The sequence below is a fragment of the Nicotiana tabacum genome, chromosome 17, assembly GCF_000715075.1.
Source record: "Nicotiana tabacum cultivar K326 chromosome 17, ASM71507v2, whole genome shotgun sequence".
Lineage (NCBI taxonomy): Eukaryota > Viridiplantae > Streptophyta > Magnoliopsida > Solanales > Solanaceae > Nicotiana > Nicotiana tabacum.
In genome coordinates, this window is record NC_134096.1 from 78,268,285 (window position 1) to 78,340,373 (window position 72,089).

Genomic DNA, 72,089 nt, shown 5'->3' on the forward strand with positions numbered 1-72,089 from the left:
ACTGCGCAACCATCCCCATAGAAACAAGTTGTATAAGATAACCACAAATAATGGCAATTTCTTTTCTGCATAGCAAAATGGTTACGTAATTTCTTAAAATAGAAGGAATAAAATGAAATCCTTTTGCTTTTATCTTGTTTCTTGTCTGAACGATGAGCTAACTTTGTCATTTGAAAGTTAAACAAGTACTTCAAATATTAGTCCCATAATGAACATGAAACGTTCTCTTCAAGAGCACCGTAAACATAAGAGGGCCCTCTCTTATAAAAACCCTCACGTTAAAGGGTTGGTTCCGAAAGAATCAATGCCCGAAATCCAAATTACCATCGGGGAAAAATACACCCGAAGCCACATATGAAAAGGACACAAAAAGAAAACTTGCGCAAATATTCATAGAAACCCTCATGTAAAAGGGAAACTTGCGCAAATATTCATAGAGACCCTCATGTAAGAGGGAAAATTGCCAAATATTCATAAAAACCCTCACGTAAAAGCCGGAACCAAAATGCTTCGAAGAAAAGGCATCCGATACTACACATAGTAAAGCGCGAATTGAGCAACATGCGCAGAATACTTAAGCAAATGCAAAAGTTAAAGGCTTGCATGGATATTCAAATGAAACTAAGACTCAAACGGCTCTTGAACAAAAAGAAAAAAATATGTCTTTATTTACAAGAACGGGCCAAAATGTTACAAGTGCAAAATGGGAAAAGAAAAAAATAAACTGCAGCGCCTCCGGAACCAGGAGGAAGAGAAGTATCCACGTTGCCGGAAAGAGTAGGTGGTTCCGCCGATGGCTCAAAGCTTTCCCCAGTTTGGTCTTCGGCCTCATCGCCTTCCGATCCTTCTTCAGTTTCCAAAAACTCAGAACCAGAATCAGAAGAACCTGGAGCATCAGACTGCGCCAGGAGTCCATTTTTTGCAGTCAACTCAAGCTCTCGGGCCTTAGCAATTTCGGCATCAACATCAATGGTACCAACTTTGGTCTCTTCCAAGGTTTTTCTCCTTATGCTATACATGGAATAAGGTTTTTCAACAATGAGGGAAGCCGCTCGGCGCTTGAGTTCTTCTTTTAGTTGAATAACCTCGACGGAAAGTTTTTCCTAGGCGGATCTAGCAGATTTGAGGCTCACTTCAAGCTCGCAGACAGTTGAACTAAAGAGCTTATTATGTTCGATAGTTTTCCTGTACTTCTCTTCTAGCTAGGCATGTTTCGCCTCCACAACAGCAAGCTCTTCACTTTTGGAGTTCAAGGCTACCTCCAAGTTAATCACTCTTGCAATGGAGGCAGCCTTACGGTCAGTTGCAGAAATGGCGTTTTGGACTTCTGCCCATTCGGCCTTGGCCTCATCAAAATTAACCCTCAGTGGTCTAATTTCTTGGCTGAGGGTTACCACTTCTTGCTCAGTTTTCTACAAACGAGCCTCCAAAACAGTGGCCTCAGTAGCTCTGGTTTCCAGTTCCGAGAGGCGGAGAACAGTGTGGTCCCGTTCCGCCAAAAGTTGATCCTGTTCAGAAGTAAGTTCTTCCTTCTCACGAATCAACCTTTGAAGGCCCTCAGAGGCAAGAAAGTTGTCCTATAAAATATGAAGAGGAAAAACTTAAAATACATTCGTTCAAAAGTAGAAGAAATAACAGAGGAAAAAAGGAACGTACCGCCGCGACATTATGCATAGAATTGTTCAACAAACACTCGCCCAAGAGTGTCTGAATATTTTCCCAATCTTTTTCTGAAGCCAAAGGCTTCAGGTAATTAGCAAGCTCTACCGGCCGTGATAACAAGTTGCACCCGGTAGAGAGCAAAAGAGTAATATTCCTCCTCCTTTGTGGATCTTTAGAAAGAGCAGCATAATTTTGCCCCAATTCCCATGAACTGGGGACTGTGGAAGAGGAACACCTTCTTCATGGTCAGGTGCGGCCGATGGAGATGGTGTAGCAACCGCTACTGGAAGAGTAGACCAAGATGGAAATGATGTAGCATTTGCTGGTGTTGGTGAAGGTGGAGATGAAGCTGATGGAGTTGAAGAGTGAGAAGCAGCTGCATCAAATGTAGTGCTGGTTGTTTGATGCTCGCCAACCAAAGACGGCAAGGACCTGGTACTCAGCCCCGTAACACCAGTTGTATCAATTTGGGCCCGAAAATGGGAGTTGGTATATTCTATCAAATCAAACTCTCCCCAAAGTGCCGAGACATCGTCTTCAGTTGGTGTAACTATCTCAACAGGTCGAGCATCCTGCTGAGATGATGAGGATCGTCGCATTCTCTGTAAATAAGCTCCCTCATCAACAACTTCTTCATCATTATCAATCATCACGGTGTCTACGACCGGCCATAAGTTAGGACCAGTCATCATTTCCATTGGAGATGATTCGGGGGAATCAACCTTTGCCCTTTTTTTCTTTTCCCCGGCCGCGGAGGAGTGTCTTCTCTTTGTTTGTTTATCCTCCGACCAGGACTCCGTAAAATATATTTGCACCCGTAACAGGCCTGGGATACCTGTTTGAGTAAGTGCTTCATGAAGCAGCTTCACTGCATCAACATGATTAGCCAGAACGTCCTCCTCGGGGACAACAACAGAGCCCGCAGGTAGACCTAATTCCATGAACAAAGTCAGAAGGGTTCAACCAAGTTCTTAATATACAACAATGGAAGCAAGGTAAATTAGAGTTACCAGGATTTTTGGCATTCAACCCGTATTTAAAGGCTAGTTCTTTCCATGAACGAGTTTCGGCATTGTGACGTCCAAAATCTTCTGAACCCACCGGTTCAAACCTTCCACCACCGGTGGGAGCCATCGAGTTGCTGAAATATGCGAAGGGTAAAGAGATGATATGGCCATAGAAGAATATCTAGTAAGAGTAATATTTTACAAAGAACTTATGAGTGCGGTTCCAAGCAACCGGAAAGGATGAAGCCGTTGTCAGAATGATGTCGTTGGTGGCAACTGCAACGAACTGCTTTATCCACCCACGATCATTTTCATCATCCATGATAGATAATAAAGCATGGTGGCCGCGCTTGCAAAGCTTTATCATTCCCCCGCAGAAGATTTTTGGGGAATAGAGATTCATCATATGAGTGAAGGTTAGCTCCTCCCCAGTTTCTTGGCACAAGTGTCGGAGACAGGCGATCGTCCTCCACACTGAAGGACTTACCTGTGCCAAGAATACTTGGTAACGAAGGAAAAACTCCGCAATCACGGAATCAAGCTCTCCGCTCAAGGAAAACGCACCCAAAGTAAAGGGATACGTGAAAAATTATGTAAAACCTTCCTTGGGAAGGGTCACTCGCTCTGATAGATCAGTAGCGATGATTTCCAACTCATTGCAGCGGCAGTCCTCCTTCACAGCAGGAATACTGGAAGGACGAATGGAATAAAGGTACCTACTAACAACCCATGTACGAGGGTTAGCAGTAGGAAATTTCTCTTCAAAATCCTTCAAAGTACTAAACCTTCTTGGGATGATAGAATCCACTGTTGGAGGAACAGAATCCTTGGTTTTGTTCTTATTCTTTGTAGAACCACCACGTTTGGAGGAAGAATCCATTGGAAAGGAAGAAGGTAAAAAGTTCGTATTTGAAGAAAATTAGAAAAAGGATGGAAAACAAAGATGCAAATTAGAAGCTTAAGCAATTGTGAAACACAAAGGAAAAGAAAGTTGCATAAAAGTAAAATTTTGGCGGCTAACTTCATGGCCATGATTACCTCGATAATATGCTAAAGTTGTGCTAAATTATAGGATGACGCATGTTCGGGGTATTAAATACAGAGAGATGTGTGCCTAATCAACTGTCAGAGACCTTCAGAGGGAATTATAGTAATTCCCGCCAAAAAGGTATTTCTACCAACTTCTCGGTAACATAAAGTTATGTCATCGGAAAGCAGATGGACTATCTGTATAAGGTAAAATATGATATGACGCGTGGCTGACTAAAAGGAGGACACGAGGAATCCAAGATAGAATGGTTGAGGACCGAACGCAGCCACTGCGCTTGTCACCAGAACGAATAATGTTCATAAAAGTGTATTAAATGCTCTGCGCCCGGTAACATTTACTAAGGAATATTCTACAGCATTAAGAGTGACAGTCCGTTACAAAGAATTTGGCATTTACGCTCAACGTTACATCTTCATCAATGATACTCATAATTGACATTAAAGGAGGGCACGGTCCTATGACCTTCTTCCTTAGACATAACTATAAATAGTGAGCTCAGTTATCATTGTAAGGCATATGAAATTTCTGGCAATAATATATATTATATTTTATACAAAGCTTTATATAATTTTGCTCTCTTACTTTTTGATCCCATCATTGTTGTGTTCTGAAATTGTGTTCACGGAATCATTATCTTTGCTATTTCATCTACATTTCAAGGCTAAGTACTGCGTATTTCTTTGATTATTATATTATTTTAGCATCAAATTAGTTCACTTGTCTAGAAACCATGTATAAATTCAACTGCACTGTTTTACGGGTAAACAATAAGAGTGCTTATCGGGCGGATCAGGCGGTTATTTACGCTTAACAGTTTGGCTTATCGATTATCGGATTATAAATATAGTAATCCGCTAGCCATCCAATAAGACATCAGATGGATTGGTATCGGATTGACAATTATCGGGCGGTTTATCGACTAAACTAAATAGACAATAAAAAAGAAGTAGAGAACTAGAGAATTTTTGAAGCTGCAACTGCTGTCTAGCTAAGCAAAATATGTTTGAAGAAATTTTTTTTGAACCTTACATGTTCTATGCCTTGGCTACCATATCAGTTATATGAATATGATAGATGACGGAAACCTGAGAAATGTGACTACCAGCTGCTTCCTCTTATAAAGCATGGATATTATGACAAAAAATATGAGCAGAAAAAGTAGGAAAAAATGACCAACTATTTGATGCAGAACACAATGGCAGCAAATCTCCGATAAACCATGCAAAAGACAATGGCAACTATTGAGATTTGATAAATTAGAAATTTAGATTTTAGGTATTAGGGTTTCAAATATTACTTTCTATACATAAGGGTAAAAGTATAAATATAAAAATTATTAACGGGTTAATGGTTTATCCGATAAGGACATTGAGTAATCCGCCCCTGATATTTTAACTTCAATACCACACAAGAAGGGAGGGGGGGATGATTTGTGTGGTATCCAATTTTTTGCGTGCACAGATTATGGAAGGACCTGGTTCTTCTATGTGTTCCTTATACTACTGTTGCGGAATAATAAATGCAGAAATTAAATAATAAATGAGTCTTAGTCACGTTTAACTTCTGCTTTTGTGTGTTCCCTGTAGAATGAGAACATCCTGCGATTTATAGAGTTAGTAGAGTAGAAAATAACTAGAGTTCTAATGCTACTCTTCCTTGGTGGAAGAGTTCTAGTTAATCTCAACTCCTAACTCCTTCTTTATCTTGGATAATGTTCTCGTTGAGTAAGGAGTCCTTCTCCTTTATCAATTATGCAATCTTTTCGATCAGGAGATATCTATTATTATGCCAGATTTCGTTTATCTCCTGCATGTGCATCTTACGTGCTTTGAATCTGCCCGTGTCTATGCCTCCCAGTGACGGACCTGGTTCATCCCTGAGTTCCTTTGTCAATCTTCAAAACTATCTTTTACTTGGGCTAACAAACTCCCCCTTTTGATGATAACAAACTCTGTGCTTCCATAAGCTTAGGCCATGTTTCAACTTAGCTCAACATCAACACAATGTTAGAAATATTTTTCCTTTTTATCACTTATCATCAAGGACCAGGTTCATTAGGTTATAAACATCACTGTTCAAAGCACAACCTTTTTTCCCCTTTTGGCATCATCGAAAAGTTGCATAAAATATGTGAGATAACCAGATTTTAAAACTTACTCATGGCCACTGGGCTACTTCAAATGCATCATGGATTAATTATCATAGATCAAGCTAAGAATTTTAACCATCAAAGAAATATAAACAAACACTTAGAGCAAAAATTAATCTAATTATATACACATTTTCAGATTTTCTAACCAAAACCAACAAATTTTTTTTTCTCAATTTTTTTTTCGTTGTGAATTATGAACTGATCCTTTTAGGTGATTTTAGTCATCCCTAATTCTAACCTGTTCCTTTCAAAGTGATCTCTACTTAGGGCTTTTGTGAAGATGTCAGCTATTTGCTTGTCAGTAACACAAAATTCCACAGTGATCAACTATTTTTCATAGTTATCCCTCAAAAAATGATGCCTAACATCTATGTGCTTAGTTCTCTTGTGATGAACCGTGTTCTTGGTCATACTAATTGCACTAGTGTTATCACAAAAAATAGGGATACAACCAACATCAATTCCAAAGTCCATTAATTGTTGTTTGATCCACAACAATTGAGAACAACATGAAGCAGCAGCAACATACTTAGCTTCAGCAGTAGATAAGGCCACTGAATTTTGCTTTTTGGTGGCCCAAGACACAAGACATGAGCCAATAAAGTGTGCCATACCTGAGGTGCTCTTTCTATCCATAAGAAAACCTGCATAATCAGCATCAGCATATCCCACAAGATTGAAATTACTACCTTTTGGATACCAAAGACAAAGATCAGTGGTGCCTTTTAGATATCTCAAAATTCTCTTGACAGCAGTCAAGTGAGACTCCTTTGGATTTGCCTGAAATCTTGCACAAATGCCTACACTAAAGACAATGTCAGGTCTACTAACAGTGAGATACAACAATGAGCCAATCATTCCCCTATACAACTTCTGATCAACAGATGAACCAGATTCATCTATATCCAACTTTGTAGATGTTGCAGTAGGAGTGTCAATTTGTTTGGAATCTTCCATTTTAAACTTTTTATGCAACTCTTTTACATACTTCTGCTGATGGATCATAGTTCTATTTGGATTTTGTTTAATTTGTAAGCCTAAAAAGAAATTAAGCTCACCCATCATGTTCATTTCAAATTCACTCCCCATTAGTTTAGCAAATTCTTTACTTAACTTATCAGTAGTTTCTCCAAAGATTATATCATCAACATATATATGAACTACCAAGAGATCTTTACCTTTTTTTTCAAGAATAAAGTATTGTCAATTTTACCTCTCTTGTAGTCATGCTCAAGCAAAAACTTTGATAATCTTTTATACCATGCTCTTGGAGCTTGCTTGAGTCCATAGAGTGCTTTGTCAAGTTTGTACACATGATCAGGATTTTTCTTGTTCTCAAATCCTGGAGGTTGCTTGACAAACACTTCTTCCTTTAAATAGCCATTTAGGAAGGCACTCTTGACATTCATCTGGTGAAGGGTGAATTCCATGTAGGCAGCAAAGGCTATGAGGAGCCTTATAGCTTCTAGCCTTGCCACTGGGGCAAAAGTCTCATTATAGTTTATGCCTTCCTCCTAACTATATCCTTGAACCACCAATCTTGCTTTGTTTCTTATAACGGTTCCATCTTCATCAAGTTTGTTTCTGAAGACCCACTTAGTGCTAATTAGTGATCTATCCAAGGGTCTTGGTACCAGATGCCAAACTTGACTCCTTTCAAATTTGTTGAGTTCATCTTGCATTGCATTTACCTAGTCTGCATCTTGCAAAGCTTCAACAATATTTTTAGGTTCGATAAGAGATAAGAAAGCATCAAAAGCGCAAAGATTCTTTAAAGAAGATCTGGTTTTGATTCCAGAGGTTGGATCAGTGATGATGTTCTCAATAGGATGAGAACTTTGATATATGTAAGGTTTCAGAACCAACTGGTTACCCCTTGATGTTCCCTCAATATTTTGTTGCTGTGGAACAGGTTCAGGTACAAGTTCCACTGAAGTTTAAGAATTGTTTTATTCTATTCACCCTGTCATGTTACCGGGGATAGATGAACCTATTCCATCACTTGTTCCTTCCTCCAGAGATACTTCAGTCTGGGCTGTGGTTTCATTTAAGTATTTAACCAGCCCAATTACTTCATCATCATGTTCCTGTCTCTTAGAAAGAATGTTAGTTTCATCAAAAATCACATGTACACTTTCTTCAACACATATAGTTCTTTTGTTATAAACTTTATAAGCTTTACTATGTGAAGAATATCCCAAGAATACTCCCTCATCACTTCTGGGATCAAACTTGCCTAGGGAGTCTTTACCATTGTTGTGCACAAAGAACTTGCATCCAAATGCCCTAAGATGGGATATATTTGGTTTTCTCCCTTTAAGTAACTCATAGGGAGTTTTCTCAACAAGAAGTCTAGTAATGCACCTATTTATGATGTAGCATGCAGTATTTACAGCTTCTGCCCAGAAGCTATGGGGCAGTTTACTAGAAATAAGCATAGTCCTAGCCATATCTTCAAGTGCACTATTCTTTCTTTTAACTACTCCATTTTGTTGTGGAGTCCTAGGTGCAGAGAAATTATGATCTATGCTATGCTCATCACAAAATTAAGCAAATTTAGCATTCTCAAATTTAGTGCCATGATCAGACATAATTGATGCAAGTTGATTACCTAGTTGTTTCTGAGTTTTTCTAACAAAAGAAGTGAACATGTCAAATGCTTCATCTTTAGATGTTAAAAACAATGTACAAGTAAACCTAGAGTAATCATCAACAAGCACCATCACGTATCTTTTACCACCTCTGCTTAATGTTCTCATTGGACCATAGAGATCCATATGAACCAGTTCCATCGTTCTAGTGGTACTTACCACTTTCTTGCATTTAAAAGAGGATATTACCTGCTTTCCCCTTGCACAAGCCTCACAAACTTTGTCTTCCTTGAACTTAATTTAGGCAGTCCTATCACCAAGTCCTTGAAGACTAATTTGTTGAGTTGACTTAGACTTGCATGTCCAAGCCTCTTATGCCAAAGGAGGGGATCACTATCCAGCACACTTAAGCATGTTAGTTCATTCTCTGAGAGTGTGGACAGATCTATAATATATATATTATTCACTCTTTTACCCTGCAAAATAATCTTGTCAGTGATAAGATTTATCACAAAACATTTAGTAGAGGTGAATGCTACCAAGTTACCTCTATCACACAATTGTGACATACTGATTAGGCTATACTTCAAGCCGTCTATCAAGTAGACATTCTCAATGGAATGAGAGTCACCGTTACCTACCTTACCAACCCCAATGATTTCACCTTTCTTTCCATTTCCAAAGGAGATATTTCCTCCTTTGAGGTCCTCAAGTGAAAGGAACTGGTCCTTGCTTCCTGTCATATGCTTTGAGCAGCCACTGTCCATGTACCATATTTGGCTGCTCCCCTTCACTTAAACCTACAAAAGGAAATCAGGGGTTAGTCTGAGGAACCCAAACTAGTTTGGGTCCCTTTCTATAAGCAAAAGGATGAATTAAATTCTTTTTAGCCCAACTTGGTAACCAATTCTTCCCTTGAACAAAATTTTTGTTCTTTTGACTGGCCCTTTCTTTTGTGTTACATTCATTTTTATAGTGACCAGTCTTACCACAGTGAGTACAAATCTTGTTCTCAGAAAGAGTGAGGTACTTGCTTTTAGGATCCCACTTAGGTAGCTGATTCCCAAAGCCAAGTCCTCTTCTATTGCTACTGTGATGTTCCTGTAGCCATGACAAAGCATTGGAGGACCTGTTCCATTTACTAGTTCTGTCTAGATCATGCTTGACCTTGCCTAGATCCTCCTTTAGCACTTTTACCTGCTCATCCTTCCTATACAACTCATCTTTCAGTTTGCCTACATTTTCTTCTAAAGTGAGTTGTGTGCAATTAGCTGTCTTCTTACTGGTTCCTAGTTTCAGTTTTAGATTTTAACTCAAGAACATTTGCTTCAAATGTATGAACCTGGTTCTTGAGAGCAGTATTTTCACTCACAGTCTCACTAACTCTGAGTTTCAGGTTCTTACACTTTGCTTTTAAAATCACACAATCCTTAGACAACTGTTCTTTTTCTTTATTTATTACCTCAGATTCATCAATGAAATCTAGCAATAATTCAGAGAGTTTTTCTTTGGACAAAAACTTAATTTTGTCTTTGAGATGAATTATACTTACCTCAGATTCCTCATGAGATTACCCATATGATTCTCCAATTGCCATAAGTGCTTGTTCATCTCCATCTTCATCATCTGTTTCCTCATCTTAACTTTCTCTCTAAGCAGCAACCATAGCCTTTGTTGATCCTTTGTTCTTCTTGGGATGAACCTGTTCCTTCTTCCTGTTCCTTCGTTTAGATCTTTCTTTCTTCCATTTAATTTCCCATTGAGGGTAGTTCTTGATATGATGATCAGTCTTTCCACACTTGTAGCAGCCCTCATTGGTTGTTTTTTCAGGAACCCTTGCTTTGTTGTAATTTCCACCTCTTGAAGAACATTTTCCTCTCATAAGGTATTTCTTGAAGTCCTTGGTGATCATAGCCATTTCATCTTCCTCCAGATCAACACCTTCAGTGATTCTGAGTGCCAAACTCCTTTCCTTCTTGGGCATATCCATCTTCATGGTCTTCCTTCTAAGTTCTTACGCGGTGAGATTTCCAATCAGCTCATCCAGTTTAAGAGTTGTAATGTTCTTAGATTCCTGAATTGCAGTGATTTTACTTTCCCAAGAAACCGGTAGAACCCTAGTCAGAATAGTCTCAACTTTGTCTTCTTCAAGAAGAGTCCTTCCAAGAGACTTCAGTTCATTAGTCAGTATGGTGAATGTTGTATACATCTCTTGGATAGTCTCTCCTTACTTCATAGAGAAATTCTCATATTGAGAATATAGTAAAGTACCTCTGGACCTCTTCACCTGAGAAGTTCCTTCATGAGCCACTTGCAAGGTGTCCCAAATTTCTTTAGCAGCAGTACAACTTTGAATTCTGTTGTACTCGTCTGGACCAAGTCCACACACAAGCCATTTCTTGGCCTTAGCATTTTTCTCCCACTTTCTCAAGTCCTCTACAGTGTAGTCAGCTCTTGTCTTTGGCACATCTACTCCTTCAGCATTCTTCTTCATGGTAGCCAAAGGACCATCAGTAACAATATCCCATAGCTTGTAGTCTTCTCCAATTATGTGGTCTCTCATTTTGTTCTTCCACTGGGAGTAGTACTGCCCATTGAAGAGTGAAGGCCTAGCAGTTGATTGTCCTTCCCAGTTCCCAGGTGGTGCACTCATCTTGATCTTCTCCTAAGGTGTTAGCCTCTTCAAGGATAACCCGCTATGATACCAATTGATGTTTAAAGTTCAATACCACACAAGAGGGGGGTGATTTGTGTGGTGTCCAATTTTTCGCGTGCACAGATTATGGAAGGACCTGGTTCTTCTATGTATTCCTTATACTACTATTGCGGAATAATAAATGCATAAATTAAAGAACACAAGTATTTTACGTGGAAAGCACCTAGCTCAAAAGGTGAAAAAACCACGACCTACTTCCCAGTAGGATTTTTCCAAACTCTCCACTAAATCACTGAGCCAAAAACTGCATTTACAAAATACTTTTGTAAACCTAGGATTAACTCTAATCCCGTTGTGGCAACCAGCCTCTAACTGCTGTGACAACTTCAAGTTAACTCTAACTTGAATACTCTGAGTACCTATTACAATTGCCTCTAGATAAAGCTGAAAGGTATAATATGAAAATACCTACTATAATTGAACTAGAATAAGAGACAGACACTTGAAGCTGGTTCTTCTATCTGGTTCATGTAACTTCAGGTTCGCACACTTGAATCACACACGAACTGCTGGCAAAATGCCTTGCTATTTTGCTCTCAATTCACGTTTAACTTCTGCTTTTGTGTGTTCCCTGTAGAATGAGAATATCCTGCGATTTATAGAGATAGTAGAGTAGAAAATAATTAGAGTTCTAATGCTACTCTTCCTTGGTGGAAGAGTTCTAGTTAATCTCAACTCCTAATTCCTTCCTTATCTTGGATAATGTTCTCGTTGAGTAAGGAGTCCTTCTCCTTATCAATTATGCAATCTTTTTGATCAGGAGATATCTATTATTATGTCAGATTTCGTTTATCTCCTGCATGTGCATCTCACATGCTTTGAATATGCCCGTGTCTATGCCTACCAGTGACGGACCTGGTTCATCCCTGAGTTTCTTTGTCAATCTTCAAAACTATCCTTTACTTGGGCCAACTAATTTCCCTTTTTTGTTAAACCGTTAATAATAAAATTTCAATCTGTTCACCAACTATTATTCCGATAAGCCGATACCAATAAGCCAATAAGCTAATTTTACGGTTCGGTTAACGGTTACGGTTCGGTTTTGAACAGCTCTATAAACAACCCCAAAATTGAGTAACAATTAAATTGGTACTTGGTTTTAAGAATATGTAGTTTAATCCAACACGAACAATTAGGAATATCAAAAAAACGAGTTAGAAATGAAATAAACGTTCAAACCAGTTGCAATATTATGGCTAAGCCTGGGCTTAGACTGCCCAATGACCTCGTCCTCGGTTGGACCCTTGGTTTAAGCCCAGTCGTGAATGAAGAACAGAACAAATGAGCAAAAACTTTAGCAATAGCTAAAAGGCAAAAAATAAACTTGTATTCTTTGATTTGCGTGTACAGTATTTGTTACAGAAGAAAAACTTTCCCTTTATATAGTAGGATAGTTTCAACCTTAGTATAAGTCTAAAAAAGGTTAAAAAATCTTCATTTACTGGTAATCATTGATCCATAATCGACATCAAGCGAGATCTACGCCGTGATATCCGGTTGAGCGCGAGTATCATGGCCCTCTATCCGTCATGCATAACCGTTAGCCGTGTCTCCCGGGGTATTAAAACTCATTCATAGCCCGGGGCGCGTCGCTTTATCATACCTGATGACGGGTATTGTTGGTTCCCTAAGTACACGCAAGTATATGTGGCCGTCAAGTAATAAAGTGACTCAAAAGTCGGATGTCGAACCCATAGAGACTTAGATTAATCGTTAACTAAGTAAACTAAAATCAATTAACTGTCCAAGATAATCAAAAGTTTGGTTTTTCTATTACAACTACTATTGCAAAATTTAAACACGTAATTAGCTAAATTAATTAGGAGCAAACGATTGTGATTGGATTTTAATCAAAGGAGATGAAGATTACAGGGTTGTGGTCGGTTTGTCAATCCTATTGGGTTCGTAATTACACATGTTAATCCCCATTATCTATGATTGCTAGTTGACCGGATTATTTATACAAATAACATGTTCCCACAATACTATCCGTCTATCCATAATATATCAACTATATATTCATATGGTCTTAAATTTATCATGAACGAATATAATACGGTATTCAACTAAGCAAGGCTGTTAGGTATATTCCTATCCCAACCGCGAAATTTTTCCCCGAGCCACGAGTTCAGAAACAAGCTCTCTCTAATTCTACTCTAATCTAAATACGGTTTTCCCAAGCATAGCATAGATAATAAATAGAACTCAACTGCTAGCCAAACAATCAAACAATTATGCACAGAATTAGAGAAACAACCAAAGATGATAATTTGAATTAACGGTAATATAATTAACAAATTTCAATATTCATGACAACCACAACCCTAAAACGTGAAATTTAGCTCCACATAGACATGGTAGTAAAACAATAAATTATCAAGAAAAAGTAAAGAATACTAAATTTGATGGAAGAAAGATGAAATCTGATGAATTCTGGTCTCCACGGCGGCTTCACGCTCTCCCTAGGTCTAAAGTCTGTCCAAAGTCGGTCTAAAATGATATTTAATGACTATTTATATGTGTGGGGAAAAGACCTAGACGAAATAATCAAGTCCAAAACCAAAAAAAGACAAAATAACTTTAAAACCCGAAACACGCGAACACCTCGCGACTGGCCTCGCGACGCACGCTCTGTCGCGAGCAAAATATCCTGCCTCGCCTAATTTGTAGCGAGAAATAAAGCTCGCATCGCATGCTTCATTCTTCAATTCAATTAGCTGCTGCTGCCTAACTTTTCCATTTAATCGTTTTTCATTCTGTTCTTTCTTTCAATTCTTTGCATTACTTTTTCGGATAAGGGTCTGATTTGTCCCTCTACTATCATAAATAGGCCTTATTTATCTTTTATTTATTTTTTCTATCAAAAATATCCTTACCGTTATATATTAGGTTCATATTTACCCCTTAAACGTTTAAAAAAGTTACATTTGCCCTTTGTTATACTTTAGGATCATATTTACCCTTCTACTTTTCGAAAAGAGTTACATTTACCATTCGTTATACTTTCTTGACATATTTATCCTTACAATTATCCGTGTCAGCTCGTCACCCCCCACCCACCCCACCCCAACCCAACCCCACACCCACACTCGTCCATCTCTCTTATCCGTGTCAGCTCCATGTTTTTCGGAGAGCGAGAAAATTTTGGACAGTGAGTGAACGAAACTATAGTGTTATCTCTAATTGATTTATTTAATTATTTCACCTTTGTCTATGTTAATTTGTTTCTCTTTAATACTTAGGAGTTAGGAGACATGAATCACTCAATGATATTTTGAAGTTTTTGTAGAGATACAACTCTATAAAGTCTAAATTGGGTCAATTCACTATGATTGATTCACGAAAAATAATTTTCTGATACGGCATTTATGAAGATTGTGCGAAATACAATAGTTATAGCAGCGACAACATATTGATAAACAATAACTTTGAATTCAAAATCACTAATCTAATACAACTCACAATTATTGCAGTAACCAAAGTAAATTACAAGAAGTTGCACAACAAGGGAGTTAATGAAGTCTTATTTAAATTGGGTGGGCGGGTTAAATTATCTTAAATAGGTGACCATATTTAAATTAGAAGAATAAAAAATCCACATAGGGCCCATGTAGAAAAACAAAGGTAGGACATGGCGATCTACCGGATGAGGGTAAATGTAGGGTATAATTGTAAGGATAAATATGTCAAGAAAGTATAACGAAGGACAAATGTAACCTTTTTTGAAGAGTAGAGGGGTAAATGTGATCTTAAAGTATAACGAAGGGCAAATGTAACCCATTTTACCGCGTAAGGGTAAATATGAACCTAATGTATAATTGTAGGGATATTTTTGATAAAAAACATAAACGGAGGATAAATAAAATTTATTTATGATAGTAGAGGGGCAAATCAAACCCTTATCGGTTACTTCTTTTCCTCTTCTTTTGCATTATTTCTTTTCCTCTTCTTTTGCCTTTGGTTCTTTTTTTGTCTTCTTTTTTATTTGTCTCTTTTATAATATTGTTTTAGAGCATGAATTACATATTTAATATTTACTTTGCTCCAATTTCATCTCCAATGTACCTACACATAAAATAAATTCAATTAAGCACAAATATAGTATAGTTTAGCATTAAAGCACCTGAAATGTAAGGTAAGTAATGCACTAAAAATATGAAATTATAGACAAACATCAGGTACATCGCTCACCCTTCCCGAATCTCGATACGAAGGATCTCGTGCATCCGTGCTCTCCCTCCGTTTTCTCATCGGGAAATCGGGACATGCATTACCTCCGATTTTACCCGTACACAATATTCTAAGTTGAGATTGTAGAATGCTTCTTCTCCCCGCGTTTCCCTACTCCATCTGATATGAATTAATTGTTATACCATTTTAAAGGATCTTTATACCATTGAATTAGTTACAGTTCAATTACAAATAATTAGCCTATATGTGAGCAGGCAAAAGGACATCAAAAGTACAGGATTTTCTGTCCACTGTACTGGGCTTTCGTCATCAATCGTTTGGCATTAAAAAATATTACTTCCTCTCATATACTCATAAGGTAATAACAAGGCAAGGTTGATTATAGTGGCCACGATATTAAACCATAACTGAAGAAACATAAACATTATTGAAAAAGTTGGTTCCTCCCGTTTCAGAAATACTTAACACACACGAGATTCTGATCTTTTAGTTGAATTGACCTTTCGAAACATTATTGAGTGTTGAACGTGCTCGTTTCGCAGCATTACCCCATTATCATTTGCCTTTACCACCAATAATTGAATTTAACTACCAAATAGGACTCTCAATATATGTAAGACATATTTGAATTATTAGTATCATGACTAGAAAGGATTCTACCAAAAAAAAGTGTAAGATAAACACCGAGATATATGGTGTAAGCCAAATAAACTGCCCTATTGTGATCGTCACCTTACTGATAAATCCTCTTATCTAAAAACACACTGAATCTTTTTATTGCATTAATTCTTTTAATATGAATATATGCCCATCTCTTGATGTCAACAATTTTGTTTCATGCTCAAAACACAGCTAGTACAGTTTCTAATTAGTCATGGTGGCTGGCAAGCCTAAATTAAGTTCTCCTCAACTACTATGCGAATTGAGCGGTGGCATTGATTATAATCAAGAACTATATGATCATTTGTACATCACCTAAGTCCGTCTATTACATCAAACTAATTAATCTTCTAGTTGTAGGTCAAAAACACAATACGTTACAAATTGAATTTTATTTTAAACCGTAATATAATGAAACGTAATACGTTACGAGAATTCAAATATGAAACACAACACAAGTAATTGAATTATCAAAATATTCAACGGAAGCCCTAAATGCATAATCATATCGTAAAAAAAATAAAAATTGGCAGTCTCATTTCCCATTAGATCAACAAAACGTGAAAAAGAGAGAAACTATAGTTATAGCAGACAGGGAATTTAGCTAGGCAATGAAAACTATGGCAGGGGTATCCTGGTGGGAGGCTGGGAGCTATACAAGTAGACAAATAGCAAAAGAACAATGCAGGAATTCTAGTGACAACCCCGAGGATATATGTTCATGTGATTGCTGCACAATTATATTCTTTTGCACACTGATTAATTATCTTTGGATAAAAATATATATACTTTATCATGTTAACCTCATGAGTACCTTTCATCACCTGACATTTTTAAAAATAGTCCATTTAATAGTAGATTATCTTTCACACTCATTAATTAATATTAGCTCCTACTAAAACATAGGTTACTTTCTGTTATATTAAACAGTGAAATTTGCTCCTTCGCCGGCAGCCTATGTTTGTCCGTGACCAACAAACTCACCAGAAAGGGTCGTCCATTTGAACTCCGAGACAAAAGAACCCTCGCTGGACTTTGCTGACCTGTCATGCATACGGGCCCACAAGTTCTGAAAGAGCAGACACAGTGACGTAATGTGGGCCCAGATGTTCCCTCCTCAAGAGACCATAACTCCGACAAAAAAATATTACCAAGTCCATGCACGGCAATTGCATCGTCCAAGTCCATGCCTAAAATTACCAAAGATTTTTATTAGTGTGGCTTCCACGTGTACATTCTTACGTGGAAAGTGACGTGGATAGACATAGAAGAATAGGGCCTTCCTTTCAGTACTATAAATAGGTTCCCATTTACAGGTACCAAACCACACAATCGAAATTAACAATCTCTGAGAATTAAGTGCTTTATATCTTCTCTTCCACTTTCGGTATTCTCTATTCTCTTTTCATATACATTATGGCTGTTGATTCTGGTCTTTCATTTCCTCTTGGCCCTCCGGTATGCGAGAAAGACGCCAAGTCCCTTCAGTTTATTGAGGAGATGACTAAAAACACTGATTCAGTACAAGAGAAAGTGTTGGTTGAAATACTAAGCCGAAATGCCAATACTGAGTATCTCCAAAGATTCAAAGTTGGTGGTGCTACTGACCGAGACACGTTCAAGTCCAATGTTCCCGTTGTCACGTACGAGGATCTTAAACCTGATATTGATCGTGTCGCTAATGGCGATCGTTCTCCAATCTTCTCGTCTCATCCTATTTCAGAGTTCCTTACCAGGTCAGATTTCCTTTAAGGCAAATAAATGTCACTGTATCTTAATGGTACATATATTTGTTCTAAGTAGTAGTAATAGTAGTACTTTCTTTATTTTCTTTGATGTAATTTTCTTTTCTAGCTTACTGCTAATATGGAGTATTTAATATCATATTGAAATGTTCTTTTGGTTTTATATATAGTTCGGGGACGTCTGCTGGAGAGAGAAAGCTGATGCCCACAATTGCAGATGAAATTGTACAGTCTTCTCCAACCCGTGATGAATCTGTAAGTGATCTACCCAAGGTTAATGTTACTAAGTTATAACATGCATGACATCTTTACTTTATAAAATGTTTCTACCTGGAATTTAGTCTGGTAATCCACGGATTTTCAAATTAACCACTCTTAATTAATCCCCATTAAAACAAAAAATTGCTGAAATTAACATTAGCCTTACTTTGTGATATGGAGAAAAATATTGAAAATTTTGTAATCAGGATTAATGTTGGATTTTCTTGGACTCATGTTAAACAGGTATATGCCTGGTCTAGACAAGGGGAAGGGATTATACTTTCTGTTTATAAAGGCAGAAACGAAGACTCCTGGTGGCCTTGTTGCACGTCCAGTCCTGACCAGTTATTACAAGAGTGAACAATTCAAGACTAGGCCATACGACCCATCCAATGTCTACACCAGCCCTAACGAGGCTATCCTCTGCGTAGACTCTTTTCAAAGCATGTACACTCAAATGCTTTGTGGCCTTCTAATGAGGGAAGAAGTCCTCCGAGTTGGGGCTGTCTTTGCCTCTGGCCTACTTCGTGCCATCCGATTTCTTCAGCTCAATTGGCAGCAATTAGCTCATGATATTGCAACTGGAACCCTAAACCCTAAAGTTTCAGACGTTTCTATCAGAAATTGCATGTCCAAAATACTCGAACCAAATCCTGAACTTGCTGAGTTTGTTACTAAAGAATGTGAAGGCGACAATTGGGAAGGAATCATTACTAGAATTTGGCCAAACACAAAGTACTTGGACGTCATAGTCACAGGTGCAATGGCTCAATATATCCCTACTTTAGATTATTATAGTGGGGGTCTACCAAAGGCTTGTACAATGTATGCATCGTCCGAATGTTATTTTGGACTCAATTTGAAACCAATGTGCAAGCCTTCTGAAGTTTGTTACACTATCATGCCAAATATGGGCTACTTTGAATTCATCCCACATGACCCAGCCAACCCGGTACAAATCTCTCGTGATTCACCCCCTCATCTCGTGGACCTGGCTGACGTAGAATTGGGAAAAGAATACGAGCTCGTGATCACAACTTATGCCGGATTATGTCGTTACCGAGTTGGTGACATACTCCAGGTTACTGGGTTTCACAACTCAGCACCTCAGTTCAAATTTGTTAGGAGAAAAAATGTGCTGTTGAGCATTGACTCGGATAAAACTGATGAGTCTGAATTGCAAAAGGCTATTGAAAATTCAACAGCACTTTTGCGCCCGTATGATACTAATTTGGTTGAGTACACGAGTTTTGCTGATACTAAGACAATTCCGGGACATTACGTGATTTACTGGGAATTACTAGTAAAGGACCCAACCAACCCACCGAGTGATCATGAAGAAGTTTTGAACCAGTGCTGTTTAGCTATGGAAGAATCATTGAACTCGGTGTACAGGCAGTGTCGCGTGGCGGACAATTCAATTGGACCACTAGAGATTAGAGTGGTGAAAAATGGAACATTTGAAGAGCTGATGGATTATGCAATTTCGAGGGGTGCATCAATTAATCAGTATAAGGCTCCGAGGTGTGTTAATTTTACTCCTATTGTGGAACTTCTTGATTCCAGGGTGGTATCTGTGCATTTCAGTCCAGCTGCTCCTCACTGGACCCCAGAACGACGACGTTAAATGATATCAAGTCAAGTAGTCTTAGTGTGGTTAATACATGGCAAAAGCCAGAAAGATCCGGTTAGCTACTAACCAAACATGCTCGGACAGTGAACCAAAAAGAATATTTGCCTTCGGCTCTGTCCTCATCACTTTAATTTACCTTTTCTGAATCTCCTGTTGGTGTTATGTTGAACGTTCAAAGTTGATTATGGTCTTTGTTTATGTAAAGAGTCTTTAGTATATGTAATTAAACTATGAATGCTTTGGTTTGTTTTGATTTGAATTATGCGACGGATGTGTTCCTTTTTTTTTATGGCTTAGCAATAATTGTCCATGCATGAAAAAGACGTAGCAATATTTGTGTTACAGCAGCTCTTTGCTTCTTCCCTTGATATATGCTTTCCTCTTTACGTGCATGGATATGTATGCACCTGATGTATATTCTCCTCCGCTTAATTCTTTCCTCTTTTTATCCCCCTTTTTTGTGACAAAAAAAAAAATTATCAAGCTTTGCTAGTCTTTAATTTGCATACTGTCAGTCCAGATTGAAATTTCTTCTTAAATTAGTTTGGAGGCTAGCTAGTGAAAGATTAGTTAATTTAATTGATGCTTAAATCATGTTCGCTTATATATATTCTAGGCTTTTGGCAGAATATCACGAAACATTTAGTTTATGGATGCCTCTGCTTGTATGAATTCCAGTACAATTTTATACTGGCAAGACTACGTCAGCACCACGCTGAGTAGGTTCACTTTTTTGTATACGTACATGGTTGCACTATGATGCACTACAAATTCAATTATTTGGAATTCCTCATTACTAGGGGTAATATTTACTTTAGTGAGAGAGACAAATTCAATTATTTGGAATTCCTCATTACTAGTATAATATTTACTTTTTGTTCATTTCTTTTTCTTCTGTTCCATTTCTTTTCCCTTCAAAGGGAATGAAATTCAGTCAAAAAGAGACAGCGGCCAGTAATAATGTTGAAAATTATGAGTCAATTCAGAAATTGGAGACCTGAGCATTGTTGTTTGATGATTTTACTGCTTTAAGCAGATTTAATGGAGTAGTTTTTAACTTTTTAAAGTGGCTCGCATTATGTGTTTGTTTTATTTTCTGGTTCTAGCAATCATTAAGTTATTTGAAATCGCGTCATAAAGTGTTCTTCATGGATACATGCATGATTAAATAAGAAATTTGTACCTCAACAACAGTTTTGTTATAGGAAAATTAAATTAGGGTGGATGTCTATTTTTCTCCATTATCTCCATAACTCTCAATACTCTAATAATTATGGAGTTATGATTGTAACTTCATAACCTCCTCCATGATATTCCTCTCAAATGTTTAATGACATGTTCAATGACATATTTTGCAATCGTGATTCTTCACTTTTCATGCCTATATAAAAGCCTTGTAATAGATAGGAAAATACACACAATTGAAGAAGAAATAAGAATCTTTCCTCTCTTTCTCTCTATATCTTTTAGCTTGTTTTTTCTTGTTCTATATTGCTACTTTGAGCTATATTTCATAACACGTTATCAGCATGAAGTCTTTAACCTCAAGGTTGAATTCCACTTCTGTGTTACAAGCACGTCTTTCTGCTACAACAACAAGTCCGAGCTTTAAACCAAATAAGTTTATACCAATATTTGGAATAAGCAATGGTCTGGTTATTAGAAAATTAGTATTTATGTGGCTGTTAAGGATGTCACCTTGTTAAATTTTTATGAACTAAATAATAGGTGGCATGCGGTATACTAAATAATCTACAAAATTAAAATTATATTTTATTATGTATGCTTATGGTTTTACCTTATAATACGATTTTAGTATGCCTAGTATAATGATTATACATTAGTTTACTGTCAAATATAATATAATAATAATACTACTTGTAACTATTTTATTTTAATAAGATAAAATATTAGTACAAGAAGTATGTACTACACCAAATTTTTTATTGATGATAGTTCTTATCAAAGAAGTATGTCCCCTATTTTTTTTTTTTGATTCCCTGATTAACCTAAATGTTCTGCTATATCTCTTTATTTTTTTAGAGAGCATAATACTTAGTTTCCACAAAATGCATGGTAACTAGCAGTACTATATTATTCTATTTGATACATCATTTTTCTTTAATGTTCTGGTCATATCACTTTCATCTTGAAGTAAGCTGATTGCAGCAAAGACCACATGTAAATTTTAAATATTATTTTATATTTTCATATATATGTTTGACACTAATTACTTAGCTGATTTGAGTAAACGATAGTCTATTGTTGAGAATTATATCCAAATGACATTATGAAGAGTTTAACTCAAGAGGTAAGCATTTCCTTCGTATTTGAAATTGTTTTTGTCATTTGCTATTAATGATATCTATTTCAATGAGTTCAAGTCGCAATACACCATGAGGGTAAGACATCAAGATCAAGTCCTGATGCTCCATGATGATAAGAGTTGAGTTTGAGTCCCAATTCATTATGGCCTAACATGTCTTTATATTGGTAAGACATTAAGTTTGAGTCCCACTATACCATATTGATGATATAATGATGACTAAAGAAAAATAATATATTTTTCATGAAAAGGCATGAATATTGTCCCACTTGATTTGCTCCATTCTTGAAGTGAATGTGGTAGCGACGCATAATAAGTCTAAATGAAGATAAGTGGTTGAACAATGAACGTGGGCGTTCCAAAGATCAAAATAATAATAATCATCACTATGATTATAAAAGGAGAATAATAAGGGTTCTCAAAATAGTCCTTCAAAATGTGAAGGCAATGTTTACCATCAAATTGGTATGAAAAATAATAAAGCACGCCGTTGATTATGATCCATTCCTCGAAGAGAATGTGATTTGTGATAAGTATTGAGAATGCAGACCCATTCCTAAAGGTGAATGTGGCAATATATGATAAAAGTAATGAATAAAGACATGCAATGCATGATTAAATGAATACCACACAACTCATCTCTAAGGGAGATTTGAGTGAAATAAAGAGAACAATTAATATTGTGTGGTTACATAAATATGTCATTGGTCGCGTACATGTGATACGCCAAAAAATATTTTGTTGTGCTTTATAAAAGGTTATTAAAGGCAAAATTAAAGCAAGAAATAATTTTGCTTATGATGATTTTGACCACGCCAATTTATTATGATATAATTTTTTCCGTCAAGGAGAAATTTACCATATGAATGGTGTGACAAAAGATCTTGTAGTACAAAAGTTGTTAAGAGCTTTGGAATAATTAATTTGTTACTACCCGGATGAATAAAATTATTCACGACATTGATATTGTAAAGTCTCAAAAGAAACTTTTTGAGTTTCAAATGTATAAGTCAAAGTGGTTGGCATATTGAGACTATAAATGAAAGGAATATTGAATATCTTCATATTTCTATAATCATAACGGGTAAATATGAAAGATTACCCAATATTCTTTCTATTTGAACTACACAAATATAAGCATGATGATGGAATTATATGTCACAAGTAAACTAGAGGTTTACTGAAACAAATATTAGTTGGCATGACCGGTTGACCATCTCGGTTCAATTATGATGCGAAAAATTAATTGAGAATTACATTGGCATATATTAAAGAAATATAAGATTCTTCAAGAATTCTCTTGTGCTGCTTACTCTCATGATATACCAGTTAAAGTTGGGATTGAATCCCTTGATTTCTGGAATGAATAAAAGGTGATAAATATATGAGCCCAGTCACCTGCCATGTGGGTCGTTTACTATTATATAATTTTAATAGATGCATCTATTCTATGGTCACATGTGCATTTGTTATCAACTTGTAGTTTGACTTTTGCAAGATTGATTGCTTAAATTATTAGAGTACAGTTCCAAAATATAAATTATGATAATTTATCTTGATAATACTGGTTTAAATCCAAGTTGGTTTAACAAAAATTGTATGCCTCTAATTATAACTAAACCATTGGTTATGAGAATAAAACTGCCAAAATAAAATTTAGTATGTGATGTATTATTTAATATACAACAACACTTGTACGTATCTAACCAAGTTATGATAAGTTTTCCCTATCACAATCGATTCAGGGTCAGGAACCAAATAATTTTCATCTAGAAATATGAATGTGCTATATGATTTAATCGTTCCACCACAATGCACAAAGATGGATCCCCAAATAAGGCTAGGGATATGTGTTGGTGATCCCAGCAATAGAGGAAAAAAATGGGCTGCTGAAAAAGTAATGCATGTAATGAATTATTATGAGTACATCTAGATCCTCGTATGAGAAAATGTGAACTTGAAGTTCAAGTGATAATTCATTTGCAAAATATTGCTAGGCGTATTTGCTGACCCAAAACTAAATGTCATATTCAGCTGCTAATGCTCCAAATAAAATAAAGTTCATAATGAATAGAGCTATGGCATGCATGAAGCATAATAGACTAATTAGTTCCAAAGATAAAACTCCTTGAAGAAGGAGAGGAGCAAATGTTCAAGATGGTCATAATAAGGAGGCAAGTGCTCTAGAACAGCACCACGACATAACACTTCATAAGACCTCATGGGAGAGGCTCGGGTACCTGAAAATAATGAGATAAAGATATCTCAATAAGTTATGTCTTTATTGAATAATAATAGAACCGATATAAAATGATCGTCGACGATATTGTTAATATAATGTAGCCCTCAATATTATTAATATTGACGAGGATATTGAGCTCAAATCTGTCATGAAATTTGGACAGATAAATGATTGGCCAAATGAAAAATACGCAATAAAAATTGATTTCACCTGAAAATATAAAGTTGGACGGATAGTCCCAACACCTGGAAGAATAAAGCCAGTGGATTTATAAATGTGTTCTTGTGCAAAAAAAAAAAGGTCAAGTCGATAGACATAAAGACGACTTGTGTCACAAGAAGATTTGTAAATATCTTGGCATTGATTATATAGAGACATTTTCTCCTGTGGTGGATGTAGTCATTTCAGGTTTTAATCTGGCAATACATGAAAAACTTGATATGTGTATAATGCAAATTATTGAAGGATTTAAATTGTTTTGAAGCATATTAAGGTTTCCAAGAAATTTATTAAATAAAGCTTCAAAAATCCTTATACGAATTGAAACAATCAGCGCACATGTACTATAATCGCTTGAGTGAGTACCTGTTGAAAGATGGGTACAAGAATGATTCAATTTGTCCTTGTATCTTTATAAAATGATCTGAATCTGAATTTGTTATATCGCCGTGTATGTTGATGATTTAAATATCACTAGAACTTCTGGGGAGCTTCCTACAGCAGTAGAATGTTTAAAGAAAGAATTTGATATGAAAGATCTTGGAAAGATAAAATTTTGTCTTGATCTACAAACTGAGTATATGAAAGATGAAATTTTTGTCCATCAATCAGCATACACTAAAATTGTTTTAAAGCGATTCTATATGGATAAAGCACATCCATTGAGTACCCCGATGGTTGTGAAATCACTCGATATAAATAAAGACCTATTTCGACCTCATGAAAATAATGAAGAGTTTCTTAGTCCCGAAGTACCATATCTTAGTGCAATTGGTGCACTAATGTATCTTTCTAAGATTACAAGGCCTCACATAACTTTTTCAGTTAATGTCTTAGCAAGATATAACTCTGCTCCTACAAAGAGATATTGGAATGGAATCAAACACATATTGTGGTATCTAAATGGGACTACCGATATGGGCTTATTTTATAGCAATGATTGCAATCCCGATCTTGTTGGTTATGCCGATGCTGGGTATTTATCTAACCTACACAAGGCTCGATCTCAAACAGGCTATGTGTTTACATGTGGAGGCACTGCCATATCTTGGCGATCGACTAAGCAATTAATCGTGACTACTTCATCTAATCATGCTGAGATAATTATTATTCATGAAGCAAGTCGAGAATATATATGGTTGAGGTCTATAATACATCTTATTAGAGACAAATGTGATTTGAAGTGTGACAAACTACCCACAATTTTGTATGAAGACAATGCAGCATGCATAGCCCAATTGAATGGAGGATTACTAAAAGGAGATAGGACAAAGCACATTTCACCAAAGTTATTTTTCACACATGATCTTCAAAAGAATGGTGATATAAATCTGCAACAGATCCGTTCAAGTGATAATATGGCTGATTTGTTCACCAAATCTCTACTAACGTCAACCTTCAAGAAACTAATGTATAAGATTGGGATGCGAAGGCTCAAGTTTGTGAATTGATGCTCTCATCAGGGGGAGTTAATATGCACTGTACTCTTTTTCCTTACAAGGTTTTGTCCCACTGGATTTTTCTTGCAAGGTTTTAACGAGGCAACCAAAAGGCGTATTTCTAAATATGTGTACTCTTTTTCCTTCATTGGGATTTTTTTTTCTAATAAGGTTTTAACGAGGCATATTATCTATGAACATCCAAGGGGGAGTGTTATAGAAAAATTAAATTATGGTGGATGTCTACTCTTCTCCATTATCTCCATAACTCCCAATACTCTAATAATTATGGAGTTATGATTGTAACTCCATAACCTCCCCCATGATATTCCTCTCAAATGTTTAATAACATGTTCAATGACATATTTTGTAATAGTGATTATTTACTTTTCATGCCTATATAAAGGCCTTGTAATAGATAGAAAAATACACACAATTGAAGAAGAAATAAGAATCTCTCATCTCTTTCTCTTTATATCTCTTAGCTTATTTTTCCTTGTTCTATATTGTGACTTTGAGCTATATTTCATAAGAAGTTTACTATTTTTGGTACATTATATTAGTCTTCCGACTTTTCCCTATTCATGCTTGCCTTTACTAGTGTTATACCTTCCAAATTGACCACCTGAATTTACCAATAGGACTTGTTCTTTATTGTACTGACAGATGATATATATAGTGTCAAGGATGTATAAAAACTTAAAACAAACTCAATTTAAATCACTTTGAGACAAACCGCCAACTTTCTTTTTTCTTTCAGAATAATTATTAATAAACAAAAAGAATCTAACTACTTGACGTTATGAGAATTTACTATGTACAAAAGGTAACACCACAAAGTATTTGTACAACTTAATTCTATTTCAATAGAAGATGAAAATGCTCCTACTTCTCTCATGTTTTCGCTCTTTCCCCTAGTTTTTTCAGGATGCAGTTGCCCGTACAAAAACACCAATTCAATAGAAATAAAAAAACATTAATAACCTCTTTAAATTAAGAATTGCATTCAATATTTTTTTATTTCCGAGAGAAATATAGAAAAAAATGCATGCCAGGTACTTTTGTGTAATTCATGCCAAATACTTGACTCTGGACGAGCAGCTTTTGCTCTTCTTTTACTTTCTCTTTATTGGATTCGATTTACATAATAGGATGAGATATTATCACTTTTAGCCCGCACCAGAAACTATTTATATTTAGTAGCCGAAAAAGTATATAAAATTTATATAATTTTTATATATAACATACATAATGTGTGTGTGTGTGTATATATATATATATATACAAAAAATATACAAATTTTATATATTTTTTCGACTATTATTTTTACAGCGGCTATACAGTGTCATTTTTCCTAATAAAATTTGGTAAGATTTCATAGTAACAGGCCTTATGATTATTGACTTGTCTAGGGCCCAATTGATAACTAGAGGGTTGCTTCATAATGGGCTGAATTTCTGAGCCTGTATCTTATCAGGAACTGATGGACTGCCTAAGTGATATGGGCTGCACCTACACACTAGCTCTGTCTACTAAATGAAGCTATGCTCATATGAGATTTTTTAACTAAACTTTTGGAGGGGCTTTTGCATCTATACCAGATTTTTGGGTCACAATTGAACCTATATTCACTTTGCAAAAAGAATTGCAAGCCTACTCACTTTATGATTAATTTCAGACTTATCGGATCTGAAGTGTAACCAATGGTTTCATGCACTTAAGGCCAATAAGTTTGAAGTGAAAAATTGTACTTCAGATGCACTTAAAGCCAAAAGATCTGAAGTGCAACCAACACTTTCATGCACTTAAGGCCAGATAGGCCTGAAGTGCAATTTGTCCAGAAACAGAAATTTATTTTTCGAATTTTAACAATCCAATATACGATTTAATACCTAAATCTACTCCAAATGAGCTCAACTTTGAAACATAACCTCCAAATATCATCAAGAAAAAATCTCAAACAATTGTCAAAACAACAATAAATCTAATGAACCCATTTTGCAATTAAGAAAAAGAAGAAGAAGAAACCCTAAGCAATAGTAAAAATAAAGCGCCACAATAACTCACCACTGTAAAATATCATAAACTACCTTCAAATATGTTCACAAACTCCATATAAAATCACTTTCACCGAAGAAGAAGAAGAAGAAGAAGAAGAAGAAGAAGAAGAAAGAGGAGGAAAATGTTTGAAGCTGTTTAAAAAGTAGGTACAAGTTAAAAAAAAATAAAAAATGAGTACATATTAAATGAGGACGACCAAATAACGCGCCGGTGCAATTTTTACACTCTTGGATTGTCAGCCCTTCTAGGTATTTCTTTCAAAACAACAAAGATAATATAACAGGAAATATATTATTGGTGTTTGACAGTGCTTTTGGCAGAAAGAATTCATAAAAGAGGGTGAATCTTTGTTAATCAAGTTAAAATGCCTTTTATAATCGATAACCACTTCATTTAGTACTGTTCGATTGTGTTTTAAAGGCGGGATGGTTTTTTTTTTTTTTTTTTGGGTAACTAAAAAGGGATTGTTTTTCTTAATTATAGAGAAATAAAGAACTGTCTTAATACTTGCAACAAAATGAAGTGTCCGCGTCTTTGATGATCAGAACTTTGGAAAGGAGTATTTGCAATTTCTACTGTAATTAAAAGAACTACATATTGAGATTTGAGAATCCTATATCCGCCTATCGCAAATGCTAATTTTTTAAAAAAAAAAATGCTAATAGTTCAAGTGAGAGTCAACTAATGCAACAGTCAAAATGCTTCTCCTTTTAGATATTAGGTTTGAGGCTTGGGCTAAACTCATATGGATCAAATGTTATTCTCATTCTAATATTTAAAATATCGAACGTTGGTGTTTGAAATGTTATCAATCTGTATTAACTACAATATTATGGAATAGTAAATTTTCTGTAACAGAAAACAGAAACAGAAAATCAGAAGTAAAGTAGAATTTCGAAATAATCAAAACAGAATTTGAAAATAAATTTCGGAATGAAATCGAGCCCACTGAATGCATAGTGTGTCCTTAAGAAATATTATCCTCCTATAAGATATTATTCTCAGAGAATGATTTTGCCCAATTTGGCTTGCTCAAGTCCAAATGGGTATTGCACAAAACGGTTGATAAAAGCTCAAGTCGAGTTATTACTATCTCTACGTTGAACCCTTTAATTGGGATTATCAATCTCTCGATTGACCCAATTTCTTGTTAGCCAAGTTTTTCTAGACTAAGTCTCTCTTTCTCAAGTAGAGACCAAGTCAAATAGGCATGAACTAATGTTTGCAACCATTAATTTCACAAATTAAAGCATGAACAAGGCTAAATAATAAACACCCAACCATAAATAATCATTAAATTAAACACCCATAAGGTTTACACACTAGGGTTAGGTTATAACCCTAGTGAAAATCTAGTTACTCATGCTTGAAATTGAAGAAAAAGAAGAAGAAATGATAATTAAACTCATATTGCAAGATTAAAATGATAAAATCTATGTTAAAATAGCTCAAAATATGAAAAACTACTAAAAGAAGTAAAGAGACACAACTACTGTAGTTGTTGATGTCAAAAGTTGACCTAAAATTATGAAAACTCGTTTATTTATACAAGGCTAGAAATTTCGGACAAAAATGCCCTTTAGGAGAATCTGCGGCTGCACAATTCCATGTGCGGTCCGTATATTTCTTCAACTTGTAGGTACTGGAGATCTGCGGCCGCATAATTCTGATCTGCGGCTGCGAGGCCTTCTTTCTGTGGTTCGCAGAATCGTAACTGCGATCGTATCTTGCTCTTCTGCGGTCCACACAATTACATTTGCGGCCGTGTAGCACTTATTCTACGGCCACACAATTCCTGTATGGACCGCACTTCTGGGAGACTTGGAATATACATTCTCTGAACTTTTGTTCCTAGTCATCTTCTGCGGCCGCATGCGGACCTCACTTTGCACAAAGATCTAGTGCCCCTTTTCTTCATCATCTGCGGCCACAGATGATATTCTGCGGTCCGCACTTCTGAGCTTCTGTGTCTTTTATGGCCTTGAGTTTAGATTACTCCTTTTTGAGTTTGATTTAATCTCGAGAGTCTATCTTCCAATATTCCTGCAATTTAGCACATTTTATCAGTTTTCGGGAACACAATTAAACGATTTTGGACTAAAATAAAAGCTAAAAGGCGCTAATAAGTAGTTAAAATCCCCACTTATCAAGTATGCATATGGTTTTATCACTATGTTGCATTGCATTCGACATGCACACTTGACATACATGCATAGAGATGCATTTTCCTCATGTTGTACGGTATTGCGTCATTCATGACTTCACATACATATTGACATATAGGCATAGAGATGTATTTTCCTCATGCCATTCAAAAATGAAACATTTACCTGTTGAAAGCTTTGAGAAAAATCATAGTTTTACAAACTTACTCATATTTTTGATGATTTCGATAAAAGATTTGGGTTTTCACTGATATACTTGAAAAACGTGCCTATTTTTCTGGAACTGTGAACGAGCTGACATTTTATCTCTGAATTATTTCTTTTAGCACTTTTATTATGTTGTTATGAATTGGAAATGAAATAAATACATAGTCTGTTTGAATAATACATAAACAGAGCTTTAATAAATCTAAGGCTACCCTGAACAAGAGGCAGCTACAACAGGAACGCAGGTACATCTTCAAGTCCCGCAACCATCAAGCACAACAACAACAACAACCAACATCTGCACGCAATGTGCAGAAGTATAGTATCAGTACAACTGACCCCATGTACTAAGTAAGTAACAAACCTAGCCGTAGGTTGAAAGTAGTGACGAGCTTCTACCAAGGTCGGGTCCATAACCAATAGTCCAAAATAGTCCATAATAACATAAAGCAAATAATACCAGAAGTAACTTAGAGATAAAATGCTCAGCCAAATCATGATTTTAAAAATAATAGTTCTTCCTTTCAAATAAATCAGTGAAAACCCAAATCATTAAAATTCCACTAATGGGGTCTGGGGAGGGTAGTGTGTATGCAGGCCTTACCCCTACCCCAAAGGAGTAGAGAGGCTGTTTCCGAAAGACCCTCGTCTCAAAAAAAAGACAAAAGGACAAAAAGGAGACAATATTAGTATCACAACAACAATCATATGATAAATAAAAATACCATGAAATCCAGAAGAAAGATGCAAAGCAAAGGGAGACAATATTAGTAAATATTAGTATCACCACAACAATCATAAGAACAATAGGAACACCATGAAATCTAGAAAAAAGATGCAAAGAAAAAACGATAGCTAGTAAATAGGACATGTACTGAAAAACGAAATAGTAAGCCACAACATTGCCACTAGCTATCTTAGACAAAAACTTTACATGGCTAGTCCCACAATGGTACGAAGTAAGGCACGACTCAAGTACCTCCTAACCTACAACCCTAATACTCTACTTCCACATCTTCCTATATAGTGTCATGTCCTCGAAAATCTGGAGTCTCGCCATATCCTGCCTGATCACCTCTCCCCAATACTTCTTAGGCCGCCCTCTACCTCTTCTCGTGCCCTCCGCAACTAGCTACTCACACCTCCGTACTTGAGCATCTAGACTTCTCCTCTGAATATGTCCGAACCATCTAAGCCTCGCTTCCCGCATCTTGTCATTAATGGGAGCCACATGCACCTTCTCCTGAATATCATCATTCCTAATCTTATCTATCCTAGTATGCCCGCACATCCACCGTAACATCCTCATTTCTGCTACTTTCATCTTTTGGATATGTGAGTTCTTAACGGGCCAACACTCAACCCCATACATCATGGCCGGTCTAACCACCGCTTTATAAAACTTACCTTTGAGTATCGGTGGAACTCTCTTATCACACAGGACTCCAGATGCTAACCTCCACTTCATCCATCCTACCCCAATACGGTGTGTGACATCCTCTTCGATCTCCCCTCCCCTCTGGATAACCGAACCAAGGTACTTGAAGCTACCTCTTCTCGGGATGACCTGCGAATCAAGCCTCACATCCACGCCCACTTCCCCTGGCTCAGCGCTGAACTTACACTCCAGATATTCCATCTTCCCCTGTATCCAAACCTCCAGCCTCTCGTTAACACCGGCTCGCGACTCATCAATCAGAACTATGTCATTAGCGAATAGCATGCACCATGGCATATCCCCTTGAATAAGGTGTGTTAACGCGTCCATCACCAGGGCGAATAAGAACGGACTGAGCGCAGAACCTTGGTGTAACCCCATTATAACCGAAAAATACTCAGAGTCGCCTCCTACTGTCCTAACCCGAGTCTTAGCCCCATTATACATGTCCTTAATCTCCATAATGTACGGAACCGACACACCTTTTGCCTCCAGGCATCTCCAGAGAATTTCTCTAGGAACCTTGTCATACGCTTTCTCTAGGTCAATAAACACCATGTGCAGATCCTTCTTCCTCTCTCTGTATAGTTCCATCAACCTTCTAACAAGGTGTATAGCTTCTGTAGTTGAACGACCCGGTATGAACCCGAATTGATTGTCGGATACAGATACTGTCATCCTCACCCTCGCTTCAACCACCCTCTCCCACATTTTCATGGTATGACTCAGTAATTTGATACCCCTATAATTGTTACAACTCTGGATATCACCTTTGTTCTTATACAATGGAACCACCGTACTCCACCTCCACTCATCCGGCATCCTCTTCTCCTTAAAAATAATATTAAACAACCTAGTCAACCACTCCAAACCTTCTCTCCCCACACACTTCCAAAATTCCACCGGAATCTCGTCTGGCCCGGTCGCTCTGCCCCTACTCATCTTACGCATAGCTCCCACGACCTCCTCAACCTCGATACGCCTGCAGTACCCAAAGTCACGGTGACTCTCGAAATGCTCCAATTCGCCTAGCACAATATCCCGATCCCCTTCTTCATTCAAAAGTTTATGAAAGTAAGTCTGTCATCTCCTCTTAATCTGGGCATCTTCCATCAATACTCTACCATCTTCGTCCTTGATGCATCTCACTTGGTCCAAATCACGATCCTTCCTCTCTCTCAACTTGGCCAGCCGTAATAACTTCTTCTCCCCACATTTTTTCCCCAATTCCTCGTACATACGACTATAAGCCGTAGTCTTAGCCTCTGTGACTACCAGCTTCGCATCCTTCCTAGCTGCCTTATACCTCTCCATGCACACTCGCCTCTCCTCCTTACCTATGCTCCCAACTAACTTCAGATACGCCGGCTTCTTTGCTTCCACTTTACCTCAGACCACTTCATTCCACCACCAGTCTCCTTTGTGCCCACCAGAGACGCCCGTCGAGACCCCTAGCACCTCTCTCGCAGCCTCCTTGCCACTCGGGCATACCTCACAATCACTCTTACCACTCGGGCATGCCTCACAATCACTCTTGCCTCCCAGTCACTCGGCACTCGCACTCAGTAAGTACTTGCGCTCACTGGGGATGTGTACACACTCCGGAGAGGTTCCTTCAGCCCAAGCGCTATAATCTGCACGGACAACTCACGTGCTGCACGGACAACTCACGTGCTATAATAATAAAGTATGCTGCAGGCGGGCAGCCTCGATCCACACTCATCCTCACAATCAGGCCCTCGGCCGATATCAAAGTTGCTGCGACGTGCAGCCCGATCCCATAAATATACAATATGTTGCAGCGTACAGTCCGATCCCATAAATATCCTCACAAATCAGGCCATCGGCCTCACTTAGTCATCAATCTCTCCAGTCTCTCGGGCTCACAATGTCATATAAATAGCCCAAAATGATGATATGGTATATCAATAAATAACAACAGAGGATGAGATATGATATGCAATGAAATGAATATGACTGAGTATGACTTTTCAATTTAACACAATAATTCCTAGCAATATGACCTTTGTGGGTCCCAATAATACTGGCACATAGCCTCAACATTATTTTTAATATGCTTTTCAGCTCAATTTCTTTAACACATAAAACCGCATGGAAAATGCCAAGATTATTTAACTATAAAATTTCCACAGAAATAATTATGTCATAATTTCTACAGTGCATGCCCACACGCCTGTTATCTAGCATATGTGTCACCTCCCAACAATTCACAAAATACACATATTCAGGGTTCATACTCTCAACTCCAAGATTAGAAGAGTTACTTACCTCGAATAAGCCGAATCCAATGTCGAGCAAGCTAAACAATGCTCCAGAAATCCCATTATGCGCGTATCAACTCCCGAACAGCTCGAATCTAGTAACAATTAATTTGATTAAGTCCACACAATTTATAGGAATTAATTCCATATAAAAATGCTAATATTTTTCACAAAAATTCGAAATTACGCCCCAAATATCACTCATGGGGCCCACGTCTCGAAATCTGACGAAACTCACAAAATACGAAAACCCATCCAATTATAAGTTCAACCATACTAATTTCACTCAAATCCGACTCCAAATCGGTATTCAAACTTGACAAATTCGTTTTGTGATATTATAGAAAATCTTACACAAAAAATGAAGATTAATCCATGGAATATTATCACAAGGGAGTTAAGAACACTTGCCCCAAGTTGTGTGAAAAATTTCCTCTCCAAAATCGCCCAAACCGAGCTCCAGAATGTCCAAAATGAGAAAAAATCTTGGAACCCTCATTTTAACCACTGCCCAGGCATTTCTGCACATGCGGTGCCTGGGCTCGCACCTAAGCATCCGCATTTGCGGAACAAATTGCGCGCCTGCAGACAATGCCAACCTTTCAAAACCTCGCATCTGCGGCGCCCTTCTCACATTTGCAGGCTCGCAGATGCGCAAATCCTTCGCACCTGCGTTCGCCCTAGGCCAGCCCCAGTCCGCATCTGCGCCAAAACCTTCGCACCTGCGGCCTCGCAGATGCGGAAAATTCCTCGCACCTGCGAGCACTGCCCAGACCCACTCTTGGCCGCTTCTACGGCTTATTTCACGCATATACGGCTTCGCACTTGCCATCAAAATCTTCGCAGGTGTGATCACACCAGTAGGCAGCAGTTCCAGCATTTCCTTAAGTCCAAAATTTGATACGTTAACCGTCAGAAACTCACCCAAGGCCCTCGGGACCCCGTCTGAACATACTAACAAGTCCCATTACATAACACGGACCTACTCGAGGCGTCAAATCATACCTAACAACCTCAAAAATACGAACTACACACGGATTCAAGCCTAATAAATTTCTAAATTTCCAAATTCTACAAATGATGTCGAAACCTATCAAATCACGTCTGATTGACTTCAAATTTTGCAGATAAGTCACATTTCACATTACGGACCTATTCAAATTTCCAGAATCAGATTCCGACCCTGATATCAAAAAGTCAACCCCCGGGGTCAAACTTTCCAAAAATTTAACTTTTGGCATTTCAAGCCAAATTCCATTACGTACTTCCAAATAATTTTTCGAACACGCTCCTAAGTCCAAAATCACCATACGGAGCTATTGGAATCATCAAAATTTTATTCCGGGATCATTTACACATAAGTCGATATCCGGTCACTATTTTAACTTAAGCTTTAAACCTTGAAACTAAGTGTTCCAATTAATTCCAAAACCTCACCGGATCCGAACCATTTACCCCGGAAATTCACACAACAACTGTAAAGTACAATTTGAGCAGTAAAGGGGGAAGCATGGTTGTAATACTCAAAACGATCGGCTGGGTCGTTACATTCTCCCCCACTTAAATATACGTTCGTCCTCGAACATGCCAAGAGTTGTTTCCAAGCCATCAAATCACTGTTCCATCTTACCACACACGTACCCGGGGGTAAACCCACATCACCCTATTCCATATAGGCTTGACAAAATAATCCAACTGAATTCATTAATTTAACTCTAGCCTATAAACCTTGGAATTTAATTTCCAACCTTTAGAATTTCTTTCAAGACACAAATCTTACATATACACACCGTATAAGTCAGAACAAGTTGCATCGAGCTATAACTATAACCACAGATATAATCAACCAACATATTACACAACTCGCATGCTCGTAGCACCGTTCCTGATTGCAGTGATTACTCCAAAACCAACCGCATACTAGTATTAAACCCATATCGAACCAAATCTCATCCCAAAACCTTCGTACACTGTTGATAATAAATGAAACATGCGAAATTTTATGACCACTTACCAGATCAACAAGTCACGGAGCCCTCTCGCCCCAACCAGAACCATAATCTCTTTATGAGCTGACTTTCAATATTATACTTCTGAACATACCGTAATCGAACCTGATAGTACCCATTCTAGGTCCAATGACCTTATATTACTAAATACAACTATTTCACAGATATGCCGCACCAATATAACTCAGATCCACAGCCCATGCCATCCGTGCACCAATATGCAACAATTCAAATGTACTCAGTCATGAAAATGACTCAAATGAGAGAACTGCCTCACAAGATTAACAAGTACCGCCACAACGAAACGCTAAAAATTCATCATACACCGTAGAACCATCATCCGATTCTAACACAAGGTTCATATCTTAACATAGCTCCACTACAATAGGTGTCCCCATCCAAACGTTAGTCCATATTATATACCCCGAGCCACCCTGCTCAAAATCAATAACCACGGAGAGGCAAATGATAAAAATGCCCCACAAAACCTGAAAGAACATAACAATTACGCAATCGATCATGCAATACCCAAATACTCATCACACTCAAATTTCACTATAAAGCTCAAATAGAACCGTATTATTTGTGCACATAACCAATGAATCACAACTCCTCGTAGCATAAAGGAGTAACTCACAGATCATCTCAGAACACAAATAAGCTCAACATCACCCGAATGACACATCCCTCAACAATAGCAGTATGGAGCCAACCATTCCGGCTCGATGTAGAATACACATCTTAATTGGGCCTACCAATGGACCGCCAAATCAACTCGGGTTACCCATAAATAGATATAAATTCTTTCGAAAATCCAAAATGACTGAATCATAACACATTCTATCATCTGACTAGCCCGGGCCACAACTTCACAGTTCACAACCATGAACAATCTGCTCCTATGAACTCCCAATCTCCAAATCCATTGAACATGCGAATCACCATATTTGATTCCATCTCCACCGCCCGAATGCCTAACACCTCTCTCATACACGATCATCCCACGAGAAATACTTTAAAAGTTCTTCCGTACAACTTGACAAAATTTGAATATCAATAGTCTATCAACCATGTAAGTACCGCAATACTAATTTATACATCTGTAAGTCAAAATACAATGCGCCTTCTGAAGTTTGCCCCTTTCTCATACAACACCAAGTAGTAATAGTATTCGTCTAGTTATTTGAAACTGTCTATGTTGTCCAACATTCGTTACCTTCTCTTTAAGACTGTACTGCCACCTTGCACATGAAAATATAGCTTTCGTACAACACATAACATCTATGTTGCCATCATGTGAAAAGCACAAGAATCTTATTATTAACTTTGAGTCACCAATAATTTACATACCATTTTAGTTAGAAACCTTTCTCTTGCTTTTTTCCAGGAGAAAATCACAATACACAACGCGTTCTCCACACCGGTAGAAACCATCAAGAATATTTTGGGATCCATTTGCAAATAATCAAGCTCTTAAAACTAAATTCCTCTAACTCGGTCAGGCCACGCAGGTCGCCAAGTCTAGGTGTATTGCCACAAAGCACCAGTAGATAACCCCCACGTCATAAGCACCCAAAGAACCGATCATATCCATTACCATATTGATCCAACCTACTACCCAGCTATTATATTTTCTCCGAGTCCCTTCCGAATTTGTCTTCAGATTGATACTTCTTCTTGCTAAAATACCACGATCTTTAACCATAACTCACCCTACAAACCTTAGCATAGAGCCACAACGCCCTACGGCCCATAAGCAACTGTATTCTTCTTAAGCACCTTCAAAAATACCACAACTATAACACTCACTCTGAGAATACCTTATGTGAATTTGAAATTGTTGTTCTTACCTTCCTTACACAAAAATGTAGAATCCATACACAAGTCCGGAAACATTCTCAATTGCTATATATAATTCTCAAATCCACTGGAATTTTTTCGGGAGTCACCCACTTTGCTCACATCTAATTGCACCGCCCAAATGGGTTAAAAGACATGCGCCCCATTAGCACAACAACACTTAAAGAAGTAACTCTACTCTAATACCGCCAATCAAATTTATACTCCGTGCGCACTACGTCATTCACCAATAACAACTCACTCATCCCACGAATTTCATATACTCATACATGCAATATAATCATTAACCAGGAATTTCCTTATTTGAGTCATCCTCGATCTCAACTTCTGCAAGTCATAGCCAACCCACAAGTATGCCTCCGACCAAAATTAAAATTTAACACCTAACCATGAAATCAAATTGTCAATAGCAGACTCCCCCAATTGGCTCAAAGCCATAGATTAAAATATTCCATAACACACAATACAAATACTCTCTTACTGACATAATGCCATAGTCAGTCCAACGAAACTTCTTCCCAAGTTCATACAACACCAACCATAAAAATACCTCAATCATCCGCTAAGCTCGTATTCATCCTCTTAACATACAAGTCAACTTTCTCAACCAGATTCAGATTCAAATCTCCACCCATACACCCCGTCGGCAGAAAAAAACTCTCCATTCACATCATAAGGAATACTCCTACATAGATTACTCCGTAAGGGATAATCCACCTGCTTAGCCTCAATCTGGTATCTTGTTATACCCTTTCGCATTCACAATTACTATGCAATCACTTGGTCTATCTGAGTCCAAACTCATTAACCAGACGTGAGAATTTAGTTTTACCCCAAAATTTAACAATGTGAAAAACCCTTCAAAACATTCATACTAAAGACTGTACGCCACATCAATTCGAAAATCAAGCACCTAATGGCCTTTCCTTTACATTTCAAGAAAACATTTCACGTCATATTCAAATTGTCTTAACACATCCCGCATTTACATCATACTCATCATAAAGCCATTCCACCGCTCATCGAGCCACAACTTCCACTCATAGGGATATTATCGGACATATGAGTCCAAATATACAGGTTACAACTGAAGCTACCGAGCCTAAGCTGCGGTCTAAACCTGGCCTCAAGTCCTCCAGACTGGCCCATCACCAAAACACAGAATACACATCTTGAACCTCATTCATAAAATCACAAGCCGGCGATGCACAGCTGATACCGAGCGCTCATGTGCGCATACGAATACGTGGAAGGAATTCAAAGAGTTATGTCTCAAGCTGAATCAATCTCGCACGATAAGGAAAGAAAGATGGGAAGTATATATCCTAAATGCCCTGTAGCCTCTCGAAGATAAGTATGGACGTCATCATACCGATCCGCAAGACTCTACTAGACACTTGCTCATGACTTGTAGAACCTATGAACCTAGAGCTCTGATACCACCTTGTCACGACCCAAAATCCAACTAGTCGTGATGGCACCTAACCCATCCCGTTAGGTAAGCCAATTACCAACTATCCAATTTCAATAATAATTATTAAAGCAATTTAAGTGAATAAAGGTCTAAATCTTGTACAATCCCCAAGAACATGTAATACAAATTATGAGCTTCTAAGAATAGAGTATACAAAGCGGAAATGAAATAAATACATAGTCTGTTTGAATAATACATAAACAGAGCTTTTATAAATCTAAGGCTACCCTGAACAAGAGGCAGCTACAACAGGAACGCAGGTACATCTTCAAGTCCCGCAACCATCAAGCATAGCAACAACAACAGCCAACATCTGCACGCAATGTGCAGAAGTGTAGTATCAGTACAACCGACCCCATGTACTGAGTAAGTAACAAACCTAGCCGTAGGTTGAAAGTAGTGACAAGTTTCTACCAAGGTCGGGTCCATAACCAATAGTCCACAACAGTCCATAATAACATAAAGCAAATAATACCAGAAGTAACTTAAAGATAAAATGCTCAGCCAAATCATGATTTCAAAAATAATAGTTCTTCCTTTCAAATACATCAGTGAAAACCCAAATCGTCTACCGAAGTTGCCAAAAATATAAATAGTTTGAAAACAATAATTTCTCCCAAAAATCTTTTCAATAATAAATAAGATATTTCATTTTCCTTCCGGATAACCCGTGTAAAACAAATGCATCACTATGCCCATCTGTAAAAATAATGTGTGAGAAATCATGAATGATGTGATGCAGTACAACATGAGAAAATACCTCTTTATGCTTATATGTCATGTGTGCATGCCAATGCGATGCAACTCAGTGATAAAATCATAAACAGCCCCTCGGGCAAAACATCACTCATATACAGCCCCTCGGGCAAAGCTCACAGTCACTTGTGCCACTCGGGCATACCTCACAATCACTCTTGCCACTAGGGCATACCTCACCATCACTCTTGCCACTAGGGCATACCTCACAATCACTCTTGCCTCTCAGTCACTCAGCACTCGGCACTCGGCACTCGCACTCAGTAGGTACCTGCGCTCATAGGTGTGTGTACAGACTCCGGAGGGGCTCCTTCAGCCCAAGCGCTATAATCTGCACGGACAACTCATGTACTTCACGGACAACTCACGTATAGCACGGACAACTCACGTGCTATAATAATAAAATATGCTGTAGGCGGGCAGCCTCGATCCATACTCATCCTCACAATCAGACCCTCGGCCGATATCAAACATGTTGCGGCATGCAGCCCGATCCCATAAATATGCAACATGTTGTAGTGTGCAGCTCGATTCCATAAATATCCTCATAAATCAGGCTCTCGGCCTCACTCAGTCATCAATCTCTCCAGTCTCTCGGGCTCACAATGTCATAAAAATAGCCCAAAATAATGATATGATGTATCAATACATAACAACAGAGACTGTGATATGATATGTAATGAAATGAATATGACTGAGTATGAATTTTTAATTTAACACAATAATTCACAGCAATATGACATATGTGGGTCCCAATAATACTGGCACGTAGCCTCAACATGATTTTTAATATGCTTTTCAACTCAATTTCTTTAACACATAAAATCGCATGGAAAATGCCAAGATTATTTAACTATAAAATTTCCACAGAAATAATTATGTCATAATTTCTACAGTGCACGCCCACACGCCTGTCACCTAGCATGTGCATCACCTCCCAACAATTCACAAAATACATATATTCAGGGTTCATACCCTCAACTCCAAGATTAGAAGAGTTACTTACCTCGAACAAGCCGAATCTAATATCGAGCAAGCTAAACAATGCTCCACAAATCCCATTATGCGTGTATCAACTCCCGAACAGCTCGAATCTAAAAACAATTAATTTGATTCAGTCCACACAATTTATAGGAATTAATTCCATATCAAAATGCTAATATTTTTCACAAAAATCCGAAATTACGCCCCAAATATTACCCGTGGGGCCCGCATCTTGAAATCCGATGAAATCACAAAATACGATAACCCATTCAATTACAAGTTCAACCATACTAATTTTACTCAAATCCAACTCCAAATCAGTATTCAAACTTGAAAAATTCGTTTTGTGACATTATAGAAATTTCCTTCTATTTCTCTTGAAGATTCAATAATCTTACACCAAAAATGAAGATTAATTCATGAAATATAATCACACGGGAGTTAAGAATACTTACCCCAAATTGTGTGGAAAATTTTTTCTCCAAAATCGCCCAAACCGAGCTCCAAAATGTCCAAAATGAGAAAAAATCTCGGAACCCTCGTTTTAACCACTGCCTAGGCATTTCCACACCTGTGGTGCCTGGGCTCGCACCTGCGTATCCGCATTTGCGGAACAAAATGCGCTCCTGCGGACAATGCCAACCTTTCAAAAGCTCGCATCTGCGGTGCCCTTCTCGCATCTGCGGGCTCGGAGATGCGCAAATCCTTCGCACCTGCGTTCGCCCCAGGCCAGCCCCAGTCCGCATCTGCGCCAACACCGTCGAACCTGCGGCCTCGTAGATGCGGCAAATTCCTCGCACCTGCAAGCACTGCCTAGTCCCACTCTTGGCCGCTTCTGTGGCTTATTTCACGCACATGCGGCTTCGCACCTGCAATCAAAATCTTCGCAGGTGCGATCACACCAGTAGGCAGCAGTTCCAGCATTTCCTTAAGTCCAAAATTTAATCCGTTAACCGCCCGAAACTCACCTGAGGCCCTCGGGACCCCGTCCGAACATACCAACAAGTCCCATAACATAACACGGACCTACTAGAGGCTTCAAATCATACCTAACAACCTCAAAAATACGAACTACACACGGATTCAAGCCTAATAAATTTCCAAATTTCCAAATTCTTCAAATGACGCCGAAACCTATCAAATCACGTCCGATTGACTTCAAATTTTGCACACAAGTCACATTTCACATTACGGACCTATTCAAATTTCCAAAATTGGATTCCGACCCCGATATCAAAAAGTCAACACCCGGGTCAAACGTTCCAAAAATTTAACTTTCGGCATTTCAAGCCAAATTCCACTACGTGCTTCCAAAATTACCATACGGAGTTATTGAAATCATCAAAATTTCATTCCAGGGTCGTTTACACATAAGTCGACATCCGATCACTATTTTAACTTAAGCTTTAAATCTTGGAACTAAGTGTTCCAATTCATTCCAAAAACTCTCCGGACCCGAACCATTTACCCCGGCAATTCACACAACAACTGTAAAGTACAATTTGAGCAGTAAATGGGGAAGCAAGGTTGTAATACTCAAAATGATCGGTCGGGTCGTTACATACAGTTTTTCAGATTTACTCATGTTTTGGTGATTTTAGTAAAAGATTTGGGTTTTCACTATTATACTTGAAAATCATGCCTATTTTTCGAAACTGTGAACGAGCTGAGCATTATATCTCTGAGTTATTTTTTGTACCACTTTTATTATATTGTTATGAGCTGTTGTTGGCTATTGATGTTGGACTCTGACCTTTGTCCCAACTCGTCACTACTTTTAACCTAAGGTTAGGTTTGTTACTTATTAAGTACATGGGTCGGTTGTACTCATACTACACTTCTGCACCTTGCGTGCAGATGTTGGATGCTGATGTTGCTGTGTAAGGCGGGAGCTAGATTTGAAGATGTACCTACGTTCCTGTCATAGCTTCCTCTTGTTCTTAGTAGCTTTAGCATTTTAAATCTGTTCATGTATATTTCAAACATATGATGTATTTTTTTCATATCAGCTTTGTAAACTCTAAATCTTAGAAGCTCATGATTTGTACTACTAGTCCTTGGGAAATTTCTTGTATAAAAGTTCAGTTATATTATCTTTATTTCTCTTAGTAAATGTCTTTTAAATTGGATTGTTGCTAATTGGCCTACCTAGCGAGTTCGGTTAGGTGTCATCACGACTAGTTGGATTTTGGGTTGTGATATTTTTCTTCCTTTCCATTTTCATATGGAATAGATTGTATTTTTTGTGGGGTACTCTGTTGAGTATTCGGTTAGCTGTAAGGATAGTTTCCCCCCACAAGCTCTGCGGTAAGCCATAACTTATTAATAAAGCATTCATCATTTCCTTTAATATCCTATTTTTTCTTTCAGCAATTCCATTGGAATGAAGTGTGTAGGGTGCAGTAGTTTGATGGATAATTCCATATTCCGAACATATCTCTGCAAAAGGAGATTTGTATTCTCCACCCCTATCACTTCTAATCATTTTAATCTTTTTATTTAATTGATTCTCCACTTCAGTCTAGTATTGCTTAAATGCTTCAATTGCTTCATCCTTACTATTAAGCAAATAAACATTACAATATCGAGTACAATCGTCAATAAAAGTTATAAAATACTTTTTCCCACCTTAAGATGGTGTTGATTTCATATCACAAATGTCAGTATGGATTAAGTCTAAAGAATTTGAATTCCTTTCAACAGACTTATAAAGATGTTTGACAAATTTAGATTCAATACATATTTGACATTTTAATTTATTACACTCGAATTTAGGCAATACTTCTTAATTAATTAACTTTCGCAAGGTTAGTAATTGACATGTCCTAAACGAATATGTCATAAATCATTTGACTCCAATAAATAAGAAAAAGCTGAAATTTAATTAATACTGTCAACAAACATTACATTGAGTTAAAAAAGGCCCTTTGTGAGGTAGCCCTTTCTAACATACATATCATTCTTGCTTACAATAACTTTGTGAGATACAAATACACATTTGAATCCATTCTTAACAAGTAGAGAAGTTGAAACTAAATTTTTTCTAATGGTAGGAACATGAAGAGCGTTGTTGAGCGTTAACACATTGCTAGAAGTCATCTTCAGGAATATCTTCCCATAACCCTCAATCTTGGCTGTTGCAGTATTTCCCATGAAAAGATCTTTTTGTGACCAGCAGTAGAGTAAGTCACAAATACTTTTTTGACAGCACAAATATGTCGAGTGGTTCCAGAGTCAATCCACCACTCCTTCGGATTTCTAACTAAGTTACATTCCGAAAGCATTGCACACAGATCATCAATGTCACTATGTTGGCCTGTCCCTTTTTCTTGTCCTTTTTCGGAGATGATAGTCAGGGGCTTTGTGACAAGCTTATCCACAATTATAGCAGCTGCCCTTGAATTTTTTCTTGTTCTGCTCCTTAGTCTGTCCAGGAGACTTCTTCCTCTCCTTACTTTTTGGAGCAGCCTCTTCAATGATATTCGCTCCCTTAATCGTTGAATTTCCACGCGACTTCTTCTCGGCTGTTTTGTTATCTTCCTCAATCTTGATATGAATCACAAGATCTTCCAACTTCATTTCTTTGCGCCTGTGCTTTAGATAATTTTTGAAATCTCTCCACGAAGGAGACAACTTTTTAATCATTGCAACCACTTGAAATGCTCCATTCACTACCCTACCTTCAGCAATAAGGTCGTGAAAAATAAGTTGAAACTCTTGAACTTGGGTTCCAACAGTTTTGTTGTCTATCATTTTATAGTCAAGAAACTTGGTAACCACAAACTTTTTCAAGCATACATCTTCAGTCTTGTACTTCTTCTCAAGTGCATCCCATAATTCTTTCAAAGTATTCATAGCACTGTAGACATTGTACAAATCATCCTCCAAAGCACTTAGAATGTAGCCTTTGCAAAGAAAAACTGCCTGTTTCTACGCCTCAACAATCATAAACTTTTCATTGTCTGGCATGTCAGTGGTAGGCACTGGAGGGTTTTCACTTGTGAACTTCTGCATACCAAGCATGGTAAGCCAAAAGAACACCCTTTGCTGCCATCCTTTGAAGTTAGCTCCAGAAAATTTCTCCAATTTTCGGCCGATGGCACAGCAATTCGGCTTGACGAGGCTATTGTCGTTTTTCGCAATAGTCGCAAAAGGATTTCCATTTTCAATTGCCATTTCTTAGTGTCAACAACAGAACAGTTCAATTAATGGCAGAAAATAAAACAGTAAACAATACTGTAATTAATAATAAATAGTACGTTTAATAAATAAAAATCGAAGTTTTTATATACTGTTTCACAAGAAAATGATGAAGTTTTTATGTTCTTCAAATCGTTTATGAATTTTAATACTCCGATGAAGTTTTTATATCTTCAAATCAGAAATAGAAAACTTCAGAAGGAGTAAAAAATCACAAAGGTTTTAATCTCCAGAAAACAAAATAGATATTAAAGTATAAATATAATTTGCTTAAGATTGTTATCAATCTGTATTGACTACAATATTATGGAACAGTAAATTTTCTGTAACAGAAAACAGAAACAGAAAATCAGAAGTAAAGCAGAATCTCAAAATAATCAAAACAGAATTTGAAAATAAATTTCGCAATGAAATCGAGCCCACTGAATGCACAATGTGTCCTTAATGAAATTATTCCCCTCAAGTACCCGAGGTGTTGGGCTATTATCCTCATAGGATAAAATGATTTAACTCATCAAAGTATCGGTATATAAAACGATGTTGAACTGCGAACCACTTAATAGCTGTAAATCACACTGAAATTTATTTATGCAGAAGAAGAAGAAGTTTAGAAAATCTCGTAAGAAAAAATTCTGGGATCAAGGTGAATTTATAGCCATTTTCTGGCACTATTTCTGAAAATTTGTAATCTTTCAGAAACAGCCATGGCAGTTGGAACATGCGAGAACGTTTAAAATATTTCGGGAAAAGAATTTAAAATAATCTGGGAAAAGAAACGGACTGGGTCGTGTCGCGCGGGTCCTGGGTTATTCCGGGTTGAATTTTCGAAGCCGTAGTCGAGCCGAGCGAGCGGCGACGGCGCGAGGCTTACCTTCTTTCCAACCTAGTTAACACCAAGAGAAGTGCTTTCTTAGAGCCCGTTTAGACATAAGAAATTTTTTTCTTTTTTCAAAAATTTTTTACTTTTTTCGAAATCAGCGTTTGTTCATAAAATTTTCAATTTTCACTTGAAAATGCATTTTGAAATTTTTCGAAATTTTGAAAAACTCCAAAAAACTGTTTTTCAAAATTTTCACTCAGATTACTCACAAAACTTCAAAAACAACCCAAAATTATATTCATGTCCAAACACAACTTTAATTTTCAAACACCATTTTCACTTTTTTTTTCTTTTTTTTTTGGAATTTTACAATTCTTATGTCCAAACGCCCCCTTAATATAACCTCATTCTCTATATTTTCCACTACCAATGAGGGACAATTGCTCTTTCTAAAGTATAAGGGAAAAACTCACTTTTCCTTCATATATCTTCCCTCCGTTCCCATTCACCAACTTCCAATCCTAACATGAAATATTGGTGAAAATACTGAAATGTTGGTTTAAGGACTATTTTGAATGAAACAGTGATTTTCAATTACAAATCTCCAACTTTTACTAACATCTTATTCAAGTACAATTAATGTTCAAACACAACTTTAACTAGTATAATATTTTTCAACATCAACTTCAAAATTCAAATTAAATACTCTTTTTTCAAACTGTATATTCTCCCAACACCTACTGGATAAAAGGTTTCATTTAGAAATATTATTTCCTGCAATGTTAGCTGAAATATATAATTGCAACATGTTAAATTTAAAAATAAATCTCAAAATCTTACTAGTAGTAAACAATTCAACATCTATAAAAAAGTCAATGATAGGGGTGGCACGTAGCCACACCTATTCGATTTAAAGATGGAGTAGTTTTGTTGACAGTTGGATGAGTTGCATTACTATTAGGCATTCGTCTCAAAATTATGAATCTATTTTTTTAAAAAGTTATATCGCTGTCTAAATTAGTTGAAGATTGCTTTGCGTCAAAACTAATTCAGCGACTCATGATGGGCACCAGTATTAGTAATGTTCCATTAACGTCCGCCACAGAGGTTGAATACCTTTCAATTTTCAGGAAACTGAATGTAAAGTGGCAAAAATTAGATGTTATATTTTATTTTTTATTTGATATGGTATCATAAAATCAGAACTATTGGTATTACTTTTCGTCATGTGGTTCATGAGAAAGTTTTTTCTCATAAAATAATTTCTCCATACTCTGTATTTTCTTTCTTTCACACAAACACACACAATAAAATAACGTTCTTTTCTTTACTTTATAGTACTGCAATTTTCTCGGGAGCTGACTTCCCGCAGCTTTCTTAACATCAAACGAAGTCTTAGTTGTACGAAAGAAAAAACAATTCCAACTGCGAACTTATTGACCTATTCCAACTGCTAAGTTATTGAATTTGTTTTTAGAAAAAGTAACAGCCCAGTTTATTTTTATATTGAAATCGAGCAAGTAATTAACCTTTTTCTCAAATATTCCTGCTTGTTGGAGCTTCGGCACAACAATTTAAGTCGTTCACATCAATATCATAATAGTTTCTAGGTTGAACTTGAACGCTGATGGTGGAGTAGGACCATTTATATCGCTTTTATTTGTAGCAAAAGTGTGGGGACCGGGCCTACCGACTCCCACGCCATAAATAAATATATATACACAAAATTTTAAATAAGTAATTTAATAGGTATGGGCATATAGTGGGTAACTTGGCACCACTAAAAATATTTCGGCGTAAAATAGGAGGCAGTATTATTATTATTTTGATTAAATTATTGCTCTGTTTAGAGGAGGAGTGGCTTATTTTCTTAGAAGCTGATGTGAAGGAATAATGCCAGAGAAAGCAATATTACATGTACTTATGTGTCTTTTGATTCCTTCCCACCTTCTAACTGTCTGTTGACAGGGACACATTATCTACCATTCCTAATTATAAATAAAGCCTTCTCTTCTCTGGTAAGTAACTCATGCTTGCAAGTTGCAATTTTGCCATTTTGCTACTTTGTTTTTTTCTTCTTCTGGATTTTGAGTGAGCCCTTTCATTTAAATTCTCAATACAACAAAAAGCTATTTTTGTTTGGATTCTTTAGAGTAACTGGAAATTTCGGGTTGCTTATTTTCTTGTTTGTTGCTTAGTGTTGAGCGAAAGTTCCATTGGTTTGTGAGAAAGTGAAAGGCTATATATTGCTTTTGGTAGACGAAATTAAACTTACTGTTTTTCCTAAGTAAGGTGAAGGGCTTTTCCTACTTTTAACTTAGGTTAATGTCTTTTTTCTGAGAAAGGGAGAATCTTTGGGCCATAAGTCCTTTTGCTTGGCTATTTTTTTGAAAAATCTAGTTGGGTAGTTTCTTTATTTGTTTCTTACCACCTTTTTCTTTCTGGGGGAATTTTACTTTAATTAGTGCAAACCTGGACTGTGAAAGTGGACACACTAAATTCTAGAAGTACTACTAACAACTTCCATCAAAGTCTTCGAAGAACAAATATTTCCGTAATCTCTACGCAACAGTTGAAGTCTTATCTTTTTTTCAAATGGTGCCTTGAGTGATCTTGTCAGTGCTTCATCATTTGATTTCGACGACCTAGTTTGCAAAGGAGGAGCTAGCAAATTGCAGATTACTCTGGCAAAAGCAGAACCTTAAAGAACATGTCTTCAAATCTAGTAGTACCTGGTCCAATTCAATTCAATTACAGTCAATACGAAATCCTCGTCTCCCTAAATCAAGTAAGTCCCTATAATCTCTGTCCACCTATATATCATGATTATGCTATTAATTCTCAGATAATATGTTGTTGAACTGATGAGTAATATCTCATCTAAAAGTTTAAATTGAAAAACATATTTTTATTTATTTAATTTATGTTGTCAACGTCTGTCTATCTGATTTTCTTAATCAGGGAGATCAAGATCAACGACAGGCTGCATTCGAGTACATTCTCAACGTGATCGTTTACTCATCAGTTATCCGTAGGTTGCTGTACTCATTTGCAAGACACAAATATCATGGGCTAATTTTACTGTAAGAAATTGACATTTTGATTTGATCTTTTTTTAGTGGTGTTGCTGATGGTTGCTGCGTTGCTTATCAAATTACTTGGAGTTTGTGAGGGTGAAATGGCAAGAAATGATGCAGTCAGAAGAGAAACAGACAGATTAATTTCGAAAGCAAGCGCTTCTTTATCCTATGGAACATGTGACGAAGATGATTTAGAATCTGGAAATTGCAGTCGTTGTAGTTCTTCGGAAGATCTGTATGATGAAAACATATGCATAGTTTGCTTTGACGAGAAACGAAATTGTTTCTTTATTCCATGCGGCCATTGCGCTACTTGCCACGCATGTGCCAAGAGGTGTATATTAGTATTTTATTTAGTTGATTTATGGATCAGCATATTGATCTGGAATATGAGTTGGCACATTAACTGAAGTGGGATTTTGTTTTTTGTATTTTAATGCAGGATTACTGAGGAAGAAAACAAGAATTGCCCAATTTGCCGGAGAGTAATCCGCAGAGTAAGAAGAGTGCTTATTGCATAAATTCACGTTTCCCTTATGTAGTTAATGTAAATGATGCACTTACATCGACAATGGTGATATTACCACGTCTTTTTTGTTTATTTTTTATTGCACGTTGCTGGCTTGCAATTTGATAGGAATAGGAAAATTATGAGGTACAACACCTTTGTCTACTTGTACACTCAAGATAGCCTCGTCCTCGTGGGCAAGTGGCGGATCAAAAGTTAACTTACTGGGGAACTAAAAGATACGTACGAGACCACTATAATTCATTTTTGCTAGTCTCTTTGGACTTCTGAAGTTGAATTTTGTCCCCTTTTCTCTTTTCCATTCCACTCTATATATTTATCTCTTTCCCAAGCAAAGCGAAAGGATAAGATAAAATCAGGTCAAAACACTTGTCGACGCAAGCTCCACCCTTCCTTTTACTCCTTATTCCTTGTTTTTCTTAAATTCAAGTTAAATATATACACTTTGATCTCTAAGTAAGAGTAACAAAATGTCAGAACATCGCTAAGGGGTAAGGAACACAAAAGGAGATACGTAGGAAAAAAGAACATACAATTTGTTCACAATGGAACCACGAGTTTGACTTCTGCAGTCAGTCGTTGGGTTTTCTCAACTTCCTTTTTAACTGGGAAAAAAGAATACATAATTTGCTGCAAATCATAGGAGTTATCAATTATTCAACCTCAAAACTTCAAGATCAACGTCTAGCAGAGTGAAATATGCTCCATTTGACAGGCTCTTCAACTATCTTGTTGATTCTGTCATTGAATATTTGCGTGGTTCAAATGTTGGACTTGGGAGCAAAATCAAAATCTACTAGGCTGAATTATGCTCCATTAACAGCCTCCTTTTTGATTCTGTGGTCGAATTTTTGGCTGTTTAAAATGTTGGGAGCTTTACTTTCCATTCAAACAAATACTGACATTGAAGATCAATGGAGATGCAATGCGCACAAAAAAAAGCGCTTGGTCTTGAATTTGGGATTTGATTTTTACACAAATAGCCCTGTTTGTTTACTTTTTCTAATAATATACATAGTTTATACATTCATTATACACAATTATACACATATAATATACTCTCTCCGTTTCAATTTATGTGAATCTATTTCATTTTTAGTCCGTGCCAAAAAGAATGACCACTTTCCTTATTTGGAAATAATTTACCTTTATGTAATGATTTATAGCCACACAAAATATATGTGCCTCATTTTACACCATAAGTTCAAAAGTCTTCTCTCTTGTCTTAAACTCCGTGCTCAGTCAAATGAGTTCACATAAATTGAAACAGATGGAGTATAAATTATGCATATATTATACATTCACCTACTATTTTTAATTTAAGTAATTGGGTGGCAACTATTTGAGTTAATTCTTCATTTAACTGGTAGACAAGCTGCTAATAGGGGCCTGAATGCTGACTGCCCGAAATGATCTTTGGTCATTTCGTTAGAAGTGTAATATTGACCCAAATGAAGAGAAACGCAGTCTGAATATCCAACTTGAGGATATGTACATGCAGAGCCCATACAGTTTGATTCACCACTGGAACATTTGTATTAGTTTCCAAAAGTATTCCCAAAAATAAAACAAATAGATTAACTTCTCCAAATAACTCACCCATAAAAATATCAAATAGGGGGAAAGGATCCTCAAAAGAGTATAATTATTTGGTGAGTCAACAATGAAGCCTATCTTGTGGCACATCAGAGTTCAAATCTTTTAACACTCAAGTAATTGTACTAGTAAAATAATAAATAAAAATAAAAATAATAATCCAGTGTAATAAAGCTTGAATTGAAAACTTCTTTGAAGCTTGGTAAAGTGACACTTGGCTTCATTTGTTTGCACTTAATGGATGTCTGAATCTTAACTATTCAGATCTTAGACATTAAGTGCATTTATTTTTAAACTCTGAATCTTAATTATTTAGATCTTAATCATTAAGTGTGTTTATTTTTTTACTTCACAACCACTTAGTCCTCATTTGTTTTTTTTAAGATTAAGTTATCTGAATCTGAATACACGTCTGAATATCAAAATGTGTATTAAGATTAAGACATCTGAATCTGAATACACATCTGAATGTTAAGATGTCTATTAAGCTCTGAATACTAAATGATTAAAACTGTTTGATTTTTAACATCTGAATGTATAAAATTTACGTTTATTAATAAAATTTACGTTTATTTGAAAATTAATAAACATAAAATTCAAATAAAATACTAATCAATCTAATATTCCATCACTAAAATATATAGCTTTTTAAAATATGATAGTTGCTGGTGCTGATGGCTAACGGTAGTGTTTGTGAATGCCGACTAAAAGCGGTGGTTGGTGGTTGATAGTGGTAGTTTAGGGTAATAGCTAGTGGTGATTAGTAGTGGTAGCTATTATGATTGAGGATGGTGGCGGTGGGTAGTGATAGTTAATAATGGCGGGTGGTGGTGGTAGTAGTTGTGATTGAGGAAGATGGTGGTAGGTGGTGGTAGTTTATAATGATGGGTAGTGCCAACTATTGTTGTTGATGGTGATAGGGTGGTTAGTTGTGGTAGTTGAGGTGGATGAGTGTTGGTTGTCGTTGATAATGATGGTGGTGGGAGTGGTGGGATGGTGGGTGGTGGTAGTCAACAATGGTGGTGGCTATGATTGAGGATGATGTGGTGGTGAGTAGCATGGTGGTAGTTGATAATGGTAGGCGGTGGTGACAGTTAATAATAAATATGGATGATAGCATCTTAATGAAATTAAGTCTCTGTTATAGATCTTAATGATACAGACCTATTCAGACCCATTAAGTGGCTGTGAAGTAAAAAAAATAAACACACTTAACAATTAAGATTTGAATAATTAAGATTCAGACTTTAAAAACAAACGCACTTAATGTCCGAGATCTGAATGATTAAGATTCAGACATCCATTAAGTGCAAACAAATGAGGCCTAATGGGTCTGCATAGGTCTGTATGATTAAGATCTATAACAAAAACTTAATTTCATTAAGATGCTATCATCCACATTCATTATTAATTGTCGCCACCACATACCATTATCAACTACCACTACCAACAACAACATCCTCAACCATAGCCGCCACCACTACCACCACACCCCCACCACCATCATCCTCAACTATAACCGCACACTCTCCCACCTCAATTACCATAACCAATCACCCTATTGACGAGCGCAAAATATACACTTAAATTGTGCTCGCTAGTCAAGGATAATATAGTATAATTATCATCTCCACATGGATTGGATTTAAATAATATTCTCGTAGTTTGTAGCTCGATTGCTATCCAAAAGGATCAACAGTGGAGATTTATATAAATTATAACTACAATTAACTAAGAATCTAAAGGTATTGACTAATGACAATTGCAACAAAGGTAAGCAACAGAGTTATCAATGGGAGAAAATATGGGTTGATAGGATAGGTGCAAGATAATTGTTCGGGATCTAACTCTATATAATTCACTTCTAATGTTCAAGTGAGTATCTCGAATTCACTTAATTATCAGTACAGATGTTTAGTAGAAATTCCTCTCTCGATTAAGTTTCAACCTCACAATATGAACCAATTTAAGCTCGGTGAAGATATTCAAGAATTCGTAATGGATTGGTCTTTAGGAGAACCTCTTTTGATTATCCTCCTAACTAGGTTTAATCAAGGATTCAACTAGCCTCTTTCGATTACTTAAAAGAATCTATGAACTCAACCAACAATATAGTGCAAATATATCACAAGTTATGCCTCTTTTGATTACAAGAACAAGTGAACATATATGCAACAATTAATTCTTCCAAAAACGATTCAAATACATAAACATAGAGTTATAATCCACAAACAACCATCAATACACTAAATCCATCAAAACCTAAATGGTTCTACTCCATAGACATAGAGAAGCTCATCACAAATAAAATAAAAGTAGAGAAAAATATAAATACAATCCAAACCCAGATTTGAGTGAGGAAGGAAGGATGAAATCCTTGTCCTCTTGCTTCTTCCTCTTCTCCTTAGCTACCCTAAGTCTAAGGTATGTCAAAAGTGCAGAAATAGTATTTTTTTCCGTGTATTTAACTATCCCCCAAATGAACCCCAGATGAAAATACCCTTTTTAGCGAAATTCAGAACATACTCTAATAATTTTGCACTACCGTGCCGCACCATGCGACGCGCTAGTGGCAATTTCCAGAACAATTTACAAAATAGATTCTGGGCACATTTTGCACAGCTGCGCCTCACCATGCGACGCGGTAGTTGGGAATTTGGAAAATATAAAACATGATAGTTCTAGCTATTTTAAATAGCTTTCCAATGAGATATTGTGGAGTCTAAACGGATTTCTGAGCGAAAGGTTATGTGTATTTTACTGGACAATGCGAAGTATGTCTGCTCGATTTTTCGTTTCGTTCTTAAAGTGCACTATCATCCGTTGATCCCCGAACATGATCTCAACTTAATCCTTGGGCTTTTACTCAGATTTCAAAGCTCAAGAATAGCTTGAATTCATTCCATAACATCTACATAGATCTGAATCACTCCTACAAGGCATAAAACACATAATTAGTACAAAACACTAGCGATTAAAGTTCAAACTCAATTAAAGTGCAGTAAATTGGAGTGCAATAAGCGACTAAAATACGAGATTATAGACTACCATCAACACCCCACACTTAAACCATTGCTCGTCCTCGAGGAATCAAACCACACTTTATATAGACACACCTTACTTAGCAACTCTCCTAACTCATTACACCAAGAATATTTAAAATAGACTAAGCACAATAGTGTAACATCCTCGCCTCAAGATTTGACTCGCAAGCACCACGCATTATTTATAACCCGCTCACTTACTCAAACACAGAGGTCAAGCATTACCTTTCCTTCGTGAATCAAGTGCCCTCACACAATAATAGAGAGTAGTTCTACACACAATAAGATTTAAGAACAATCAGGAACTCAAGATAGAAAAAATTCACTCACTCTCAGAACAACATTCATATGCCACAAAAGATGCACCATAGGATTGCCCGTAGTGTACTACTCTACTAATAGAGCTCATTCAGTCTAAGATCAAGTAGAACTTTAATTGGTTGTAATGTAGGCTGCGGGACGATTGTGTTAAAACTGCTGTGTACTTGATCAACAGATTACCATCAACAGTGCTGCAAGGAAAAATACCATTTGAGTTGTTGCATGGTAAGCCACCTTAACTATCTCATCTTAAAGTGTTTGGCTGCCTTTGTTATGCAAGTAGGTTACCTAAAGGTGATAAATTCACAACAAGAGCTAGGAAGAGAGTCTTTATAGGGTATTCAAAAACACAGAAAGGTTACTCAACTAATCGAGCTTGCCCATAGTGTATTACTTAACTAATCGAGCTCATTCAGTCAAGGATCAAGTAGAACTTTAATTGGTTGTAATGTAGGTTGCGGGACGGGTAGGATACATTTAAATATAAGAGTGACTACACCTCCCTAAGCACTTTAATACATAATTACTCGTTCAAAACCCCATACTTATGTCAAACCATAACTCCACCTTAACATCGTTATACATTAACTCCCACTTCTTTAAGCACAATTACATCAAGAGTTACCACTTATCAATGAATATTTTGCACAACAATACACCTATATATTTTTTTTCTTTTCTAATTCAAGTGGCTCTTACTTTTTTAAAACATTCCACCTTTCTTCCTATTTCAATAGTTCTACTCAAAGGCAAAATCAACCAGCCCACACTTTAACTTTTACAAAGTTCATACCAATTTCAAGTGCTCACGAGAGGTAGATGGTTCAAATAGATGGTCAATTCAAACAAAGGGTAATGCTTATAATGTGGTTACTAAAGAAACAGGATTACAGGCTCAACGGGGTTAACTAAGATACATACCAATTTAGTGGGTAGAATATATAGCTGACTCAACAAAGAAATGCATATATCACTTTCAAGACTGAATAAAACTACTATTTCGCTTTGCAAACACATGGGATAAGTTCTAGACATCAAATGCAATGCACAGAATACCCAAAACCTCACACACACATGGCACATAACTCACTCAGGATCGGAGTCATCAAGACACTCTAGTCAAATCAGTTAAGCAAGGTTAAGATCATACAATTTAAGGTGCTTATAAGAGAGTTAAAAAATTGAGCTTAAGCGTCACAACTAAAGCCCTTATTATTCTTATGGCATAATTAAGTCAAGAGATATTGCTTTCATTTAAAATCACAGCACAAGGTTTCCTACTCCTAAAAATATTAAAATTAACTACACCCAATTCAAACAAAACCCTTGAAAAAGAACCGCGGCACAAAGAAAAACCAAGGGGGAAATAATACACTAACTACAAAATAAAATCTTTTTTGGTCTTTTCCTTTCGACTTTATAATTTCAATCAAAAGAAATGAAAACACACACAAGAAATAAAAACAAACAGTTATTTACATATTTACATCCCCACCCCACACTTTAAATTGTGGCATGTCCCCGTAATGCACAATTAAAAAGCAAGGGGTAAAGAAAACTCCCCTGGACTCTTTCAGCTTCTGAGAACTTGTGAACTCCACCCCTAATTCTGAATGCATTTTTCGATTTCGCTCCTCGAGATTCTTTATGGAGCTCATCAGGCCAAAGTCCTTTAGGAATTTTTGAAAGACCTGCTCTTTTCTTTTTTTTCTTGGCCTCATTTTAAGCGGTGGATTGTTCTTGTATGATTATCCTCAACTTATTTTTGCATTCATTCACAAGATCAATCCTTGCATATTCCTGTAAATCCCCAAAAATAAAATCCACATGATCAAGGTTAGAATAAGAAAATAAAGAAGAAGGGTCATGTGAGTATTCCTCTGGTATATCCAAGACCATTTGTTCTTCATTCTCTTCTAATAAAAATTGTGGCTGTGGATAGGTGGATGGGGATTTGAACTCTTCTTTTATTGATGCACAATCAACCCAAACATCATCTTCAATCATCTTAGTTGTAAAAGAGTCCTTTTGCAGAGGGGAAAACTCTCTCTGTAGATGTTCATCATCTCGGGTAGGCTCAATTTCACACAGTATCTCTTTCATATATTCACCATCACAATGAAACGAGCTATGTCTATTTACTAATTGATTCACTTGCATTGTTAGGTTGTTAGTAGCTTCATCATCTTGTATAAACTTCTCTTCCACCTTATTTATGAACTTATACATAAGCTTTTCTAAACTACCATTCTCCTCTTGAGGTGGTTGTCTCACTTTGCTTTCATTCCAGTCATAATAAGGGTATTCATCCCAATCAGAGTCAGAGTTGTACCCATATGACTCCTCATACCTGTACGGACTAGAGATAAAGTGAGAGTGTTCAAAAGATGAACCATAGGAAGAATATCTACCTGCTTGACAATCAACCCATAGATGATTTCTATCACATTTAAAACACATAGCAAACCACTGACAGTGTTCAGCTGCTAACTCTTCAACCGTTTTCTTAGGCTGGTTATATGCAGAATACATACATGCTTGACAATCAACCCATAGATGATTTTCACCGCATTTAAAGCACATAGTAGACCGCTGACAGTGTTCAGCTGCTAACTCTTCAACCATTTTCTTTGGCTGGTTGTACTCCATCTTCACATCATTTAGAGTTCAATAACAAGAATATGCTCTTCAAGATTTCTTCAACCAAAAAAATTTTTTTGAAGAGAAGTTAACCAAACAAACTAAAAATAAAAGAAAAAAAATAAAAACTAATTCCTAAATTAGCACTACACACTATTTCAAATACTATTGATTGTCAATCCCCGGTAACGATGCCATTTGACGAGCGCAAAACACACACTTAAATTATGCTCGCTAGTCAAAGATAGTATAGTATAATTATCGTCTCCACAGAGATTAGATTTAAACAGTATTCTCGTAGTTTGTAGCTCGATTGCTATCCAGGAGGATCAACAGTGGAGATTTATTTAAATTCTAACTATAATTAACTAAGAATCTAAAGTTATTGACTAATGACAATCGCGACAAAGGTAAGCAAGGAAGTTATCAATGGGAGAAAATATAGGTTGATAGGATAGGTGCAAGATAATTGTTCGGGATCTAACTCTAGATAATTCACTTCTAATGTTCAAATGAGTCTCTCGAATTCACTTAATTATCAATACAAATATTTAGTAGAAACTCCTATCTCGATTAAGTTTCAACCTAACAATATGAACTAATTTAAGCTCGGTGAAGATATGCAAAAATTCGTAATGGATTGGTCTTTAGGAGAACCCCTTTCAATTATCCTCCTAACTAGGTTTAATCAAGGATTCAACTAGCCTCTTTTGATTAATTAGAAGAATCTATGAACTCAACCAACAACATAGTGCAAATATATCACAAGTTATGCCTCTTTCGATTATAAGAACAAGTGAACATAGATGCAACAATTAATTCTTCCAAAAATAATTCAAATACATAAACATAGAGTTATAATCCACAAGCAACCATCAATACACCAAATTCATCAAAACCCAAATGGTTCTACTTTATAGACATGGAGAAGTTATTCACAAATGAAATAAAGGTAGAGAAAAATATAAATACAATCCAAACCCGAATTTGAGTGAGGAAGGAAGGATGAAATCCTTGTTCTCTTGCTTCTCCATCTTCTCCTTAGCTACCCTAAGTCTAAGGTTTGTCAAAAGTGTAGAAATAGTGTTTTTCCCGTGTATTTAACTATCCCCCAAATGAACCCCGGACGAAAATATCCTTTTTAGCGGAATTGAAAACATACTCTATGAATTTTGCACTACCGCGCCGCATACTGCGTCGCACCATGCGACGCGCTAGTGGCAATTTCCAGAACAATTTACAAAATGGATTCTAGGCATATTTTGCATAGCCGCGCCGCATGCCGCGCCGCACAATGAGACGCGGAAGTTGGGAATTTGGAAATATATAAAACATGAGAATTGTAGCCCTTTTAAATTGCTTTCCAACGATATATTGTGGAGTCAAAACGGATTTCGGAGAGAAATGTTATGTATATTTTACTGGACAATGCGCAGTATGCCTGCTCGATTCTTCGTTTCGTTCTTAAAGTGAACTATCATCCGTTGATCCTCGAACATGATCCCAACTTAATCCTTGGGCTTTTACTCAGACTTCAAAGCTTGAGAATAGCTTGAATTCATTCCATAATATCTACATAGATCGGAATCACTCCTACAAGGCATAAAATATACAATTAGTGCAAAATACTAGCGATTAAAGTTCAAACCCAATTAAAGTGTAGTAAATTGGAGTGCAATAAGCGACTAAAATACGAGATTATAGACTACCATCAACACCCCACACTTAAACCATTACTCGTCCTCGAGGAATCAAACCACACTTTATATAGACACACCTTACTTAGCAACTCTCCTAACTCATTACACCAAGAATATTTAAAATAGACTAAGCACACTAGTGTAACATCCTCGCCTCAAGATTTGACTCACAAGCACCACACATTATTTATAACCGTCTCACTTACTCAAACACAGAGGTCAAGCATTACCTTTCCTTCGTGAATCAAGTGCCCTCACACAACAATAGAGAGTAGTTCTACACACAATAAGATTTAAGAACAATCAGGAACTCAAGATAGAAAAAATTTACTCACTCTTAGAACAACATTCATATGCCACAAAAGATGCACCATAGGCTTGCCCGCAGTGTACTACTCTACTAATAGACATATACTAGAAGTAGCAAGAGCATTACGTTTTCAGAGTTCAATGTCTATAATATTCTGGGGAGATTGTGTTAAAACTGATGTGTACTTGATCAACAGATTACCATCAACAGTGTTGCAAGAAAAAACACCATTTGAGTTATTGCATGGTAAGCCACCTTAACTATCTCATCTTAAAGTGTTTGGCTGCCTTTATTATGCAAGTAGGTTACCTAAAGGTGATAAATTCACAGCAAGAGCTAGGAAGAGAGTCTTTGTAGGGTATTCAAAAACACAGAAAGGTTACAAATTGTATGAACTTACCATCGGTTCTTTGTTCGCAGGGATGTTCTGTTTAAGGAATCACTATTTCCTTTTAAAACTGAAACACAAGAGGAATTGGGTGACATTTTTCTGTTTAAAGAGACAATGAACACATGAATAAGCCAATCACATGCAAATGATTCTCATGATAAACATATTGCAGAGGAGGAACTGACACCTAAAACCACATATTTAACAACACCAGATGCAATGCTAGGAGTGGAGAATTCAGTTATAGTTTCACAAAATCTCATTGATGCAGCACCTGACACAGGAGAAACCGTGGGTCAACCTCAAACAAATGAAGCCCATGTAGTTGCAGGACCCGATCAGGTTGAGATCCAACCAGTTGAGTTTAATAGTAGAAGGAGGTCTTCATAATGAGATGCATGATCATGTTCAAGCAGGCTCACATGGGAGACCAAGCAGAACAACCAGACCTCCAATTTGGCTCAGTGACTATGTCACTTCTGCCAAGCCAAAGGCTCATTGTTCCTATCCTATATCCCAATATGTGACCTACACTCATCTCAATCCCACCTATCAAGCCTACCTGGGTTCTTTCTCTGTGCCAACAGAACCTAGATCATTCAAGGAGGCTTCTAAAGATCGCAAAACTTGGGAATTAGTTCCACTACCTGCTGGAAAGAGGGCTATAGGCTCCAAGTGGGTATACAAAATAATGTATAAGGACAATGAGGAGATAGACAAGTACAGGGCTTGTTTGGTGGCAAAGAGATACACACAAAGGGAAGGACTGGACTACCATGAAACCTCCCCCCAGTTGCAAACAGTCAGAACAGTCATTAGTGTGGCAGCTTCAAAGAACTGATTTTTGTACCAAATGGCTGTAAATAATGCTTTCCTTCAAGGAGATTTATATGAAGAAGTCTATATGGATTTGCCTCAAGGTTTCCATAAACAGGGGGAGTATAGGGTATGCAAGCTTTTAAAGTCTCTATATGGACTCAAACAAGCATCGAGGCAATGGAATATCAAGCTAACTATTGTTCGCAGGGATGTTCTGTTTAAGGAATCACTATTTCCTTTTAAAACTGAAACACAAGAGGAATTGGGTGACATTTTTCTGTTTAAAGAGACAATGAACACATGAATAAGCCAATCACATGCAAATGATTCTCATGATAAACATATTGCAGAGGAGGAACTAACACCTAAAACCACACATTTAACAACACCAGATGCAATGCTAGGAGTGGAGAATTCAGTTATAGTTTCACAAAATCTCATTGATGCAGCACCTGACACAGGAGAAACCGTGGGTCAACCTCAAACAAATGAAGCCCATGTAGTTGCAGGACCCGATCAGGTTGAGATCCAACCAGTTGAGTTTAATAGTAGAAGGAGGTCTTCATAATGAGATGCATGATCATGTTCAAGCAGGCTCACATGGGAGACCAAGCAGAACAACCAGACCTCCAATTTGGCTCAGTGACTATGTCACTTCTGCCAAGCCAAAGGCTCATTGTTCCTATCCTATATCCCAATATGTGACCTACACTCATCTCAATCCCACCTATCAAGCCTACCTGGGTTCTTTCTCTGTGCCAACAGAACCTAGATCATTCAAGGAGGCTTCTAAAGATCGCAAAACTTGGGAATTAGTTCCACTACCTGCTGGAAAGAGGGCTATAGGCTCCAAGTGGGTATACAAAATAATGTATAAGGACAATGAGGAGATAGACAAGTACAGGGCTTGTTTGGTGGCAAAGAGATACACACAAAGGGAAGGACTGGACTACCATGAAACCTCCCCCCAGTTGCAAACAGTCAGAACAGTCATTAGTGTGGCAGCTTCAAAGAACTGATTTTTGTACCAAATGGCTGTAAATAATGCTTTCCTTCAAGGAGATTCATATGAAGAAGTCTATATGGATTTGCCTCAAGGTTTCCATAAACAGGGGGAGTATAGGGTATGCAAGCTTTTAAAGTCTCTATATGGACTCAAACAAGCATCGAGGCAATGAAATATCAAGCTAACTATTGTTCTAATGGAAGCTGGGTGCTGTCAAAGTCCTCATGATCATTCTCTGTTCACTAAACAGGAAAAATGGTGTATTGTGATCATTTTAGTCTATGTTGATGACCTACTTATCCCTGGGAGTAACAAGGACCTCATTGATGAGGCAAAGCAGATCTTACACAACAATTTCAAGGTCAAGGATCTTGGAGAACTTAAGTATTTCTTGGGTATTGAAGTGTTGAGATCAAAGCAAGGGATACTTCTCAATCAGAGGAAGTATGCCTTAGAACTAGTTTCTGATATTGGACCGAGTGATGCAAAGCCAGCCACAACACCACTTGAAGCCAATACTAGACTAACCACTATTGAATTTGACAAATTAACAGGTGACATTGATGATCCTCTGCTAAAAGATATATGCAGTTATTAAAAATTGGTGGGAAAACTGATTTATCTTACCATCACACGCCCAGATATTTTTTTCACAATTCAAGTACTCAGTCAGTTCATGTAGCAGCCAAAGAGGTCACACTGGGAAGCGACATTGAGGGTGGTAAGGTACATCAAAGGTTGCCCTGGTTTAGGGGTATTTCTAAGCTAGGCCTCATCTACTCACTTAACAGCCTATTGCGACTCTGGGGGGGGGGGGTTGGGCAGCTTGTCCTAATACCAGGCGCTCAGTCACATGATTTGTCATTAAACTAGGTGACTCCTTGATCTCATGGAAGTCGAAAAAACAACACACAGTTAGTCGAAGCTCAGCAGAAGCTGAATATCGTAGCATGGCATCTTGTGTGGCAGAAGTTGTGTGGTTGGTTGGTTTGTTACAAGATTTAGGTGTGCCTATCTCCAGACCAATCCAACTTCATTGTGATAGCAAAGCACCCATCCAAATTGCAGCAAATCCCACATTTCGTGAGCGCACCAAGCATATAGACATTGATTGTCATTTTGTCTGAGAAAAGTAAAGGAATGTCTCATTCAAACCAAGTATCTTGCTACACAATCTCTGATTGCAGACCTCTTAACTAATGGTCTTGGAGTCAGCCAACATCATCTCCTTCTTTCCAAGCTAGGAGTGTTCGATGTCTTTCACCCTCAAGCTTGAGGGGGAATTATGGAAGATGCAAAGTAATGAGCAATGAGGAGTGCAGCTGAGCAGTGGTCGAATGCAACTTAGCAGTGATAGTTAGTCTTAGATGTTAGTGAGCTGTCCAGAAGTTAGTTGCAAAGTCGGTTAGTTAGAGCACGTGATGTGCACGTGTGAGATGTGAGCTAACATAACTGACTTGTATATAACTGTGTATCAGCTCTCATTTTGCGGTGGTGAAAATATAGAATACTCCGTCAATTTCCTCTTCTCTTCTTCATCTCTCTAAGAATTAGGCCAAATTCTCATACTGCATCGCTTAATTTGACAGTAACCCAATCTCTTGACTCGGTATCTCAGCTAGCAATTAATTATATTTTACCTAATAAAACAAGTTTGTAAACAAGATAATATAAACTTTAGAGAGACGTACGATGAGGCAAACTGTTACGTACCTAGTTTTTAGTTTCTTATTAAATTTACAGGAGAAGATGAACATCACACGAGAAGAAAGCTGCTGGCTAAGCATTTGCCTATACTGATTAGACAAGAAACAGGAATATAATGCTTTAGAGCGCACTCACACCAAAGAAAAAGATGGAAAAACAAAGGAAAAAAGCAGAGGAAAGGTGGATGCTAACACTTCAATTGAGCGGTATTAACTATTAGTATTAACTTTCAACTACAAAATTTCAAACTGAAATATTCTTATTTTTCAATGGCGCAACTTGGAAAGGAACATGAAGTACAACTGAAAAGACGATGAACAAAAAAGAACCACGCAGCTGCCAGCAAATTAGAACATTATTAGAGGAAGCAGGCATGACTCGTACGTGAAGCGTAGTGAGAAAAGAATATTTGGATGGAATAATAACAACTTTCTAGTTTTGTTTAATTCATATATAAAACTAGTGGAATTAAGATTCTTCTATAACGTTAGAGACATTGTTGTAGCAGATAGTTAATTTTTACGACTATTGTGGTCTCAGTGATTATTAATTCGTTGAATAAATCTAAATAATTATATATCACAATGACGATTGAAATAGTGCCTTTTTTGAAAAGATATCTCACTTCGTGAAAAAATACATCTTGTTAACTTATATAAGTCCTTACATACAAACCCTTACAAAGACGACGCAATTACTCACGAATGTGTATCTAGTAATAATAAGACCAAAATGACCTATGTGAGGTTGGATTAATTCCAAACTTTATAACGAGAGCCAATATCACTAATTGTAGAAGTCCTACTACTTTGTTGTATATTGAAAGTGTTATTGTCTACATCATTAGTTAGTAAATTTCACGTGACGACAATAGAGTTAATTTCAATGGTGGTCATCCAACTAAGTATTAATTTCACAAAAGTCACTCAATTTTTATTTGTCACTTTAAAATAACTCAACTTATAGATTGTAACTTTAAAGTTATTTTGATGGTTTCTCCCACATATATTCATAAAAAATCTGACATGGCAACATAAATTCTGGTAATGGCTTTTTAAAAATGCCACATCAGCTTATAAGAACTCAATTTTTTGATATATGGTGAAATCATCTGAACCGTGACCCATTATACAAATAGCTGGGTCAATATAAAACGAACCCCATCCATTCAAACCAAAAGATGCCCTGGGTTCTAATTCTTACTTGTCTTTCCTTAGACAAACTAAGCATGCTCTATTATGCATTTTAATTGTGAGTGTTGCTTATTAAGCTTTTTTTTATTAAGTATTTTGACATTAAAGAAATAGCATTTTCGCAAATGCCTTTTATTAGTTACATATTGTGCTCCTGTATTGACTATTTCAAATTGAGCAAAGGATTCTAACTGTCAAAATTAACCACTTTTAATGAAATATATTTAATGATAAAAGTAGATAGCACAATGGAATAGAGAAGGAGAAGTGAAAAGTTGGTAATCGGTTGGGATTTGATTTATATAACACAATGGGTTAATGGGCAATGGGTCGGTAAATAGGGACTCCTAAATAAGAGGAAGGGTTGATATGGGATAAAATAATAAAAATGGTCCTTATAAGTTGATGTGGCATTTTAAAAATGATCCTATATTGCCATGTCAGATTTTTCATGTGAATAAGTTGGAAAAACCACCAAAATAACTTTAAATTTATAATCTATAAGTTGAGTTACTTTAAAGTGACAAATAAAAGTTAAGTGATTTTTGTGAAATTAACATTTAATTGAATGACCTGACCACCGGTGAAATTAACACGACGATAATATATTAGTAATTCTAACATATTCCATTTATTCCACTCACATTTGAAAAATTAGAAGGTGTACGTTATCACGTCGACGTGATAATTACTTGTGAAAAGCGTCAGGGACCAGCATTAGCTAGGAGCCTAGGATCATGACATACACATATATTAAACTAACGGATTCAGAAAATCTAGGAGTGAATGCTGCAGTGCTTTTCATGCCTTGCACTGGCAGTATTGTTAAAAAATTGTTTCTTTTCTTCTTTTTTCGAAAACGATACTGTTGCTTGCTGAGCACTTTAGCTTGTTCACAATCTCTATGATTCGTGCTCAGAGAATCTCTAATAAAAACCAATTAACAACGTGAAACCCAATTCTTAACCAGGGAGACTGTTAGGTGGTTAAAAGACAAAGGAAAAATCAGAATGGTGAGTGTGGGAGTTTTGTCGCGTAACGGAAGCGGAGAGGCTTGAGGTACCACTACAATGACACACGATTGCTCGTTGCGGCACACGCACGCACTTGGCGACGCCAGACTCGGCTTCGCCGTGGTTTCCTTTTTTTTATCCCCGTGCCCACTTATTTACCCATGTCTACCCTCTTTATTAATGCCACGTTAATTTCTGCTTCTGGCACACCAAATCAAGATTCGATTTTTGCAATGAGACAGGGACATATTATTGGAGGATGATCTTGACAAAAAGCCAACGTTCCTTTCAAGGAATGGGAGGAATATATGCTATTTGGCTAGTTTACGGTCACTCGCTATTAATAAAAGACGTTATAGAATGGTGCAGTAAATAATGTGGTGTCTGCACTTATTTAGGTGCACATCGACTCTAGTTACTATCTCTCCTTAGTATAAATACAGAATAATGTTTCCACAAGACTTATAGCCTCTTTGGACAAGCTTCTCCAATTATATATATTTATTTATTTATTTTTAAAACGCTTATTTTTTTAAAGTTAAAGTGTTTGATCAAGTTTTTTCAAAAAAAAAAAAATACTTTCGAGCTCTTCCGCTGGGACTTCGTTGCGTCCCTCTCTTCTGGTACCTGAAAGTATCTTGGCACCTAATAAGATTCTGACACTTCTTCCCCCTAGTTAACTTCACTTGATTTGGGAGCAGGCATCGGTTCTTATAATTGCTATGCTGCATGCTCCTTCCCTTTGCTACTGGAGACCGAAATTGCATTCATCTTCCTTGCCGCCGGTTGGTTGCCTTTTATCTGTTTAATCCATTCGGAAGTTGGGAATTTCAGCAACTAGTGATATGTTGATGGTACGACACTCATATCGTGCAACCACGGTCTTCCCAGAATAATGTTGTAACCCATATCATGGTACACAACCTCGAAAAGGGTTGTCTTCATCACTCCCTCGGTATTTGTGGGCAGTAGGATCTCTCTTCGGGTCGTTACGCTTGCGAGGTTCAATCCGGTGAGGAGTTTTGTGGCCGAAATGATGCTTCCGGTAAGCTTGGCTTGCTCCAATACCCTCCATTGTATGATATTGGTCGAACTTCCTGGATCCACCAGAACACGTTTGATTTTAAAATCACATTTAAAGAAATTACCAATGCGTCGATATGCGATAGCAACAATCCGTCTGCGTCTTCCTTCATGAAAGTGATGTCGTCCTTAGCGACTTCCCGGAGCCTTTTGCCGTGGGTTACTGTTACCTTCTTCTTTTTTGCTGCCGAGAAGGTAACCCCATTAATCTCGTTCCCCCGAAGATCATGTTGATCGTCTGGCGCGGGGGGTCTTCTCTTATTTTTAGGGCTCCGCGTTATCACGGTTACGACCATAATTTTTCTTGGCCCGGCCACTTAAGAATTCCCTAAGATGGCCATTTTTTAATAATGTCGCCACCTCTTTACGCAGATGTCGGCAGTCCCCAGTCCGTTGGCCATTAGTCATGTGGTATTCGCACCACAAATTAGGGTCCCTCTGGCTGGGATCGGACCTCATCGGCTTTGGGAATCGTGCTTCTTTAATGTTCCTCATAGCCGATAACAACTTTACTACACTGACGTTGAAGTTGTATTTTGATAGCCCGAGATAGGAAGGATCTCGAGAACCTGACGTTTCTTTGTCCTGCAATGATTTGTTGCTCCGATCGCAATCAGTTCTTTTGTCAGTAACGAATCTGTCTGCCGACCGGAAACCTCTACCGCTTCATTCGGCCGATTCGTAGGGAAAAACTGGCCCCTCGAAGATCGTCAATCTGTGGCCAAATCATCTTTTGATTTTTCTTTATTCTTCTCCCGACCTTTAGCCGACGCCGGGAAGCCAATCTAATCATCTTGAATCCTTATCTTGGACTTATACCTATTGTGAACATCCGCCTAACTCGTCGCTTGGAACTCAAGCAAGCTTTCCTTCAATTTCGAGGAAGCATCAGAACTTTTCGGATTCAAACCCTTGGTGAATGCTTTAGCCGCCCATTCATGAGGAACAACCGGGAGCAATATTTTTTCCTTTTGGAATCGGGTGACGAATTCCCGTAGCAACTCGGACTCTCCTTGTGCGATTCTGAATATGTCGGCCTTTCGGGCCTGCACCTTTCTGGTCCAACATGGGCCTTAATAAAAGAATCCGCGAGCATCTCAAAGGAATCTATGGAATGCTCGGGAAGAAGCGAATACCACGTCAAGGCTCCCCTCGTGAGTGTCTCCTCGAATTTCTTCAGCAAAACAGATTCAATCTCGTGGGGAGCTAAAATCGTTCCCCTTCACCACCGTTGCATAGGTGATAATATGTTTATGAGAGTCCGAAGTCCCTCAAGATTGTGTGTATTGTTAACACCATTATTTGCCATTTTCTGTAATTTTTGCTAAGAACATATAATCAAAACATGTTAGTAAAAAAGACAAGGATCAACTTAATTACACGATTTTCTAGGCCCCACGATGGACGCCAAACTATTTGCCCGTAAAACGATACAGTTGAATTTATACGTACTTTCTAGACAAGTGAATTAATTCGATCCTGAAATAATAAAAGAATTGAATAAATATGCAATATTTAGCCTTAATATGAAAATGAAATAGCAGAAACCGTAGTTTCGGGAGCAGGGCTTCCGGGCACAACATCGATGAAATCAAAAGGCGAGAGGATAAAGTTGTATAAAGCTTTTAATATATTGTAGCGTAAGTATGCTAGAAAATGCGTCCCTTTTACAATGATAACAGAGCTCATTATTTATAGTTGCATCTAGGGAATAAGGTCCTAGGATTATGTCCTTCTTTAATATGAGGGCTATTAAAGAATGTGTAACGGCAGGCATGAATGATAAATTTTTTGTAACGGCCAATGTACTAAATACTGTAGAATATTCTTCATTAAATGCTATAGTGACAGGCATTTATTGCATATTTATGATCATTATTCTTTTTCGGTAATAAATGAAACAGTTGTCTTCGGATTTAGCTATCCTCTGCCTTCGGCTTCACGTGTAACTCTCTTATACAATTACTTAACATACCATATTTTACCCTATACATATAGATTCATAAAAAATATAAAACACAGAAAAACTTTACTGCATTTGCACCAAAAAGGTAATGGGAAGGATCAAAGTATTTAATTTTTTGTGTTAATTTGGAATATCCGTTATTTATTTTTCAAAGAAAAAATTCAAATATTCAAAATTACAGTAAAATAAATATAAAACCTTCAAAATAATTATCGTCCAAGAGATAGGAAAAAGTGAAAAACAATTTAGTCTTAGTTTCACAATGTCAGACTCTCCCTGTTCTTCCCCTCATCACTAAATAAGAAAAAGTCAATCGATCTCTTATGCTTCTATCTCAAATTAAGAAAAATTTCAATTATATCTATTTTAAGCGGACTTATTTCATTCAAATAACCAGAAAAAAGATTTTCCAAAACTAGGGGTTGTATCCTTTACCGCTTACTAAACTAAGAAGACATTGATAAATCCAAGATTATAAATATAACATCGATAAATAAACATAATTCCAATTATAGTTGCTATACTTTTGGCTTTACATTGTATTTTATTTTTTAGCTAAATTCATACTCATTTCAAAGTGGAAAAAAGGAAAAACAAAATAAAAGGAGAAAGGAAATTGGGGTGCAAATAGAAAGCGGTAGCGTAATGGTAGTTTTCAAAAATCATTCGTCTTATCGTCTGAAAAGAAAAACCAGAAAAAGATCCAAAGCCTCCACTATAAAACAACATCACTTCGCACAAACCGAACTCACCTGTACCTTTTAACCGCTAATATCCTCTTTACAGATTTCTCTTCTAAATGCCTCCACACGATGACGAACAGCAACAATTGCTAGCCAACCGATTACTCGATTCCAACGAGGAAGAAACAGCGTATGACTACTCCGACAAAGTTCATATCATCGGAGTCGACGAACACGACGGTGAAGATTTCACCGAAGCTCCTCCTTTTTCTTGGAAAAAGCTATGGCTTTTTACTGGGCCGGGTTTTTTAATGAGCATAGCGTTTTTGGATCCGGGAAACCTTGAAGGAGATCTTCAGGCGGGTGCAATCGCTGGGTACTCTCTGTTATGGCTACTCTTTTGGGCTACGGCTATTGGGCTACTTGTTCAGCTTTTATCGGCTCGTTTGGGAGTGGCCACCTCTAGACATTTGGCTGAGTTGTGTAGGGATGAATATCCTACATGGGCTAGGTTGCTTTTATGGATCATGGCTGAATTGGCTTTAATTGGGGCTGATATTCAAGAGGTTATTGGCAGTGCTATTGCTATAAAGATTTTGAGTCGAGGATTCTTGCCTCTCTGGTCTGGTGTTGTCATTACCGCTCTTGATTGGTATCTTCTTTTTCCCTCTCGTCTCCCTTTTAGAAATTGGAGCTATGTTTTATTATGAATTACATTGTTTTGGACATTTGAAAGCTTTGATCTTTAACTTCATAACTGCCTTTAGTTATAACATACTGTTAATACAAGAATAATTCTTCTCAGCTTCTGTTTAACATATTTTTCTGTTACTTCTCGCGGCTACTTGTTTATTCCTAAATATATTTATTGGAGAAGCAGGTGAAGAAGGATAAGAAATGGTTATACTTTTGCCAGGTCAAATAATAAAATAGTGATACATAAGAAGCTTCAACCCTTCACAACACCACTATACGAGTATAGTATTCTCAATTAATTTTTGTAATGGTCCGTGAAATGGATAAAGAGGATACATATCGACGATGCAATTAGCTTGGATTGAAATATAGTTAAATGGTTGACTTTTTTTAATTATCGTCTTCATCCAGGATTAATTCTATGTTAAACTGACTTGGGAAGCATGTGTCATTCCTCCACGACTGAATAATTGCCTATTGAGCTCAAGACCCGCCTTTATGATTCAACCCTTTTTTTATGCAGCTTTATATTCTTATTTCTTGAGAACTATGGTGTGCGAAAGCTGGAAGCACTCTTTGCCGTCCTTATTGCAGTTATGGCAGTCTCATTTGCATGGATGTTTGGAGAAACAAAACCTAATGGAGTTGAACTTCTTGTTGGTGAGAAAATTCATCACAAAGAATAACTGTAAAATTAAGATTTGCCACTTTTAACTGTCTAAATGATAAATCAGTTGTTTGCATGGCCTTAACATCTCCTGATCAATTGTCCTGCAGGTATTGTGGTTCCAAAACTGAGCTCCAAGACAATAAAGCAGGCAGTGGGAATTGTAGGGTGTGTTATCATGCCTCACAATGTGTTTCTGCATTCTGCTCTAGTGCAGTCCAGAGAGATTGACCACCATAGGGTTGGAAGAGTTCGAGAAGCACTCAAATACTACTCCATAGAGTCGACAGCTGCTTTGGCAATTTCATTCATTATCAATCTGTTTGTCACAACAGTGTTCGCAAAGTCATTTTATGGTAGTGAAATAGCCAATAGCATTGGCCTAGAAAATGCAGGTCAATACCTTCAGGAAAAGTATGGCGGAGGAGTGTTCCCCATCCTTTATATCTGGGCTATTGGATTGTTGGCTGCTGGACAGAGTAGCACTATAACTGGCACTTATGCTGGGCAATTTATTATGGGAGGTTTTCTGCACATGAGGTTGAAAAAATGGCAGAGAGCGTTAATAACAAGAAGTTGTGCTATCATCCCAACTCTGATCGTTGCTCTTGCTTTTGACACCTCTGAGAAGTCATTAGATGTTCTCAACGAGTGGCTTAATGTTCTTCAGTCTGTTCAAATCCCTTTTGCCCTGATCCCCCTTCTTTGTCTTGTATCCAAAGAAGAAATCATGGGTGTTTTCAAAATTGGCTCTACTCTAAAGGTATGTTCTTATCTTCAAAAGTTTTGCTCCAGTGAACTGCTTTCACGAGCCAGCATTAGATCTATTTCTTATTCTTTTCGTCTTTAATTTGGAGTTTATCCACAAAATGAGAAATATCATTTCATAAAAAGTCATCATTTTTACGACAGGTGGGGATCAATAACTTATATAATTGTTTTTGAGGGATATTCTTAAAAGATAAGGAGTGTTATTTATTAAGCTTTAGTGTTAAATGGGATTGTAATCTAGATGCAGGGACAAGGATTGAAATTAGAGATAAGCCTTTTTTCCCACTCTCCCATTCTCATTTAAAAGGATGCAGTTCTCTCACAGTTTATATGAAATCCAAAATACTCTTTGACCTTGACTAATCTGCTGGTACATTTTGTTGATTGTGTGGCCTTCTTCTTTCTGTTATTTGTGTGTACTGCCTTTTCGCTAACTTTATAGTGTATCAGCAAAGTGTAGTACGACGTGGTATTTGTCTGATTCACATCATTTTAGATTTTTACTTGTCCGGGAAGAAGAAATCTCCTGCATTTTATCCTGTCTTGACCTCTTGATTCTATTGAACGAATAAATTCAAAGAAATTGCTATAGGCATAGTTATGCAGATTGGCAGCCCTTGCCTATTCATTTTATCAGCTTTCAGAATAAGAGATAAAATATTAATCTATGCCTGGGGCATATGATACTCTCACATGTTTCATTAGACATAGTTCGTCAGGGGT

At 37.1% G+C, this 72,089-nt stretch overlaps 2 protein-coding genes and 1 pseudogene across 2 annotated transcripts in view; all 3 read left to right on the forward strand.

The window, feature by feature from the left end:
• The first annotated feature begins 17,370 nt into the window (after window positions 1-17,370).
• On the forward strand, window positions 17,371-19,919 carry LOC107777171 (putative indole-3-acetic acid-amido synthetase GH3.1; annotated as a pseudogene).
• Window positions 19,920-48,163: 28,244 nt separating this feature from the next.
• On the forward strand, window positions 48,164-50,059 carry LOC107780847 (E3 ubiquitin-protein ligase APD1). The gene is made up of 4 exons (XM_016601449.2): window positions 48,164-48,939; window positions 49,113-49,182; window positions 49,271-49,565; window positions 49,674-50,059. Exons 1-4 carry the CDS (start codon window positions 48,862-48,864, stop codon window positions 49,750-49,752), a joined length of 522 nt encoding a protein of 173 aa, XP_016456935.1. The 5' UTR covers window positions 48,164-48,861; the 3' UTR covers window positions 49,753-50,059.
• Window positions 50,060-69,348: 19,289 nt separating this feature from the next.
• Window positions 69,349-72,089, forward strand: part of LOC107779295 (metal transporter Nramp3-like) — a 3,233-nt gene continuing 492 nt past the window's right edge. The window contains 3 exon segments of the mRNA NM_001325280.1: window positions 69,349-69,884; window positions 70,452-70,588; window positions 70,706-71,358. Of these exon segments, the coding sequence (NP_001312209.1) occupies window positions 69,349-69,884; window positions 70,452-70,588; window positions 70,706-71,358 (1,326 nt within the window).

What these genes read in the sequence shown, in the direction of transcription:
- LOC107780847 (XM_016601449.2), top strand. Translation starts at nt 48,862, where the DNA reads ATGTCTTCAAATCTAGTAGTACCTGGTCCAATTCAATTCAATTACAGT. An exon ending in CGTTTACTCATCAGTTATCC is followed by an intron (nt 49,183 to 49,270) that starts GTAGGTTGCTGT and finishes ATCTTTTTTTAG; the next exon opens with TGGTGTTGCTGATGGTTGCT. An exon ending in TGCCACGCATGTGCCAAGAG is followed by an intron (nt 49,566 to 49,673) that starts GTGTATATTAGT and finishes ATTTTAATGCAG; the next exon opens with GATTACTGAGGAAGAAAACA.